This window comes from Amphibalanus amphitrite, unplaced genomic scaffold, assembly GCF_019059575.1.
Source record: "Amphibalanus amphitrite isolate SeventyFive unplaced genomic scaffold, NRLGWU_Aamphi_draft 000148F_arrow, whole genome shotgun sequence".
NCBI classification, from domain to species: Eukaryota; Metazoa; Arthropoda; class Thecostraca; order Balanomorpha; family Balanidae; genus Amphibalanus; species Amphibalanus amphitrite.
In genome coordinates this window covers 118,202-190,290 of record NW_024881643.1, presented here as the reverse complement: position 1 = coordinate 190,290, position 72,089 = coordinate 118,202, and the positions used below count along the sequence as shown (strand labels likewise).

At 47.9% G+C, this 72,089-nt stretch overlaps 3 protein-coding genes across 4 annotated transcripts; 1 reads left to right on the top strand and 2 right to left on the bottom strand.

Moving 5' to 3' along the window:
• Positions 1 to 23,576: 23,576 nt before the first annotated feature.
• LOC122382828 (hexosaminidase D-like) lies at positions 23,577 to 48,900 on the bottom strand. The gene is made up of 3 exons (XM_043368658.1): positions 48,701 to 48,900; positions 31,378 to 31,450; positions 23,577 to 26,647 (listed from the first exon to the last, which is right to left on the bottom strand). The coding sequence occupies exons 2-3, from the start codon at positions 31,399 to 31,401 to the stop codon at positions 24,503 to 24,505; spliced, it is 2,169 nt and encodes a 722-aa protein (XP_043224593.1). The 5' UTR covers positions 31,402 to 31,450; positions 48,701 to 48,900; the 3' UTR covers positions 23,577 to 24,502.
• Positions 38,613 to 39,062, bottom strand: LOC122382860 (lectin BRA-3-like). The gene has a single exon (XM_043368723.1). It carries the CDS (start codon positions 39,060 to 39,062, stop codon positions 38,613 to 38,615), a length of 450 nt encoding a protein of 149 aa, XP_043224658.1.
• Positions 48,901 to 55,417: 6,517 nt separating the features above from the next.
• On the top strand, positions 55,418 to 67,527 carry LOC122382827 (hexosaminidase D-like). 2 transcript variants are annotated; one of them, XM_043368657.1, is made up of 3 exons: positions 55,428 to 55,604; positions 64,895 to 66,688; positions 66,839 to 67,527. In XM_043368657.1, the coding sequence occupies exons 2-3, from the start codon at positions 64,902 to 64,904 to the stop codon at positions 67,143 to 67,145; spliced, it is 2,094 nt and encodes a 697-aa protein (XP_043224592.1). In that variant the 5' UTR covers positions 55,428 to 55,604; positions 64,895 to 64,901; the 3' UTR covers positions 67,146 to 67,527. The 2 variants fall into 2 exon arrangements, with proteins under 2 accessions (XP_043224591.1, XP_043224592.1); XM_043368656.1 differs by having other exon boundaries at positions 55,418 to 55,604; positions 64,895 to 67,527.
• The last annotated feature ends 4,562 nt before the right edge of the window (positions 67,528 to 72,089 follow it).

Below are 72,089 nucleotides of genomic sequence, written 5' to 3'. Positions count from 1 at the left end.
TTCGTCTGCAGGGGCTAAGGTGGCATCGCACATTTCTAGGGTCAAAATTTATATACAAATAAATATCTACGAAAAGATTTTACTACTGGAATGGGATGCTATAAAGTGATGGCCGTCATGCAGAAATAGGTGCCTACCACTATGTAGATTACCCTCTTCGTTAAAGGGAGATAATGAGCTTTCTTTTTTCTTAAATAAAAATTACTCGACATCTATACTATTTCTACTGTAGTTTCTATAAAATATGAAAATTTCCTAGCACATTTTCGTATGTGAAAAGGTATTTATTTTTGCAAAAAAGAAAACACCCACCGAAATGCGTTGTCCTTCTCTATAAAAAAGTCGCAGTATATGGCGCTTTTGTTTCAAACAGCGACGCTTGGGTTTTTGTTTATGTTATACGTGCATATAGTTTATGTTATCGCCTTGTCGTTGCTTGGTTGTAAGGATTCTAATTTGAATTAGAGTTAATTCGGTTTAGAATTAATTAGATTCTAATTCGGGGGTACATAGTGCCTAGAGAAATGACACTGTTTACATTATTTTGCGCCACAAATGAACGGCATGCGCCAGAAACGCAGCCAAATCTTGCGATTGCGACTACGAAATTCATTATTTTGGCGTCAGAGCCTGAAGCGAAAAATACAAGCATATTTATTTCAAAAAGACTTCAGGTTTGTCGAACGGTGTTATGATAATTTTGATAACAGTACTGCATAAGTTTTTCAGTGATGCCGCAAAAGTGTTGTATCTATCTTCTTTTACTGTGCAGTCGGCGGGACCGATTCAAAATTGAGTCGTTGCTACTAAAATAGCAGCATATGGCGTCAGATGATGAACAGGAAAAATAGTTGCGTAAATTTAGACATAAACCACCCCCAAACCATGAATGTCTTTTGAAGGCACTATAGACGACCATTAACTAACTAGATGTGATGAAGATCAAATGTAAGGAATACGCTCATTTTACAAAATTACATGCAAGTACCAAAAAGTGATGTAAGTACTTATTCAACGGTCATTTTCAGCGCTCCCCGCTACACTGACAACCAAAACGATTCTCTATTCCCTTTGATCATGGTGTGTCATGCTCCTATAACTCTGCCGTTATCCTGGCGGAATGCCCTTAAGATACTCAAATGATTGCTCAAATGATTCCTTTTAAGCATATCAGGGGTTTTGGTCTAAAACAACACCCTGATCATTTTCTTCGAACATACCCAAACTATACCCTCATTCTTTAAATACCTCCCTTGAATTCTTCTAATATACCCTAGTGTACAGTCTCTGCCGCTACTGTCAGATACCGTACCTGTGCCGCTCGGCGCCTCCGGCGGTGACCGGTCGGCGGGCCGGGACTGGCCGGCCGGGCGGGCGAGGAGGACGGGCAGTCGCTCCCTGGACGTGTTGCTGACCACTAACCCGCGCCCCGCTGGGCTATTCAGCCATACGCGCCCTGCTGGGGATAGAACCTTAACCCTCGTTTTGGATGTGTTACGATATATCAAGGGAAATCGGACGAGGGAGCTGAGAGTAATGAGACAGTTTCTGAGCAAGTTCTACGACGAATATACCTAGGGCATTATTATTTTCCCTTCTGGGTTTATGTGGGGTCTAATGCAAGAATACATTGAGATCAGTGATGGAAATCACAGAATAATACGGGAGTGTTACGTGGGATAATGCGAGTATAGTTTGCAAAATATTCCCCTTATACGCTTAGAAGGAATACTAGAGGTTTCGATGTAAGGGTATTTTGGTAGGTTAAAAGGAGTGTACTGTGGGTATCGCAGGGAATAGAACAGGAATCATATTCCTTTCCTCTTCGGTACTTACTAGGGTATATTAGAAGAATTCAAGGGAGCTATTTAAAGAACAAGGGTATAGTTTGGGTATATTCGAAGAAATGATCAGGGTGTTGTTTTAGACCAAAACCCCTAATATGCTCAAAAGGAATCAAAAAGGTTCTCAGTGTAGGGTATATTTGAAGAATTTCAGAGTGATATTCAAAGAAAGTGTATTTGGGGTATATTCGGAGAAATGATCAGGGTGTTGTTTTAGACCAATTCCCCTAATATGCTTAAAAGGAATCAAAACAGCTCTCAGTGTAACGTGACTTCAAGTTGAGATATTTGCGGCAAGGTACCGAATTGAGCAAAATGGTTTTAATTTACATTATAACTTGTTGTGTTTTGTCAGAAAATGGTCCTAACTCAGATTTTGTGGAAAAAGGTCATTATCTCCCTTTAACCCGCGCACCGACGGGGGGGGGGCGGATATCCGCCCCCCCCTGAGGTTTTTCGCGAATAGCGGGAAAACCGCGGCGCGTAGCGCCGCGAAATTTGGTATGACTATTCCCTTATCAATTTTACACATGGTGTGCAAGTTTGAACCTCCTACCTTTCAAGGTCAGGTCACCAGGTCACTTTGAATGACCCAACCTCAAGTCACTTTTTTGCAACTTTGTCACCGTGCCAGAGCTACAGTAGATGTCGGAGGCCTTTGAAAGTCGCAGGATGTTATTAGGTCATTAGTAGCTACAATTTGTATATCTCGGAATTTTGATATCGGTGACCTAAGGTCAGGTCAATTTCGCGACCTCCCCATTATAAGTCAATGGGGGAAAAATCAACTCCCTGTTTTTACCACTAAAACGGGTCGGAATGGCCCCATATACCATACATGACTTCATATACGATCAACCTTCACTACCTTGAGGTCTGTTTTGCTGTTGGGCAGCTGTGAGGTCATGTGACGTCATCAAAGGTCACCAAAGGTTTTTGGCCAATAACTCCGTACAGGAACAAGATACAGACGCGTGGATGGTCTCATTGTGTTCAGCTCGTCAAGACGCATCGAATGATATACATGATGACCTCGAGGTCACGTGACCTGAGGTCAACCTTTGACCTTGACCTTTCGAGGTCAACATATATATCATTCGATGCGGATTGACGAGAGGATCACGATGATGCCCTTAGTTTGTTCCTATCTTGACTAATTCGAAAGTTATTCGAGAAAAACTCTCTCCATATTTAGCGCCGCCATTTTGACTTTTTCGACCCCTGTGACGTCATCTTTGACCTGACCTGAAAATGACCTTTGTAAAAATTGTAGATCTTGACCGTGCGTATCCGATGCCGTTTACCGCTTGTCGCTATCTTGCTTCGTTCTCGAGATCTCAGGGGGGGGGCGGTCATCCGCCCCCCCCCCCCGTCGGTACTAAGTTGGCGCAGACCCCCGTCGGTGCGCGGGTTAACGTTGCGGATAGAAATAGTTAGGACCATTTTTATCCTAACGTAAACTTATAGCAGAAGCGTATCCTAAAATTTGTGCAAAAGAATACACATTCATATCATATTTATTTTATGACAAAAAAAGACAACAACTGTTATCTGAGTCTCCGAGACCTAAGCGATTTGTCATAGCAAAGGGTATGAAGAATGCAAAAGCGAGACACTTCCTTAGCTTCAATTAACAGAGAACATCATTCAAAGCACAGTAATACCTATAAAAATAACACTCAAACCAAGTAGGTATGTAGGTGAGTAGTGTTCATTATTCAATGGCCTGAAGTGCAGTACGTTTTGGGTGTCATTAAGCCGGTCATAGTACACTGAGAAAAAAAATTATTCCCCAGGGGTGTTTTACGGGTGTCAGACACCATTGGAGGTGTCATCGAACACCCAGATTGGTGTTGAAAAATGCTGTTTAGTAGAGCACTTCACGGATAGGCTTTTTAGGATCCGGCCCGGCCCATATCCGGCAAGTCATATCCAGATCCGCCTATTATCCGCCTTTCTTTGAATATCAGAATCCGGCCCACCCATGGCCCGTATTGCAGCCAAACTTCCAAAAAATATCCGTAATAATCCGTTTCACCAATAACTGGTTTCACCCAAAACTGGACTAACAAATTCAATCTAAGGGACCAGACAGCCATACAAGTCTTATGACAAGTGAGTGTCATAAAATGATGCCTATTACTTTAATCAAACCTCTGCTGCCGCTTAACACATTAGGTTAATTTTTAACTTCAATGTTGAATGTTAAAATTTTGATCCGTTTTGATCCGGGTTCAACCTTCAATTCCCAAATCCGGCCCGCCCATATCCGTTCTTTTTTAACAAATTTAGAATCCAATCCTATCCGGTCCGCGGATTTATCCGTGGATAACGGATTTATCCGGCCCATGAAGTGCTCTACTGTTTAGGGAATCATTAAGGTGTACAACACCACGACGACACCCTTTCAAGTGTTCGTTCGCATGCGAGTGTTTAGATATACCTTAATGGGATTCAGCATGACACCTTAATAGGTGTCCGACACCCACACCCATCCGGGTATCAAACACTCTAAGGTATCAAACACCCTAAAAGGTGTCAAAAATGTTCTTTTAAAAGCATCTGACACCCTTATGATGCCTTCACAGGTGTTGCCATTTATTGAATTTAAGCGGAATGTTAAAAGTGTCCGACACTGCTAGAGGTGTCACATTGACACTTGCAAAAGGATCTGACACCAAAAACAGCGTGAAAAAAATGAGGAACAATATTCCCATGGGGTGTCTCACGGGTGTCGGACATCATTGCAGTGTCATATATAACGCCCAGATTGGTGTCAAAAATGTTGTTTTGGGAATCATGGAGGTGTACAACACCACGATGACAACCTTCAAGTGCAACGCGCTTTTAAACACACCATAATGGGATTCAGAAAGACACATTAATGGGTATCCTACACCAACATCCATTCGGGTGTCAAACACCCTAAACCATCAACACTTCAAAAGGTGTAAAAAATGTTCTCTAAAAGGGATCTGATACCCTTGTGATACCTTCACGTGTGTTGTCATTTGTTGAGGAACATTCCAGCATGAGTCATGAAATGTTTGAAAGCTGTCGTATATTCGAACCTAAATCATTACATAAATTGTTCTGACGTCACTTGTGTTAGGAACCAAGGGATGCGGTGTCTAACGGATTTTCAGTGACTCGGACTCCCGCTCTGTCTTCCAAAATGGACTCCTATTCCGGCCAGAACTGCCAACTCCATCAGACTCCGACTCTGACTCCGTAGCACTGCTAGAAACCACAGCAGGTCCAGTGGTTTGAATCATTACCCAATCAGCAAGCTGCATTGTGTGACGTCATTTGTGTACAGGGCCTCGTTTCATAAAACTCTGCCGTAACTTACACCTTTCCGTAATTCACACCCTTTCAAACTACGGAGCGCAAATAAATCCGTTTCACAAAGCCACAACTGGAATTGTTTACACCTCCGTAACTAAGCACATTTGCGTAGTTACCGTAATTTATCAAGCGTCCTACAAATTACAATTTCATGTCAACACTTATTTTTTTACGAGAATTTATAAAACAATTATGTTGAATTTAAATCTTAAAAATTATGTATAAAAAAAAACAAAATTGATATTGATGACCATCCTTTATTAAAACAATATATTAAAAACAGCAGAAGGCCAGCTAAGCAGAAGTGCCTAACTACGAAAGTGGCGCGGCGCGGCGAATAAACAAAATTCCGATAGTGGCCACAAAAAGCTACTGGTACAGAAGATTTGCAGTTTCTTTTTCTCATTTTGGCTGTTCTTTCTTCCTCACCGGGCTCAACATTATAAAATATATTAAAAATTAGCTTCGAATCTTCACATTAATTCAAAATCACGCAACATTTTTGTGCGTAGTTTACACCACTGATATCAAGAGCTTGATAAAATATTTGGCGGTAATTACGTCGTTTTATGAAACCCAAATGGCATCAATTGGTCCGGAATCGAGCATTTGCCGTAAATGAAGCTCCGTACTTGCGATGGCGTGAATTACTCCGGTCTCCGGCTTTATGAAACCGAATTGGCATCAAATACGCCAAATCTGGCATAATTGTCGGAACGCCGTAAATAATTCCTTTTATGAAACGAGGCCCTGGTCACGGCGTCAACCATGCGAAGATCAAAAAGCGCCACCTTGCAGGAAAGCCGTTAGATTTCAGTTGGCGGCGGCGTGACCACGTGTTGCGTGTGGGGTGTGAGTGATGGAGGGCTTTTTTGAATTTATGTGGATATAGTGGCGCCGAACGTTGTTCGCAGTGTACTTCTTCAAGTGATTGTGCGTTAATGATAATGTTTAGCTTTTATTTGTAGCTTGCTCCTTGTTTATTCAAATGACGAGGCTGAGGCGGGCGGTACTCGGTGAAATTTGAAGTCTGGAGACGTGAGGATGACAACACAGCATTGCACCATGGAAACGAAAGCAAGTGAACTGCGGAATAACATCTGGTTGGAGATAATCGACGGTTAATTATCATTGCTGAAATGCGAGCAACTTCTCACTGTGAATGGACCCGATGTGTTTCGGTGAGTTTTCATTTGATTTCTCCGTAAATATAGAGCCCATATTTTTTGTACTTTATATAGTTTGTTGCTGTATACAAGATAGGAATGCCATCTTGCGATATGTATGCGATATGCCTGTTTGAACCAATAAATGTAAGGATGTGTCGACACCTTTTTTGGCATCCAATGGACACTCTCGTAACACCTTTAAGGGTGTGTACCAAACTGCACCTCGCTGGGGTGTCAGACGGGTGTCACTTTTGACACCAATACAGGTGTCATTGGGAATCAAACACCGGGTGTCTGACACCCTTTTGGGTGTGCACCCAAAAGGGTGTCAGACACCTAAAAGGGTGTCAGACACCCGGTGTTTCATTCCCAATGACACCTGTATTGGTGTCAAAAGTGACACCCGTCTGACACCCCAGCGAGGTGCAGTTTGGTACACACCCTTAAAGGTGTTCCAGGGGAATAATTTTTTTTCTTTCTCAGTGTAGCCTTTTTTCACGACGGGCTTTCCGGCGAGTGCACCTGATTTGACCAAATCTGCACCTAATCTCTTTTACAGCAAATATCTTTGTTTTATAAATTTATTTCAGTGTTTTAATCGATGACGCTCTCTGATAAAATGACAAAGCATGCATATAAGCAGTAAGTGCAATTCCAGCTGATAGCTTAAGAGACGCACTGAACCTGATTTGACCAAGTCTGCACCTGATCTGCACCAGATGTGCACCAAATGTGTACCAGATGGCCGTCGTGAAAACGGCTAATAGGTAGCCCGTATGCAATGACGGGCTGGGCCAGGCTAGTATATACCTTCCCTGCCAACCCTTATCTCAGACCATGGAATGACACACTTCGATTGCGAACAGCCAGCCGCGTATTCGCCTGCGGTCGCGAGCATGAGATGCAGAAACACACTGAAAGAAATCGGGGAACCCCATTTCTTACAATCTGACACCCCATACTCCAAAATACTCCTAAATTAGGCTCCATTTTCATGATTTTAGGATGTCATGGGTGTTGTGACACCCGAAACGGGAGCCCCATTACCTTTTGACGCCCCAAAAATGTAGGTACATGACGCCCTTGGGAGAGGTTCGGCTAGCGAACTCCCCAAAAATTGCAGGCCAAAAAATTGGAGTGTCGCTGAGACACCCCCGTTGAAACCCCTCTGGGGTGTCATTATCCTGGAGTGACACCCCGTGTTGCATTCCACCAACACAGGTGCTGCCATCTGCCCCGGGCGCCGTCTCCGCGCTGTGATCGGCTATATTTCTTTCGGGACGCGTAAACTGCGAATGTTTTTTAGCCTCACCGAAGGTGTTGAAGACGCCCTTTCTCGCAGCATCATTCGTGTTCATTAACGTGCTTTGTGTGCGCCGTATCGAAGGATAATATCGGTAGGCCGAAGGTAGAGCTTCAAATCCTGCCGATAGATGGCGCAAACTAAAGTTGGTAAAATCGGGACCTGTTTTTCACGAATGGCTGGTGCATGTTTGGAGCTAAGGCAAAAGCGTGCATAGCGTAGAGTGGCCTACACTGAAAAAAATAATGACACCTAAAAGGGGTGTTTTTTGAAGCGTACCAAAAACGCGCAGTTTTCTGGAGTCCGATTACACCCGGAATCTGACACTTTCTAGGGTATTATGACACTGGTTGAGGGTGTATTTTAACACCGTACGTCGTCAAATGATTCCCGGAATCATACGCCTTATGGAATAAAAATACACCCCAAATCAGAGTCATAATACTCTAGGAAGTGTCTGAAGTGTCTGATTCCGGGTGTAATCTGACTCCTGGAAACTGCGCGTTTTTGGTACGCTTCAAAAAACACCCCTTTTAGGTGTCACTTCAGGGAGTAATCGGATCTTGAGGGTGTATTTTGATCCCACACGGTGTATGATTTCGGGAATCATTTGACGACATGTGGTATAAAATACACCCCAAATCAGAGTCATAATACTCTAGGAAGTGTCTGAAAAGTCTGATTCCGGGTGTAATCTGACTCCTGGAAACTGCGCGTTTTTGGTACGCTTCAAAAAACACCCCTTTTAGGTGTCACTTCAGGGAGTAATCGGATCTTGAGGGTGTATTTTGATCCCACACGGTGTATGATTCCGGGAATCATTTGACGACATGTGGTATAAAATACACCCCAAATCAGAGTCATAATACTCTAGGAAGTGTCCACGAACCCTAACTCTAGCCGTCTGTCCTGTCAAGTAACGACCGATAACATTGATATCGACTGTCGGTCCGTGTACAAGAGCAGCTGAGGTTTTCTGTGCGTGCCCTCTGACAGCTTTTCGTTGTTCCCTGTGAGGGTGCTGGGACAATTTACTCAGGGTCGCTGTACAGTAGCAACTGCGGGTCCCCGTACAACTAACCAACATACCCATGGGTATGTTCTGCTTCTGAAGCTTATAGGAACGATTAGCCAGACTGCAACGAGACTTTAAATGTAGCTTACATGTGTCTTCACCCTTGCAGCTACAATTTTATCTATTGACGATGACGTCTTCTTTTCAATCAGTCTTTATACCAGATATTGTCAAATGATTCTCGGAATCATACACCTTATGGGATCAAAATACACTCTCAAACAGAGTCATAATTGCAGTTGTTAACCACGTGACGCAAATAACAATACATGCATGTCATTCTTTATTTTATATGCAACAATAAATTCCAAAACATTTGGGCACGAAATGTATGGCGAAATCTAATGAAAACTTATCGTAAGGCTCATGGGTCCGTGACTCCATTCACCGTAAGGAATTACTCACATTTCAACAATGTCAATGTTCCATCAACCGGTGATTATTGCTACTTACTTAGGTAGAGTTATTCTGCTGCTTAATGACATAAAAACTTACCTCCGTCTCCATGGGGCGTTGCTATCTTGTCCTACTTCAAAATTTCGCCGAGTGCAGGGCGCCTCGTTATTTAAATACGCATGTTGAGCAAACTACAAATAAAATCTGAAGTCTATCGTTAAAGCACTATCACTTGAAGTAAATCTACACTTTAAACAACGTTTGGCGACATTACAAGCGCGTTAATTCAAATAAGTTCCTCTCCCCGCTCACACCACACGCACCCACGTGGGCACACTTCCGGCAACTGAAGTCAACGGCTTTCCTAACGGTTTTCCTGCAAGGTCGAGCTATTTCATCTTCGTGGCGGACCGGCATGGCTAGAACACAAATGACGTCACACGACAATGCAGCTTGCTGATTGGCCGGCCATTGACTCAAACCACTGGACCTGAGCTGTGGTTCGCACCAGGGTTACAGAGTCAGAGTCAGAGTTGGGTGGAGTTGACAGAACTGTGGCCGGAGTCAGAGTCGGAGTAGACTTTGGAAGCCGGTACTGGAGTCGGAGTCTGAGTCACCGAAAATCAATTGATACCGCAGCGTATCCGGACAAATCTTTGCATGGCATTTCTTCGTCGCGCAATTCTTCGTCCGCAAAACTTCGTCCGCTCATTTCTTCGTCTCCGCCTTTCTTCGTCTTGCATTTCTTCGTCTCGCATTTCTTCGTCTCGCATTTCTTCGTCTCGCATTTCTTCGTCTCGCATTTCTTCGTCTCCGCATTTCTTCGTCCGCGCATTTCTTTGTCTCGCATTTCTTCGTCTCGCATTTCTTCGTTTCGCATTTCTTCGTCTCGCATTTCTTCGTCTCGCATTTCTTCGTTTCGCATTTCTTCGCCTCGCATGTCTTCGTCTTGCATGTCTTCGTCTTGCATGTCTTCGTCTTGCATGTCTTCGTCTCGCATTTCTTCGTCTCGCATTTCTTTGTCTCCGTATTTTTTCGTCTCGCATTTCTTCGTCCGCACATTTCTTTGTCTCCGCATTTCTTCGTCTCGCATTTTTCCACAAATCTTCGTCCGCAAATTGACAGTGCAGCCTGCTGATGGGGCTATTGCCTATTTCATCTTCGTAGCGGACCAGCCATGGCTAGCACCAAACATGTGCATGGATCCGAGCGATGGATCTATGATCTCAGTGGATCTCGAAGCAAACTGCAGGTAACAGGTTAGAATCTATGATCCCATCGGATCCGTCGTGAAAAACTCATCTTGGATCTATGATGATAAATCAAGAACATGGATCTATGATCTGAGTGGATCCCACCATGCACAACATTTGAAACCATGTTTTAAAGGGACCCTCCCACCTTAACCCTCGCCGGACCTATTGGTTTTCTACATACGCGCCGGCCGAGGGGGGGGGGGCGGGTACGACCCCCCCCTCGCCGTTTCGCCCCTGGTGGAGCTAGCGCGTCGCGGAAAAAACGAGCTGTGCGCCGTTACGAGACGCAGAGATTGGTACCCGATTTTAAGGTCCTAGGTCAACCGGTGACCTCTGAGGTCAGGTCAAGTGCCCCAGGGTACGGTTCAGTTTTTGGTGTATAACTTCGCAAAAAACGGCCTCAGAGCGCCGATTTTGGCAGCATCGTGTTCGCCTCGCTCAGGCGCGTCGAATGATATACTTTTTGTCCGGGTCAGGTCAACTTAGGGTGTTGACCTCAGGTCAAGGTCAGGTCAGCACCCCCAGGTCACGAAGTTGGTCGAAAGAGGTCATGTCGCATATCATTCGATTCGGCAGGCCTTCCTGAGTCCATTGGTGCCTTTCCCGACTCGCTAGCTTAATTTGATCAAGAGTTATTGACGAAAAACTAATTTGACCTTGATGACGTCATAAATGACGTCACGCAGGGTCAACATTGCAAAAGTGACGCATCTAACCTTGCAAGGAGTGCATCAAATCACGATTCTGTGTGCTTGAGATAGTTGGAGATCGTTCCCGGCGCCAGAATAGCAGTTTGAATTTTTCCCCATTGACTTATAATGGTGAGGTCACGAAAATGACCTGACCTCATATGACCTTTACGAAAAATCCGAGATATACAAGTTGTGGGACTCATAATGGATACTAGATCCTGCAAGTTTCATTTCCCTGTGACATCTCCTCTGGCAGTGAGGGCGTTGCGAAGTTGCGACATCTGAAGACCGTGCAGAGGTTCACTTATGACGTCATAGGTCAGTGACCTGACCTGACCCAAAAATGCGGTTGGTGTCAAAAGATCCGGCTTGGATCAAAGGTCAGGTATGCCAAGTTTCAGCTCTCTATCGCCAGCGTGTTCGGAGCTATCGCAAAAAAACCCTATGGGGGGGGGGGCGACACCCGCCCCCCCCCCCTCGGCCGGCGAGGGTTAACATCAGTTTTGAGTTGAGATAGCCAAATTGGTGGCCATGGCCTGAAAATACCGGTTTGGGCATTCACAACATCGAAAAATGCTTTAATTCGGAGATATGGAATTTCAAACTTGCAGTTTTCGGATTCTAAGGGGCTAATGCATTGGTATGCCCCCTTAGAATTTGTGACGTCAGCGGAGATCTAACGATTTTTAAATCTTTTACTAAAACGTTTGGCAGCACGCGGTGGTATATGCTGCTTTGCGCGCAACAAATGCCGCACTTTCAAATAAAGTCGCTAGGAACAGCGGAGATCCCAAAAAGTAAACAAAAGTAAAAGTCTAATATCTTGAAAACCGGTGAATATTTTTCGATGAAATTTGGTAGATATTCATTTTTGCTCTTTCTGAACCGAGCGACATCACTTTCATGCCAATTCATTAACTTTTTTGAAGGTGGGAGGGTCCCTTTAAAGGGTTTCTGTATCAATAAGTGCCACAAAACTATGGATTATGACGTGCGAGCACATAAAATCACTCAAACAGAACGGTTATGCGTTGCAACAAGTGTTTTTTTATTTCTGTGCTGACAAAAAATAAGTGAGGATCTATGATCTCACAGGATCTCAAGCAAAAAATGAGACTCGAATCTGTGATCCCTACGGATCTCTCGATAAATTTGAGAGCTGGATCTATCGGTTCCCCCCTTAATTGAAGATGTTCCGCCGCTATACTGCTATCATGAACCCTATGGGTGTCATTTCACTCAGTTGAGCGTTTTCGTAGTCCGTGACTCGCTTATTAGGTGTAATTTGACCCTCGGTGGTGCCATAACATTTCCGGTGTCATTTGAACCCAATGGGGCTCAAATGACACCGGAATATTGTGACACTACCCAGGGTCAAATTACACTCAATAAGTCATTTGTACGGAATATTATGACACCACTGAGGATCAAATTACACCTAATAAGGGAGTCGTGGATTGCGAAAACGCTCAACTGTGTGAAATGACACCTATAGGATATAAAAACTCCTCATGATAGCGTCAAAAACGCTTAGATGTGTCATTTTACACTGACACCTTGCAGGATCTTTTGACACGACACCTAAAATGGGAGTCAAAATTTTGGGAGTCAAATGACCCTTGGGTATGTGATTCTGACCGAGATCAATTTACACTAAAAAACGGTGTATGGACACCGTTTTTCAGAATCGGATTACACCATGGGTGTCAGTTGATTCCCAAATAGGGGATCGTGATTCCCGGGGGGAGTAATTATTTTTCTCCGTGTACTATATCACGATGATATCTAGACTGATAACCGTGTCATACGTTGGTTGTGCACACTACAGGGCGCCGCAAGGCCGCGAACGGAAAGAGTAACTCCTCACCCGGTTATAAATATACTCTGAGATTCTCATTCCGAGACACCTCACAGGCTAAGGTGATCGTTAGTTCGCACAGCGACTGGCATTTCACGGGTTTGTTTTCAGCTTCTCCTACGCGCACCCCTACCCCTCACTCCCAAGTTTCTTCCAACAGTCTCAATCCCCGCCCATCTTCTGCCTACCACCACACCCAGTTAGCCCCACTATGGGGAAGCGGCGCCGTCAGTGCCCGCTATCCGACTCCTTATCCGATTCCGACTCTGACTCCCCTCTGAATCCGACTCCTCCTGCCATGGACACCGACTCCCGCCCGACCGTCAACCCTCCCTCCTCTACCCACCCTTCGACTGATCCACCCGGTACCGACCCTCGCTCGTCCACTGACCACGCCCTGACCGCTGACCTGACCTCTGACCCCGCCCGGCACTCTGACCCTCGCTCGTCTACCGACCTCGCCCGGAGCCATGACCCTCGCCCGTCCACCGACCACTCCCGGAGCTCTGACCCGCGCACGAACTTGGCCAACGCACCTGCCTGTGCTTCTGTCGATCGCTCTCCACTCGAACCGTACTTGTCTCTCGATGGCTCTTATCTGGTAGTGAAGGCTAGCGATAGTGATTTCTCTTTCCGGAAGATCAACGTTTTCTGGCCTCAGAAGCAGATCGCTGCTATCTGTGGACAGTACGGTCCCGATATCGAAGCCCCAGCTAATGGTACACTGATCATCAAAACACACAACCGAAGAGATACCAAGGCGCTCCTGAAGACGACGGTTTTCTGTGGAAAGCAGGTGACGGTATCTCTCCACCAGGCTCGAAACTCCTCCAAAGGCACGATCTTCGCCCCAGAGCTCCGCCACATGTCCGAGGATGAAATCCTCTCCGAACTTCGATGCGAAGGAGTGACGCACATCCGTCGACTGACCACTTTCCGAGATGGTCAGAGGAAAGACACCAGCCTGCTCGTCCTCACATTCGAGACCACCACTCTGCCGGAAAAAATCTCGATCGGATGGCTCAAAAAAGACGTACGAGTTTTCATCCCTAACCCACTCCGCTGCTTCAAGTGTCAGAGATTTGGTCACGGTAGCTCCACATGTCGACAGGCTGCCCGCTGTCAGAAGTGTGGCGAAGCCCCCCACGAGGACACGGCATGCTCCAAACCCGTCACATGCCTCAGCTGTGGTAGCCCCGATCACTCGGTCTCGTCCTCCCAGTGCCCCACGTGGAAGAAGGAAAAGCGCATCTGTGAGATGAAAGCGAAGTCTGGATGCTCCTACCCAGACGCTCGCCGTCGCGTGGAGGCCGAGACGGCCACCCCGACCCCTGGTAGGACTTATGCTAAGGCCGCCAGTACCGAGACAGCTTCATGCAGTACCCAGACTGACCCGATCGCAGCACTACCCCCTCTCCAGCTGCTCAAACCTCTGAGCACATCCACCTCCGCATCCACAAACACGAACGACGTGACTGAGACTGTATTTGGAGACCCGATGCCTTTCTCCCCTCCCGACTCACAGCTTGAGGTCTCGCCGGTAATCGCCCCGCAGGCCAAGCCCTCTGCCGGAGCTGGTCGCTCCACTGCAAGCTGGACGCGAGTTCAGCGGTCAAAAGGACCCCGCCCTCAGCCTCCATCAGAGGATGGACGAGCACCAAACCCTCGCATGTCACGACCTCCGACTAGAGTATCTATGGGACACAACCGTGCGGCAAGTTGGGCCTCGCCCCGTCGTAGCACGCTACCAAACAACACCCTCTCAAAAAACAACTATAAGTTCCATACTCCAGTGGAACTGCCGAGGCCTAGTTTCTAACTGGGCCGAAAGCAAGATGTTTTTCCTACTAGTAGCCCCGATTGTTATAGCTCTGCAAGAAACCTGGCTTCTTTCAACAGACCCCTACAACTTTTCTTTGTTCAATTACTCTCTGTACCGCTATGACGAGACAGATGGCGAGAGACGCCATGGCGGTACTGCACTCTACATCAATAATGATTTTGTTCATCAGCAAATAACTCTCAACACACAGCTACAAGCAGTCGCCTGTACTGTTCGTTTGAACGGTCGCAATATAGATATTTGTTCTATTTATATTCCTCCGAACACAGACAACCATACATTAGAAAGGCATCTTAATAATATTATAGCACAGTTTCAACATCCATTTCTCTTGCTCGGGGACTTCAATGCCCACAATCCTATGTGGGGTCGAAACATTCGAGTTTCCGATGAGCGCGGCGAAATAGTCGAACGTTTTCTCGATACCAATCAGCTCGTTCTCCTTAACAAAGGAGACAATACTCATTTTTCATTAGCACACAATAGTGAATCAGCCATTGATCTTTCCATATGTTCTCCTCAAGTTGCTACGTTTTTCGACTGGTCAGTAGATGGTGATATTTATCATAGCGATCATTATCCGATCAAACTTCACACAACATTCCAGTCGGATAATGATGCTATTTCTGCTTTCATTCCACGATGGAACCTTAAAAAGGCAGACTGGACGAAGTTCGCGGAATTTTGTCACATCGACCACCAAGAATTCCATTCTCTAGATCAAGCAATTGCTTTTCTTACAGACACGATCATTTCCGCGGCAAATAATTCAATTCCATCCACGACGCAATCGCCAAGATGTAAAAGGGTTCCATGGTGGTCTGTAGAAGTGGCTAGAGCAATAGCCAAAAGGAAAAGAGCCTTCCGAAGATACTTACGTCACCGTGATAGAGCTAGCTTAATCTTACGGAACCAAGAAAGAGCAAGTTGTCGAAGGATTATCAGAGAAGCAAAGAAAACATCATGGAGATGCTTTCTTTCACAACTGAACCATCAAACACCTCTCAGTAAAGTTTGGTCACTCGTTCGTTCGTTATCTGGCAAGCGGTCTTTTTCCAGTCTTCCAGCACTTCAAGTTAATAACATCGCAGTAACACAGCCAAAAGAGATCGTAAATACCATTGCAAAGACATTTGCTCACTGTAGTTCTACCGAAAACTACAGAGATGGTTTTGTTGAGTTTGGTGAACGAACATATCATTTATTGCCGGATAACTTTACTTCAAACAACACAGAAATATACAACGATTTATTTTCTTTATTCGAACTACGAGAAGCAATCTCTTCCACTGGCAATACATCTGTAGGACCCGATAGACTACATTATGAATTTTTCCGACACTTACCAGACAGCACTTTACATCTTATATTGCTAGCCTTCAACGATCTGTGGACTAGGCATATTTTTCCAAATGCCTGGCGAGAAGCTACAATTATTCCGTTACAAAAACCTGGTAAAGATAAAAAAGACCCTAAAAGTTACCGTCCGATAGCATTAACTAGTTGTTTCGGAAAGATATTTGAGCGAATGGTCGGTAAGAGGCTCACATGGTATTTAGAAGAACACAATCTTCTATCTACTTTCCAAAGTGGTTTCCGTAAAAATCATTCCACAAACGACCACATCATTAGACTTGAAACTGACATCAGAAAAGGATTCAAACACAAACGTCACACCACTGCAGTCTTCTTAGATATTTCTCGAGCATATGATATGGTATTTAGACCGGCCTTGGTTTTTAAGTTACATAGCATGGGTCTTCGAGGACATCTGGCGCATTATTTATATGGTTTTCTATCAGGCGTCCGTCATTTCCAAGTCCGTTTTCGATCTTTATACTCAGATACATTCAGACTAGAAAACGGTTTGCCACAGGGTAGTTGTTTATCTCCAATTTTATTCAACGTCATGATTAATGATATCTTTGATATGGTTCCTCAGGGCATTAGTTATTCTTTGTTTGCTGACGATTGCGCAATTTGGTGCTCGGACTCCGATTCGGAGCACTCCATTCCACGGTTGCAGACGGCTCTTGATTCCATCGATGATTGGTCCAAGAAGAATGGTTTCATTTTTTCACCAGTAAAATCCGCCGTTATAACTTTCACAAAAAACACTCGCATGCGTAATGCCGGAGACCTCAAACTCGCTGGTAATGTCATTCCTCGCCTTAAAGGGACCCTCCCACCTTAACATTAGATTTGAGTTGAGATAGCCAAAATGGGGTCCCTGGCTCACAATTACCGGTTTTTGCACTCACAACATCGAGAAATGCCTTAAATCGGAAATATTGAATTTCAAAATTGCAGCATTTTGATTCAGAGGGGCTAATGCTTAGGAATACCCCTCTGAATGTGTGACGTCAGCGCAAATATCTAACGATTTTTAAATGTTTGACTAAAACGTTTTGTAGCACGCGGTGGTATATGCTATTTGCGCGCAACATCTGCCGCAAACGCCGCACTTCTAAAATAAAGTCGCTAGAAACAGCGGAGATCCCAAAAAAGTAAACAAAAGTAAAAGTCTAATATCTTGAAAACCGGTGAATATTTTTCGGTGAAATTTGGTAGATATTCGTTTTCGCTCTTTCTGAACCGAGCGACATCACTTTCATACCAATTCATAAACTTTTTTGAAGGTGGGAGGGTCCCTTTAACTCGTTTAAATTTCTTGGCGTAGTTCTTGACGCCAGACTTAGCATGAAAAGGCACGTACAACACATCAAAATAAAATGTATGAGACGCATGAACCTATTTAGATGCATCGCTGGCACCGAATTCGGGGCAGATAGGAAAACCCTGCTTCGCTTATATAAATCGCTGGTTTTGCCCATCATCGAATATGGAAGCATTATCTATGCAGGGGCAAGTGATAACATTCTGAAAAGTCTAGATACAATTCAAAACGCATTCATCCGCATCGCCATAGGAGCCATGAAGACTTCGCCCATTCCATCCCTTCAGGTCGAAGCGGTCATACCTCCTCTTCGACTCCGCAGAATGGAGCAATCTTTGCGATACATAGCAAAAGTCTCTTATCACCCCAACCACAACACTTATGCATCTCTTCGCATCTTACCTTCAATACATCATAACTACTTGGGTCCAGCCGAAAAACGATCTGGTCTAACAATAGCTTCAAGAGCAAAAAAATTCTCTGGAGAATTAAACTTAAATCAGCCAGAGATCCATCCATTGCCGAAGCTCAATGTATCACCATGGCGCAGAAGTCATTGGGATGTTCTCTTTCTTTTCGAGACTTCAAAAAAAGACATGTTGGTAACGGCCATACAACAACGATTCCATGAAATACGCGATCAATACCATGACTTCCATTTTCTTTACACCGACGGCTCGAAAGAAGGTAATCACACATCGAATGCTGTTTTTTACAACAGCGACAATCAAATAATCTCGCAAACTCGATTACCAAATGGAACCAGTATATTTATTGCCGAGCAACATGCAGTGTTGATGGCACTGAAAATTGCACAGCAGAAAGAATGGCAGAAAGTAATGATATGTACTGACTGCCGCTCGGTTATCCAATCTCTTCGTTGCACATATCCATCATCGCCGTTGCATATACACATATATAATATTCATCACACATTATCAACACAAGGTGTGCAAATCAAATACATTTGGATTCCTGGTCACAGCGGTATATACGGTAACACGCAAGCTGACAAATATGCGAAAAATGCCCTCGCTCTTGCTCACATAACAAACATTCCCATTGAATACCAATGCATTAAATCATCTTTAAGACAAAAAACTCTCGCATTATGGAACAAACAATGGTCTGAAACAACACGAGCAACACAACTTCGTCGCATTAAATTAGATGTAAATGAGTGGCAGTCTTCAAACAGGCAAAGTAGGCAGGAGGAAAAGGTCCTGGCACGTATGCGCCTAGGACATACACTTTTAACCCGCGCCGTGCTGGTGGCCTGAACTTTCCGCCGAGTGCTGGGGGGGGGGGGGGCGTTTTCACGCCCCCCCGTCTAACTGAGCTCCTGGGCCACGTAGCGACACGCGGTAAGCGGCAATCGAAAGAGCGTCAAAAATAAGGACGAAAACACTTCGGTCATTTTTTGGGTCAGGTCAAAGGTCAGGTCACCAGAGGTCACCAAAGGTAAAATGTTGACTATTTCAACATTTTGGAAACTGCCAACGGCTATCTCGGGAACCGATAGAGCTACAGCGCCGCGGAAAAGCGCATTCGATAGCCCTTTTACAGACCTTTCTGAGTAATGTTCTCAGATTTGACCTCAGGTCAACGGTTTAGCCTCCAGAGGGCAAAAACTCCAAAAATAGCCGTTTTTACGAAAAACGTTTTTTCGTCAATAACTTTTGACTCATAAGCGCCATGACATTACTTTTGCCAGCATCGTGTTCCTCTCGTCGAGACGCGTCGAATGAACTATTTGTTGACCTTGAAAGGTCATTTTGAAAATTTGACCTCAGGTCAAGGTCATGACCTGACCGAAAAGGGTCATGTTGCATATCAGTCGATCCGTATCGTCGAGCTGAACACATCTGACGTGTTTTCACCGCTCTAGCACGTCTCTATCAAAAGTTATAGCCAAAAAACTGCTGGCGACCGTTCATGACCTGAGATGACCTCAGGGGCACACAGAGGGGTCACAGGTGCATTTTTCCTATTCAGTGTGTCATGTTTACCTATGAACCGATGTTTGAGAGCGTTTTGAACGATATTCGTCCAAAAGAGGCGCATTTCAATTTTCTCCCATTGACTTATAATGGAGAGGTCGCAAAATTGACCTGACCTTAGGTCACAGATATCAAAAATCCGAGATATAAATTTTATACATACTGTTACTCATATCAATCGCTGAAAGTTTCAAAGTGATCGTTCAGTCGGTGTAGCTATAGCGAGCCTTTGAACTTTTTCTGAGGTAAGGTCACTTGACGTGACCTGGTGACCTGACCTTGAACGGCCTAGGTCTGAAATTTTCACAACATGTGCGGAAATGATGTAGGAACACGTGTACCAAAAACGGCGGCGCTGCGCGCCGCCGTTTTTGAGATATTCGCGAAAAACCTGAGGGGGGGCGTAAAAACGCCCCCCCCCAGCACGGCGCGGGTTAACACACAAGTATATATACACGCGGGATGATCGACCAGTATGCAACACATGTCACACTTCTATCACGGTCCAACATATCATCATCGAATGTCCAAATTACCAAAGAGAACGACAACGACTAATCGATAGCTGTAACACCGATGGCCTTCCATTCACTTTGGCAACAATACTCGGAGACGCAGATCGCACTGTTCATGATCTTCTTTTCTCTTTCCTTCGAGATGTAGGCTTATTCGAGAAGTTGTAATTAACAAGTTATACATTGCTTATGTAAAACAGACTAGAAATTAGGGCATGCAATGGTCTCTTCGGCCGAAATGCCCCAAATCCAAACAAATGAAAAAATGAAAATCCGAGACACCTATCCGTGCTTCTATCCTCAGGATACTGAAATCCTTCTCCTCCACGCCGCAACCCCCTCCGGGCTGGACAGGCAACTTTATCTCATGCGGGCTGCTCCCTTGGAGCGGTACCGCTGCTCCTAAGGGAGCGCACCCCGTAGCCGGGTGCAGTGAGTGCCTTGGGGCTGGGTGGCCTGTCCTCTGGACGGGTTCAGCCCCGGCGACTCACTAGGGTGCCTGCCCAGACCAATGTCTCCCCCTAATTCCTATCATCCTTCCGGCTCTGCAATGGTCTTGTCGACCGAAAGGGCCTAACCCAACAAAACAAACAAACAATTCCGAGACACCGTTCCGTGTTTCTATCCTCAAGATACTGAAATCCTTCTCCCCAACACCGCAACCCCCCTCCGGGCTGGACAGGCAACTTTATCTCATGCGGGCTGCTCCCTTGGAGCGGCACCGCTGCTCCCGAGGGAGCTGCACCCCGTAGCCGGGTGCAGAGAGTGCTTGGGGGGCTGGTCGGCCTGTCCATTTGGACGGGCTCAGCCCCGGCGACTCTTTAGGGTGCCTGCCCAGACCAATGTCTCCCCCTAATTCCTATCATCCTTCCGGCTCTGCAATGGTCTTGTCGACCGAAAGGGCCTAACCCAACAAAACAAACAAACAAAACATTCCGAGAGACAACAATTTCTCATCTAGAATTTTGGATAAGTAAGGGGGAGTAGAGCTGCTCTGCTACATGAAGACTGGTAATTACCCGCGTGGAGGTCAGGAAAAACGTGGTTATATCAGGAAAACAGGGGAGTTGAACCGTTGTCTTTTACATCCTGAAATGTGTGTTTGATACCCCGTCGGGTGCTTAGGGACCAAAAAGGGGTTCTCGGCTGATATTTGAGGGGTGTCACCTGGAGTCTAACGGAACCCCATGTGGGCCGGCGCTGACCCCCCTTTAGCGGCTGCGACTCCCCACTATGCGTCGAAACCCTCCTGGGGTGTACGCCAAACACCCCATTTATAATAGCTCAGCGACTCCCCTCAAAACACCCTACTCGGGTGTTATTTTTGACATGACCGTCAATACCCCGTACAGGGTGTCATTTTTTTCTTTCAGTGCAAGAGGCGAAGCTCAAGAGGCATACCTACCACAATTGGCGAAAAATGTTGTGTCGTATGCTGCATGAAATTATGGAAAGTTTGAAAGGAGTGAAATTCTAAAAATGCTAGGTATGTAAATTTGTATGCACACAGGCAACACATGATTCATGAAATAAGCCCGCGCCCTGGTGGGGGGGGGGTATTTTTTGCCCCCGCCCTCAAGACTTTTCGATATATCTCCAGAACCGCTGCATCGATCGTCACCAAACTTTCAGTACCCTCCCGGGCATCAAATTTACACATTGTGACCAAACATTATTCCAAAGGCTATGATAGGTTGGCCGCAAATGACGTCAGAGTAACGTCATGTTCTGTCGTTTTCGACCCAAAAAAGTTTTCGCGGGAAGAGCTGTCAGGCCTACAGCTTTGAAGATACAGAAAAAACATTTAAGACATAAAAGGTCTAGAATTACCAGGGCTACAAAACTGCTACCTCGGAATTGTGAACTTTTTGAATTGTGACCCCCAAAAATAAAACAAGAAATTGAATGTAATTGCCAAAAATCCGAAATGTTTTTGGATTTTTTAAAAAAAGGAATATATGTGATAGCCCTTACCGACGTCTATTCACATACCGGATTTCAGAAAGATAACTCTTTTTTTGGCAAAGTTATTGCGAAAAAAATGTTCGAAATTGATGACGTCAAATTTTCAAGCTCATTTTTTTAGAAATTCTAGATTATGTAACGCAAAACAAAGATCACCACTAGACTCGCCCTGACGAGCTGCATCGAATCAATGCCCATTTTATGCAAATATATCAACTTTGAAATTTGATCTTTTTTACCTGACATTGACCTGATCTCCACCAGGAAGTAACCTAAACCGTTCCTGATGGTCTTATAACCAACACCATTGAGTTTGAAATGAAAAAATGGCTTGAAAACATGTATCACACAGCCCTAGTAAAATTGGGTTCATGTGCTGACCCTTGGTGACCTGACCTGTGACCTGACCTGGTACTGTCAGTGACCTCTAATAGCAACATATGTACCTACTAGGCAACTGACGCCCTATCGCTGATTTTCGATAAAATACGTTTTACTCGCGATGTTATAGCGCATTCCCTAGAAGACCCGTGACCGGCAAAACATTTTATCTTTGACCTGACCTGTGACGTCATCGGTGATCCCGAGGTCAATAAAATCGGATTTACTGCGACAAATTTGACAGGGCTTTCGAACGCCGTTTGAATTTTGTGGATCCGTCCAGTAGTTTCGGAGGATACGAGGGGGAATAGCCCCCCCCCCCCCACACACACACACCAGGGCCTCGTTTCATAAAAGGAATTACTTACGGCGTTCCGTCAATTATGCCAGATTTGGCGTATTTGATGCCAATTCGGTTTCATAAAGCCGGAGACCGGAGTAATTCACGCCATCGAAATTACGGAGCTTCATTTACGGCAAATGCTCGAATCCGGACCAATTGATGCCATTTGGGTTTCATAAAACGACGTAACTAACGCCAAATATTTTATCAAGTTCTTGATATCAGTGGTGTAAACTACGCACAAAAATGTTGCGTGAATTTGAATCAATGTGAAGATTCGAAGCTAATTTTTAATATATTTTATAATGTTGAGCCCGGTGAGGAAGAAAGAACAGCCAAAATGAGAAAAAGAAGCTGCAAATCTTCTGTACCAGTCGCTTTTTGTGGCAGCTATCAGAATTTTGTTTATACGCCGCGCCGCGCCACTTTCGTAGTAAGGCACTTCTGCTTAGCTGGCTTTCTGCTGTTTTCAATATATTGATTTAATAAAGGATGGTCATCAATATCATTTTTGTTTTTTTCATAAATAATTTTTAAGATTAAAATTCAACATAATTGTTTTATAATTTCTCGTAAAAAATAAGTGTTGACACGAAATTGTAATTTGTAGGACGCATGATAAATTACGGGAACTACGCAAAATGTGCTTAGTTACGGAGGTGTAAACAATTCCAGTTGTGGCTTTGTGAAACCGCTTCATTTGCGCTCCGTAGTTTAAAAGGGTGTGAATTACGGAAAGGTGTAAGTTACGGCAGAGTTTTATGAAACGAGGCTCAGGTTGCGTTATAAACAGACCCCACCAGGGCCGGCGCGGGTTACAAGGCATGATTCATTTGATATAGGTACGTGATCTTTCGTATTCCATTCGTGTGCATATTAACGATTCATATTCATGAAAACAATTGAGAAAATGTGTATAAGCACTATAATATGAGTCCTTTGTAGTGTTTATGAATGTTTTGATGGCGCCAATCACACACATTTACGATATCGTATGCGGTGTTTGATGATGCGTGGAAAACCGCATAATGCGACACTCGTAGTGGGCAGTATGTCCCGTAATATGTACAATGTACACCACTCTCTGGCCACAACAGGTGACCTCTGGGGAGACCCGAACATCACATGACCCATAGGGGAGTGAGGAATCCACCACCTGGCCATACATGTAGCCTCGATTCAACAGAAACTGACACACCTTCCTGGTGGCGCAACGCTCACAAATCTCACAATCTCATTGACGCCACAAGGCCGCTACAGCAAAAGTCGTGACGCAATAGCAGTGCAAATGCCTCATATAGCTGGCAGACAGCCGACGGATAACGCCTCGTGTTGTAGCGCACTGTTGTGAGTTGTTACTTCCGCACGTCACTCTAGAATAGATTAGTTACCCCTAAAATTGGGCTGACTGATGTAATTGCTTCCACCATAAAGTGGAGACTGTAAAGTAGGTAATAGTCTCAGTGCGCGTTCTGAGTCAGCCCACCATAGTCCCACACAAGACCCTATATACCCACACAAGGTCCCACATCCGTGGGACAGGTCCCCGTTACGACTCAAAATCTAGCCACCCTGGATTCCCCTCAGACAGCACAGTCACACGTCACAGGACCGCTCGCGCTAGTCCGAGCTCGTACGGTCGGAAACACCACCTCAGAGTATCGCAGACATAGCGCCACCTGCGCCCGGTGGTGCGAAAAACATGTTGACAGTCGCCAATGCCACATGTAGACTCCACAGCTTTAAACGCCGCCTCTTGACAAAAGCGCAGCATGTGCTGCCCACATTGTATCCCCTCACAGGGCTCATATGCTCGTTGCGAGCATAGAACAGGCTACTATGCTGCCAGCACAGCCGACGCCTGCTGCGGAGACTGATCATGTTGACGATCCACTGCAGAACCTAGCTCTCCTGGTTGAACAGCATCCTCTCCGAGCACAGCCTGCTTGTCGACGACCTCCTCCTTCAGCTCCTTTGTCATGTTAGCTTCAACTTCATTCCGTCTCTTCGAACCATCCACGTCCGCCGTATTCGATCGATCGCTTTGATGGACGGCGACACCGTCTACTTCATGCTTTTCGCCAGCATCTCCAAGTTCCGGTCTCTCCGCATTATCTACATTCTCATCTCTGTTTGACTGGATCGCGGGGCCCACCTCCCGCTTGCTCAGTCGGACGGTATCGCTCAGACCGTTGTCGTTCAGCTGGGTGCCGTCAGGGGAGTCCGCAGTCCCGTCCTTCGTCTGGTCCTCGGTGACATCCAGTCCGAACCTGGCCAGCGCCCGGAGCATGGGCAGCGGCCGCGCCGGCCACTCGGAGCGCTTCTTCACCGCCTCGCCCTCCCGGCGCAGCGCTTCGATGCGCCGCATCCACGGGTAGAGCTTCTGCTCGACCCACTCGGCCACCGTGAACCGGTCCATGACGCCGGACAGCGCGTCACGCACGTCGATGGCCGCGCGCGACAGGTGGTAGTCGGCGCTGTAGAGCGGCTCCAGCACCTCGTCCACCCGGAACGGGTTGGTGTAGTTGCGCGCCACGCTGTACTCGGTGAGCCAGCCTTTCTTGCGGACGTCCTCGATGGCCGAGCGGGCCTGCATCTCGATGCCGGGCATACGGCCGGTGAACTCATAGAACATGTGTCCAGGGAAGTCGCACTGCGAGAAAGCGTAGAACCCGTACTGGTCGGAGCTCGGCGTGATGAACGTGCCCTGCGAGTGACAGCTGAGCGCGTCGTACAGCACACGGCGCAGTGAACTGTTGAAGAAGCCGTGTGACGCTGTAGCCAGGTTGAGCGCCAGAGAGGGCACAGAGGCGGGTAGTAGCTCACATAGCACGGCCATGTGGTCGTAGCGCTGCCAGCCGGTCAGCACCAGGCCGCCGAAGCCGTCGCGGAATCGGGGCGTCTCCCGCCGGATGACGCGCAGCCAGTTGAGCGTGTTGTCCAGGTGACGCTGCAGCGGCGGCACCGTCAGCGTCTCGCCGAACGCGCCCTTGTACGCGCTGGCCGCCCAGGCGCGCGGGAACACCTCGGCGAACGTGCTGTAGATCTGCGGGTCGGCGAAACGGTCCACGTCCTCGGCGTACACCCAGACCATCGGCTCGACCAGCTCGCCGATACCGGATCGGCGCAGCGTCTCCGCCGGGATGTGACGCATCATGTCGTCCCAGATCAACGCCTTGGCGCCGTGCCGGTCTCGCACGTAGCGCGCTACGGTGGCCACGTGCTCCAGGTACAGGTCGTCTCTGAGCCGCCGCTGGCAGAGCTCGCAGAGGCCCATGTGGTACACCTCGTCGCAGCCGATGTGCAGCAGCGGTGCGCCAGCGTGCATCTTCATCACCTGGTCGACGATCTGCTCCACGAGGCGGAGGGACTCGTTACGGGAGGGGCAGAGCGCCGCCGGCTGGGCGGGTAGCTCGCGCAGGTGCGCGAACTGGCGCAGCTTCAGGAACGGCTCCAGGTGTCCGAACGTTTGCACCAGCGGGATCACGTCCAGGTCATGGCGGCGTGCCTCTGACAGCAGTCGGCGCACATCAGCGCGACTGTAGTGGTTTCGGGCGGCGGCCGCGCGCAGCGGTCCCCAGAACGGAAACATGTCCTCCCACTCGATCAGCAGACCGGTGGCGCCGAGACGCCGCATCATTGGGAGCAGGCTGACCAGGTAGTCGACCGTAGGCGGCGCACCCTTCAGGTCCAGGTGGATGATGCGCTGGGCGGGCACCATGGCCGGGTCGGGCCCGACCGCTGCCGGCGCCGCGCCGGGCCCGGGCGGGTCAGGCAGCGCCGCGCGGCCCGGCTGCCGCAGCGCGGCGGCCCTCGGCGACCTCTCATCGCCCATCGCCGGCGACGGGTCCACCCAGGCGGGGCGGCGGCCGTGCCGCACCGTGTCCGGCGACGTCTGCAGCACCATCAGCTGCAGCAGCAGGCAGAGCAGCGCCACCGTCACCACGGCCGTCCGCCAGCGCCACAGCATGCCGGGCAGGTGCTGCCGGGGAGAGGGACAGAGTCAGAGCGGCGCTGGGAATGGGGCACGGAACATTACTGGGGACACTGCAGGACCGGGACGGAATGCGACATTCACGTTACTGTTGATATGACTCAATTATGTGCGCAAGCGTTATTTTCAATGCACTTGTTGGACGGTTGACAGTGCATGTTCTGCAAGGCTTTATCGAGCAAAACTTTCTTCCGGTAAATGGTGACTGACTCATGACTGGCGTATACCAGTGTGCTTTGGAGCCGCGCACCCTATGCCCGGTCGCAATGCACCGTCTCCCGATAGCAGCTCCCAGTGGAGCCACACATTGACGTCACTACCGCTGGTGCTGCATGCCAGGCGGCGGACGGAACTGGAACGGCGAGTGGACACCCGCCGCCAGCCGGTGACAGCGCCCACACGGCAACGCGATACAAAGTACAAACCAATTTGCCAGGCTGACCAAAACGTATGCGGACGTGCGCAGCTGATAATTAGCAGACTGCATAGCATCCGTGTTACTAGATTTCACTACGCCATTGTTAAGGAATAAACAATACTCATTAATTTTCTGGCAAACATTGTTGCCGAAAACTCTTGTCCCTAAAAAAAATCCGATATGAACGGATATGCTTTAACCCTCGCCCTGGCAGGGGGAGGGGGTCGACGCGACCCCCACCCCACCCGAGGTTTTTTGTGATGGGCACCGAACCATTAGTCCGATCGTGCTGAAATTTTCAAGAGCCTATGGAGAATCCTTTGCGCAACTATTGGTAAAAAAAACAAAATGTGTTCGGTTCATGCCAGGTCACCGAGCTATGACGTCATAACAGGTACAACCTCCGACCATTTTTGACAAAATCGTATGTACATTCCGCGTAACTGGACATGATCTCATCGACAAGAACGAACTATTTTGTGTGTTTATGTTACATTTTGACAGGACATGAATCTTTATATTGCATATTGACTTTTCTAAGGTCAACTAAGGTCAGTGACCTCGCATGTTCACATGAAGACTTTTGTGATATGCGGTGTGTTTAGTGGGGTTTTTTGAGGTCCTGAATACGAATCTGTGGTTCAATTTTCACCTAAACGCCTTCAAAACTGTTCCTTGACCTTTACAAGGTCAACTCAGGTCAAGGGCCGTCCTCGCCGGCGGCGGGTGTGACCTTCCGTGTTTCCGGGGAGTACGTCACGCCAGTAATGACTGAAAGGCGGTCAACTATATATAATTTTGTTCCTAATTCGTTGAGAAACATGGTCGTGAAAGTTTCATCTTGCTATCTTTCATAGATTTGCCAGTATTTGTTAAGTAACTTGGAAAATTATAGCTTTTCCCCGAAATTTGACCTTTGACCTACCATAAATGGGTCAAATATGGACCAAGGGTTAAACAATTTAGCATCAATTGCGAGTACTCGTTGCGAGCAATCGACTGGTCTTTTTTGCAAAGCGCTACGATGCTTAGTTTTCAAGGCCAGGGGGTCGCATTGCCCCCCCCCCCCTCCCTGCCAGGCCGCGTTATGGAAAATGCCCTGCCACTTGCCAGGGCGAGGATTAAATCATAAATGCGAGTAAATGAGTGAAGCCACGACCTTATAACACATGTAACGATCATGAATAATAAAGGTTTTAAAGTAATGCTGTATTGAAAACCGACATTTTGATATTTCCAGAACATTTATATTGGCGGCCGCAGAGAATTTCTGGGAAGGTCTAATAACTTGCACAATTCCTATGTAAAACTAATAACACATTTGCCAGAAACGATTTTATTAGAATGATGCCCCGCGTCATTATTGTACCGTCTTAGAATAAATTTTTGGTAATATGCAGTCAGCTTTATTTACCTCCTTCCCATGCTATGCTGTGCAGTCCTTCTCCGCGGCATGAACTGCAGCGACATTTGACTTTCGGGAAGCAATAATTTGGCATACGCAAATGACATTTTATCCCTTATCAGAAGCAACTACATGGACGTAAAGCCATGCGTCATCATGAGGAACGGGGTCGAAGACATCTGATAACGATTTACACACATAAGGGAGCAAGTGCTGAAAAAGGATCTGGGATCATGTCATTTCTTTGCAAACAGCCTTGTCGCCATATTCTCCAACCGCAGTATTTCTGTGCCTATATTAAGCGCCTCCAAAGATACAGATTGAGAAGACAGACATGCTGAGGTGAACGTAACAGTCAGATTAGCAAAGGTTCGTCTTGATCTGAGAAATAACCTCCTGATTGATGAAATCAAGTATCGACGGATATTTGTAAAATGCAGAACACAATATGGGTAGGTAGGTACTTTATGATAGTCGTGATAAAGGCGAGGTCAGTTGTGTTGTTACTAGGTTTGCTCAATTGCCATCAAAAGCGATTTATATTCCAATCATCTTACCGGTATCCAATGTTCCTTTTCCAAAGGATGAAGGTACACAACAAAAGAATATTTCACTTTAACAAAATCGTCAGCCATATATACGGAGCCGAATTCCGAAATGGCTTTATGTCACTTAGGTAGGTATGTTTTTAATGACGCTAGGAGGATGAGTAGGTATATTTTAGACGGCATTGTGGATAAACGAATAGCTGCCTTCGACCCGCATGACCTTATCCTAGAGCCACTTTTTTATTAATGATATTGTTGACACCGAAAGCCTTCCCAATCTGCGTATTTATATTACTGAAAACTAGGCTCCTGAAAGGGCGCTACAGGCATGGATGCCATAAAGCTCCGGCTGGGCTGACCAAGGCCGGCTTTGGGCCGGCTGACAGCAGAATTCTAAATTCAAATTTGCATATCATATTCGCCGTTTGAAAACACGTGCATTTCCTATTTTGCCACTCTGTATTGTCTCAAGGTGTGTGGAACGAATATCTCACATAAATGTTTCACTCAGTTGGCTTGCCCTCACCATCATTTGTCTACATCCATCCCCGACAGAGAAAACCAGCGCATGAGTTTCGAGACTAACGGGGAGGTCAACTGAAAAAATATTGTCCCTGCTATCCCTTTGGAACCGCAAAACCGCCATTTCTGCTTTGACGCAACAGCTCGCTTCCCCAGCCATCTAATATCAAGTCAGCAATTCCTGTAAGGTAAACTAGGCTTATAGGTAAAATAACTCACTGATACGTTTTGATCTAACCACCACCCTTGCATATGCTTGACTTGCATGATGATTGCTAACTTACATATATGCAACTAGTCTGTTGTCAGCTGGTGAGTGTAAGAAACTCCACAAAACGTTTACGCGGGTACCCATTGCAGTGAAACAAAAAATGTATACCTACTGATGTGGACACTGGACATAGGACACTGGACATTCTAAGGTTGAATTAACCCGGCAGTTGCTGGGGTATTTCGCCACCCACCGTTTGCTGGGGGGGGGGGGGGGGGCGTTAGACGCCCCCAGCCGATAACTCGAGAACCAATAGGCGCAGCAAAACGCACGAGGCGGCAAACGAAAGAACGCGACGAGACGCTTCAGATGAGTACTTAAAAGTTGAATTTTGAGGTCACAGGTCGGGTCAAGGTCAGGTCAAACACCTGAAATCGGGCTTTCAGTAGCACGGACTTCAGGACTTCGCAATGGGCGCCTCTCGTCATAAACTCTGTCAAAACGGTGCACAATCCATCATAAAAGGTCTACAAGAGTGTCAGCTCCATGTTGGGGTCAGTCAAGCATAGGTCAGGGTCAAGGTCAGGTCAACCGGGTAGGCACATGTCCCCGAAAATCAAAACTGATATTCGCAGCCTGTGACTCATGTTTTATAGGTAATTTGGGGCGTAGAACACGATGGTGACATTCATTTTATCATATGTGTACGTGTTTGGCTCAAAAAGTTCAATTTAAGAAATGCATGTATCATGGTCGTGAAGTAGTCACGAGAAATTGCCAAGTTTCAGTTTAAGATTATGGAAAATGCGGAACGATAATCAATAATCGAAGATAGCCATGTGATTGATCATGGTATTGGCAGTCTAATGGCGTTTACGGCATGTCTGTATGTCTATTCTGCGATTTTATATGATTTTTGAACATATGCCGTTTTTGGTCGAAAACTCAGAAATCATGACGTCACTAAAATCTCGATATCTCAAACATTTTCCGACCGATTTTTTTTAAACTTTGTCACAATAAACTTCAATCAATTCCCTACAGGTACGCAAAATTTGGCGCGCCTGCGGCGCGCCATTTTTATGCTATGGCTCGGTGAAAAAAGTGGGGGCGTTTAACGCCCCCCCCAGCAACTCGCGGGTTAAGCACACGACAGATCAGGTTTCCACGCAATCTGCCCAGCGGAGCCATAACAAATTTGTATATTCAATGCCGGGGCAGTAGAACTCTGTATACAAAATTATTTTCCGGGGCAGAGTAAAAGGAATGAGGCTTTCCGACTTTCTGTCAAAAGGATGCACGGCTGCGAAGATATAAGCATCTCAAAAGCGCTACGGGTCAGAACGGGCCGTTCAGATTACAAAGAAAGTACGTGATAGACTACATGCTCAGCGCCTCACATTTGCTCGTAAAAACGTGTTTGCCTAGGATATGAAATGCATTCTGAATCACAGGTAGCGTTAAACAAAAAACGAAGCAAAAAGGCATTAGGTGGTGTCAAACAAAAACATTACTAGTGCTCCATTTAATTATTATTTTCCTTGATTTACCATGCGCTGGACTAGGCACGCTCCGACATGGAGGTGCTCCATCACCCTTTGCGTGTCCGCTCACCTGAATGCATGTCGTAATCGACATGGTGGCAGCCAGCGTGTGCCCAGGCGTTGACGGCCGGTGAAAAGGGAACCTGCAACGGAGTAAATATTGACGGGTCAGACTCCATATCGCCGCTGCTCAGGCTGTTGACGGAACGAAGCATAAGCGAAATCGCCTGAATGCTGGTGTATAACTTTTGAATGCTAATGTGATTCCGCGAATAATTCTTATAGACGGGAGATTTTTGGTGTGCGCTGGTTGAAAGCGTGTTTTGCTGGAGAAGAAGAGGCAGCAGCTAAATGAATTTAGGGATGATTCAGGGTTCAGAGCTTTATTATTTGTTTTCCTTCTATGAATTTAAACCAGTAAAACGCCTTTTGGGCGAAGCACGAGCGAGCGAGATAGTGAGCCCTGCACGTGCGGAAGGGCGAAACAAATTTGGCGCCTCTTCTTTTATATTTTGCACGTGCAGTGGGAGTCACTCACGTAGATCAAGAGTATCCAACCTTTGGTAGAAGGGATGCAGCTACCCTATAAAAATTACCGCAAGACAATCGCACAAGCCGCTGCTGAGATATGGGCCTCTCAAAATCATTACTTTTGCAAAACTGCTTGAACACCCTTGACTTTTCACGTGGCACGTGCCACGACGGTCACTGAGATGTGGGGCATTCCACGATAGATCGTACCAGGCCCGTCACCCTCATCTCTCAGATTTTAATGAAAATCGGTCCCAGGGGTAATCATAGGCCCCAAAGACGCCTGGCAAAATATCAGACTTCTCAGATCAAAACTTTTTGAGTTATATTGCATTACATTTTTTTAACTTCGGTATGTAACGGTGAGTTTGATGGCCTATAACTCAAGAACGGGTTAAGCAACCAACAAAAAGTAAACAACACTAAGCTTGCGATGAATAAAAAATTAATATTACTATTTAAAAATTCCAAAGAAAAAATTTCATTGTTGAGCAAAAACCTTAATCTTTTTTCAATTGCCTTTAATGACTTTTGGGGCCAAAATTTTTCACATTTTTATTTTTTCAAAATAAACTTCATGTCATTGCAAATCGACATGCAAAAAATTAGAAAGGTGTTCTTTCTCTACGTTCCTCATTTTCCCGCAAACAAAATGGGTTTCGGAGGGGTTGATACGACCCCAGCACGCCATTTCGCTTCTAATAGAGTTAGAGCCTCGCGGAAAAACCGAGCGTGTGTGCCGTTACAAGTCGCAGCGATTGGTACCCGATTTTAAGGTCTCAGGTCAACCGGTAGCGTCTGAGGTCAGGTCACGTGACTGAAGTTACGGGTTCGGTTTTTAGTAAATAACTTCGCAAAAAATGGCCGCAGAGCCGCGATTTTGGCACCATTGTGTTCGCCTAGCTCAGGTGCATCGAATGGTATACTTTTTGCTAGGGTGAGGTCAACTTAAGTAGTTGACCTCGGGTCAAGGTCAGGTCAGAGCCCCTCAGGTCACGAAGCTGGGCAAAGGGTATCATATGGCATATCATTCGATTCGGAAGGTCTTCCCGAGTCCATTGGTGGCTTTCCCGACTCTCTAGCTCCATTTGATCGGGAGTTATTGACGAAAAACTCGTACGACCCTAGTGACGTCATAAATGACGTCACGCAAGGTTAACAATGCAAAAGTAAAGCATTGGACTTTGCAAGGAGTGCATGAAATCACGATACCATGTACGTGGGATAGTTTTAGATCATCCTCGGCGCCAAAATAACAGTTTTTATATTTTCCCATTGATTTATAACAGTGATGTCACGTGACCGACCTGACCTCATGTAACCTTGAAAAATTCCCAGATATACAAGTTGTGAGACCTCTGGAGGACACCATGTATGCGTCCTGTAACTTCCATCTCGGACAGCTATGGTCATTGGCGTCCAAAACTAAGTCAGAACCAAACAGCCTTTTTCACCCTCGCGCTTATAGGAAAGAGGGTTGGATGAACCCTCTTTTCACTTTTTTCAGATGACTCAGACTTAAATTGAAATTTCAGTAACCCGTGATGTCACTAGGCAGCTTTACCCCGCCATTTGTAAGCTCCCCTCCCGAAATCACTATGCGAAACCGTTATCGTGACGTAAAATAAATACATTTATAGAAAGAACACCTTCCTAATTTTTTGCATACTTCTTAACAATGAGCCAAATATTTTTTTAAAGAAATAAAAATTCAAAAAAATTTGGTCCCAAAGTCCAAAAAATACAAATGAAAGACAACTCGATATGTCATATATCAAAAATAGCGTATTTTTCGAAATTTCAAAAATACATATTAATCTCTGTTTCATTGCAAGTTCAATGTTATATGACATTTGGCATTTGAATAATCCGTCTTAGAGTTACAGCCCGCCAAACTTAGCGCTGCAAAGCAAGATCCAAAAAATGTTATACACCATAACTCAAAAAATACTTATCTGATAAGCCTGAAATTGTTACAGGTGGATTCAGAGCCCCTGGTTACCCCTGAGACCAATTCTCGTCAAATTCCGAGAGATGAGGGTGTCAAATTGGAAAAAAGTAGTACGATCTATCGTGGAATGCCCCATGTATCAAAAGTAGTCAATTACGGGGTAGAAGGGATGGGGCTACCCAGCAAAAAAGACCGCAGGCCATTCGGTCCAGCGGTTGCTGAGATATAAGCCTCTCAAAAGCGTTACAGGCCGGGCCGGGCCGGGCCGGGCCGGGCCGCTCATACTGAGATTTTTCCGTTATGTTGAAAAGACTTCGCTTCGCTCGCTGCACTCGCTCGCTCGTAATGATATGAGCTGCGCTGGCAAAACTAAGGTTATCGAGTCTGCTTTCCATTTTCATCATGTTTTTTTAGCATATGCAAGACCATTGCCATGGCTAATCTGAAAAACAGCTTTTCGCACAACTGCCAGTTATCACACAGGAGAAAATATCGGGATACAAAATAGACAAGTGTGATTTGTGAGCGATCACCTATCGCTAAAAAAAAAAAACTGGAACGCTTCTCAACAGCGATCATAAAGATTGTTTGCCTGGTGAATGCCACGAAATGCGAACACCTCTAGCTACATGTTTGAATACAGAAAATGCGAGCATGCCTACGCAATTTTCATTGAGCAGTGCGTCACACGCCGTGTGTGATTGTTTGCGTAGCAGATGACGTTCGATGCCCGTTCTCCAGGGACTGCAGTCTATAATAGTGTCCCTGCAGTCTAAGTTGTGTCTTAGCTCTCTTATCTCTTGGCTGGACTTATTCATGCTCGTCATAACGGCCTACAGACGGTTTATCGCTCGTTTTTCTCAGCATTAGCTAAGGGAATGTATTGCGGTCACTGTCCCCATAGCTTATCCTCAATACACATGGAGATGTACCCATCAGCAATGACATGTAGATGTAACAATAAACGTGTTTACCAGAGCTTGTCATCGGTCTTAGTTAGTTTGCTGTCGAAGCAATGTGTTTAGATAATGGCCTGTAGGAAATGTAAATCTGCAATCTATATGTGAAAAAAGTAAAAATAAATACTTCGGAGAAAACCGAATAAATATGATTAAAAGACAACAAACGATGTGCATTTCATGAAAATTGTGCAATTGAAAAAAACTACATAGTTGGGATCAGTAAAACGCCTTTTTGTGCGACTAACGAGCGAGCGAGAGAGCCCTGTATATACGTCCGGAAGGGCGAGAAGGTTCTTCCAACGTGCTTATGCACGGCACCCTAATAACCGGTTGCTAACATTGTGCCAAATTTGGGTGAAATTGGCCCAGCAGTTTCCGAGATCTGGAAGCGGCATCCGCTGCACGTGCGCACGTGCAAACTGAGTTATAACTGACTTTTGCACGGCACCCTACTAACCGGTCTCCAACTTAATACCTAATCTGAGCACAATTGGTCCAGCCGCTCTAGAGATCTGGAATCGCCCCTGCACGTGCGCACGTGATGCAGTAGCACCCTAACCCTAACGCATGGGAACGCATTGACTGGTTGGTGCAGGGGCGTCGCCGACGGGCGGGGGGGTCGCGGGGGTCGCGAAGTATGCTTTTTTTAGCCATCATGTCAGTGAAGTTGGCGTCAGCAACATCAACAAATACAACGTCAGATTCAGAATCGCTTCAAGAGCTCCATAGTCCCTATTGCTTATGTGTCAATAAGCTTTGGGCGTGGAAAATCAGCGTGACAATATTTAAAAAAGCCACTATTCTAATTCCTTTTTTTCTCTCAAATGAGTGAGCGCGCCAAAACTGACCCAAGCGTTCGTCTGATTGTCAAAATAATGGTTGCAGTCGATTTGTCGGATGACGTATCAGTAACTACGAGGTATCTAGCTAGCCTCAGCCCTGACTACCCTCGGACCTGCCTGCATAGGGGAATTGGGGTCAGATGGTGGACCCCTCTCGGGCTTTTCTCGGGTCTATGGCTTGTGTACCACAGAGTCCCAACAGCTAAACGGACGGATTTTGCCGAAACATTTGTTCTGTAACAACCTATGATTCAGTGAATGTGTATGATATTCATTATTCATGTTATCACCATCGTGTTTGTTTCGTCTAAACACGTCGCATGGCTTACAATTTGAACTTAACAACTTAACTAAAACACTTGACATCAGGTAAAGGTCATGTCCTGAAAAAGGTCATGTCCTGACCGGAAAAGAACCTGCTGCATATGAATCGATCTGTGCTGCTGAGCTGAACAGACCCCAGGTGCTGTCATCGCTCTACAGAGTCTCCATCAAAAGTTGTTGTCGAAAATGTGTTAGAGACCTTTGATGACCTAATGACTGAACATTCGAGTCACCACTGGTCATTAGCTGCACCTTGTCTCTAAAATGAGCAAGGTGCCACGGCCATGGCTAGAAAAGTATCAAGCGCTTTTAGCATATTCGTTCAAAGCAGAGGGCATTCGTACTTTTTCCCATATCTTACTATATCATGATTGGTGAGGTCACATATTTGACCTGACTTCACTTCTCAGATTTAAATCCCAGATTCATGAACCATGGGCGCGGGAACTACTTTCAGACTGGGGGGGGGGGGGGGGGCACACCATAACCCTCGCCCGCACATGGGGGGGGGGGTGGTTGCCACCCCCCCAGGTAGACTTTCTGCTCTTCTTTCAACATTTTTAGAGCTAGAAGGCTGATTTTTCGTATAGCTGCTCGTCTATCCTTTATTGATGTTCGCTGAAAATTTCAAGTTTCTGTTATTTTTGGTTTCAGAGATATGACCTTGTTTTTCAGGTCATGTCATGACCCAAATGGCCAATTTTCAACATCTTGCGTTTGCTTTGGGCCTTGTGAGCTTTTGACACCCTGATTTCGGCCTTTTTTGCCAGTCTTACCTCCCACCTATCATGGAACATGTTGTTCGACGATGTACAGATGTCAAGGTCAAGGTCAAGGTCAACCTAGGTCATCTAAGATAATTGCGTTTTAGGCAAGCTGAATTTACTTTTTGTGATGTTTTTTGACTGCATTGTTGGTAAAAGCTTCTCAGATCATGATTTCATGGAATATGGACCCAAAAACAATCGGTGCACACATCAGTATACACACAGATACACACAGACATACAAACACATATAATTGACCTTGACCTAACTTGACCTGAAATGACCTCAGCAGCAAAATTCTGGTCGGGTAGTGTGACAAAGAGGTTCTAGCTGGCTTGGCACCAGAAAACAGCATCGTCATCGGTATTTGATAAGCAGCGCACTTGATATCCAACGGTGACCCAAAACAGCAACATTTTTTAGTTTGACCTGACCTGGAAGGTCAATGACTGACCTGAGAAGGTAAAACTGGGTAGCATTGGATTCGTCTCTTCCCAAAGAATCTTTTTGGTCTTTACCGCTAAGCTCTATCTCCAACAGGAACGAAATGGCGCGGGGGGTGGCAACCATCCCCCCCATGTGCGTTCTAGGATGGGAAAATGGCATGTGCGGGCGAGGGTTAATAGAGTTCAACCTAGGGTACCCCCAAATCTAGTTTTCTCACCGGTTTTAGGCCACTTATTTTTCATCCCTTGGCTTTTTCAACAAAGAAAGAAAACATTTGCAAAAAAAGTGCGGTATTCCGTCTCAAAGTTGTGGGGGCACCGCCCCCACGGCCCCAGAGTGGGGGGGCAAGCTGCCCCCACTGCCCCCCCCCCCCTCCGGTTCCCGCGCGCCTGTCATGAACTGTTGGCACTTAAAATCCCATTCATTACACCAATTTCAGACTTATAGGAGATTATCTATAGGAATGACAAGATTGCAGTTTTAGAGGCATTAAAACTGAACTTGACATGACATTGTGACCTGACCTCAGATGACCTGTGCTTGATTTTTATGCACGATGCAAAAGTGATGTACAATAAGATATACCGCTGCTTTTGTGGTGCTGCGCGCCGAGATTTCTTTTCTCAACAGTCAACACACGAAAAAACCGGGAGTGTGGCTAAAAAAACCCTACCCATCAAGACGAAGACCGGAAACCCGACCCCCCCCCCCCCCACTCAAAAATCCGTGGCGACTCCCCTGGCTGGGTGCCTACTTGCATGTCCAAGTCTCAGCGAAATCGCCCCAGTGATTACTGAGTTATTGTAATGAGAACAAACTTGGCACCTTTTTTGCATTTTGCACGTGCAGTGGAGGTGACCCACATACATATATAGTGTCTGATGTTTGGTAGAATGGATATAACCACCCTGCAAAAATTGCCGCATGTCAATTGCCCAAGCGGATGCTGAGATGTAGGCCACTCAAATCGACACTTCTGCAAAATAGCTTGAACATCCCTGACATATGACGCGCCACGTGCCACGACGGTAACCTAGATGCACTAAGAAAAGTAAATTACGGGGTAGAATGGATGGGATTACCCGACAAAAAAGACCTCTTGTCAGTCGGCCTAAGCGCGCTGGGCGATTACCGCTGCCACGCGGACACCGCTGCAGCGGTTACAGGCCGGGCCGGGCCGGTCATACTGAGATTTTTCCGTTATATTGAAAAGTCTCGCTACGCGCTTCGCGCTCGCTCGTAATTACCGTCATTCAAAAGTTGCTTCGACTATTTTACTCGAAGCAACGTCCTATGCCAATTTCTCAAGTGCCATAACTATTCCGCACAGCAACAAACGTCGCAATTTACAGAAGATAACTCGCCATTTGACGTGCATTCCCCTCAGCGAACAGCTTATGATCATTGACATTGATTCGACCAAAGACATTAGAGAGGTATAGCTGTATTACAAACTGTCGATTGGTCTGTCACGCCGACGATCACGCGTCGATCTGGCACAGGAAGTAGTAGAAGCCGTCGGCGCAGTCGGCCGTACACCACTCGCCGTGCGAGTCGCAGTTCATGAAGGCGCAGCGCTCGCCGTCGCCGTCCGGCTGGTCGCTGCGCCAGAACTCCCAGTCGAACGGCGAGCCGTCGCTCCACGTCCAGCCGGCCGTGGTGCTGGCCCGGTGCAGACCCAGCCACGTGCCGTTCCCCTCCGTTAGCTCGGCCAGGAACGCGTGCGCCTCTAGGTCGTGCACAGAGACGGGCTTGGAGCCGGGCTGGACCAGGCCGCAGTCGCTGCTCACAGAGCGCCACTCGAGTTGGAAGTCGGAGAGCCAGTAGCACGAGTTGCCGTACTGCGCCCAGTCGCTGGTGGGACAGGCAGCGGCTGCCAAAAAGGTGGCGACTGCGAGAAGCACGGCCTCCTTGATGAGCGTCGTACCCATGTCGGAGCACAGCGGAGCCAGCGATACTGTAGAACCGGACCTTCACGCGGACAACCAGCTCTGCTCGGCGGCCGCTCTGGTCTGCGCCACCGCCGACAGCGCTCGGTCGGATAGCGCGACCGTCGCACCTGTGCTCGCTGTCTCTGGGAGACCGGCAGCTGGCCGTTACTGGCCCCTATGGGAGAGAGACTGATGACACTGCTGGCCTCATGATAGAGGCGGCAGCAGGCCGCCGGGCGGAGGTCAGGGAAGATGGCCGTCGGGACCGGTAGACAGCTCCCAGGTGACGGTTGGGAACTTTGGCAGGACAAATAATGTGACAGAGGTGTGACAGAGGTGACTGTTCAGGTGATGTAATTGAGATACGATGATAATAGCGAATGGTTGATCATGGTAATCATAGACCCCTTTAAACATGTTTAAAGGGGTCTATGTGGTAATGCATACGAGCCAGCTCAAAGAGCCAGACTTTCCAGCCCGAAAGCGTAGACTATCCCGGTGAACACAAATTGCTAAAGTTGTTTCTTCCTTCCTCAGTTCGGTGATGAGCACGGGGACAAAAGGTATGCTGTGCTGTGCGTCGGAACATTTTGAAATGCGACGGCATTATATAAGGGAGTACGTACTGCGCATTGCTTCCAGGACGGGGGTATTCAATATCCATGAGTGACGGCCATGCACGCCTCGCCGGACGTCCGCCGGAGCTTGGCTTGCCGTAGGGTTCAGTCAGGCGCATGCGGCTCTTTGACAGTGCACGGAGAAAAATATCAATGACAGTAAGCTCCGATAGTGTTCCGTCAGTCAGTGGAACCTGTCAGACAGCCTTGTTAAAGCAGTAATCGGTTCGACGACCGGCGTCAGTTGATATCGAGGTGACGCCGGTCACCGCCAGTTCCTGTCGCCGACAGCCGTCACCTACCATAAACCAGTGGCGATGGCCGTCGTCTGACCTATATGTAGAACCACCGATTGCCGGCGACTTGGTGTGGCACACGGCTGTGTTTGGTGAACTGCCCCTCCCCTCCCCGTTACCACCCGACACCCTCCCTCCCCACCCCCGCCCGGTGGATCAATAGCGCCACGGCCGGGCGACGCCGCCGGCCTGGAGGCGGCCGCGGCTGGCTCCTCCTCAGTCTCGGACCGCGGGCCGGCGGTCAGCGGGGTCCATCAGCAGGCCGCCGCTCCGGGACGGTCATCGGAGCCCGCAGAGCGCCAGCAGGTGATGACACTTCACTGCAAATATAGCGGACCATGGCGAAATGACATTCTGAACAACTCCTGACACACCGACCGTCTATCGACAGTAATTGCATTTCGTGCGGACCCTTGACTTCCATTGTAGACTTCGCTGAAAACCCTGCACTTCGTGTTCTCAGTTGTCAGTGTCTGGAAATTGATCAGCGCCTGTAGTGCAGGAGCTAGGTAGAGGACCGCGCCCGCTAACACCCCTCATCGCGCTGTCAGCTGACCTGTCAACATGATGTCAGCTGACCTGTCACCGCGACATCAGCTGACCAGTCACCGCGCTGACGGCTGACATGTCAACGCGCTGTCAACTGACACCGCGCTGTCAGCTGACCTGTGAGCTGTCAACATGCTGTCAGCTGACAGATCACCACTCTGTCAGCTGACCTGTCAACATGACATGCGCGGTGACAGGTCAGCTGACCTGTCAGCTGGCCTGTCACCTACTTACCGCGTGTGTTCAGGCCAGAGCGAACAGCTCTGCCAGCCCAGACCAGAGCTAGAGGGGCGGGCCGGGTGGTCCGGGTGACCCAGACGATACTCGACTCAGACTCAAGATCCAGAGAAGAAGTATTTTCGATGACTGCTGGAAGTACTGCAAGTACTGCTTCTTTTTCGCTAGAAAGAATGTGCTTTTATACAAGCTAAAATGTGCTAGAAAATTTTCCAGCATTAAAGAACCTATACAACGGGGCGGGACCGCGAACCGGGACGGCTGGGACGTTTGTTTATACCGTCCAAATCGGCGAACTCAGTTAACCTTGCTCGGGCTCGGTTGAAACTGCTATGAACCATCCAGGTCTGTTTATCGAAATGTTGGCAATGTTTGATTGGATCGTTTAGCTTTGATTTTGAAAACGTTAAATTGAACTTAATTCGTCTGACGGCTGGCACCTACCATTTTTTAACCTACGATTTTATACAGGCGATCAAATTTGTGATGGCTTCCTTGTGTCACAGCTGCCTATTGCCCCTCTCCCTTGACTATCGTTTAGGCTTAGTAACGTCATTTCTAAAAAGCCATTAGTCATGAGTACAACGCTCTTTCTGGGCTTCATTAAAAGCATCTGCCTGCACTATGGAGCCGTCAGTCAAGTCTGCAGGGTTCACTCATCTTAAACAAAAACATCCGCCCATCTATTAGCACGGCGCGAGGGTGTGTTGGGGCGCTGCAGCACGTCGCGGCAACTGATACGACCTTCAACGTACGAGTACAACTGGCCGGCACTGCCGCATCCGTCCGGTCTATGACCCCGGACCGGAGAGAGCCGGGCACGCTGTCCGGGTTATGGACTGATAGGAGGCCCTATACTGGAGCGCCGAGAAAAAGCCCGCTATGGACAGTGCTTTATGGACTGATGTGAAGGGTGCTGTTTACTGGACGGAGGGGAGAGCTGACTGACTGTCGGGGCGATATACAGACAGGGACGATGAACTGATGATGGACTGTACGACGGACGGGGATGAGTGTTGGGAGGACAGGATGGGGTGTAATTACTGAACGGAAGGAAGGGTGAGTTGGGAGGACTGTATAAGACGCACAGGGTATAGGTAAGATTGCTGTCATTTGCGACACAATAAACAAGACTAGTTCGATAAACAAGACTAGTTTATTGTACACCAAAAGCAACGCAAATTTACTTCCATGTTTGACGATTAATTGCAGATATGCCGCTACGTGCAGGCATTGTTAACCCTCGCATGTGTGCGGCGTTTGCCAGCTTGTAATGTGTAGGGGGGGGGGTTGGTTGGACCCCCCCCCCCTTGCCGTTTGGCCCCTGATCGAGCTAGAGCTTCGCGGAAAAACGAGCGTGTTGCCCGTGACGAGAGGAAGCCGATGATACCCAATTTTAAGGTCCTAGGTCATTGGTTGACCTTCCAGGTCAGGTCAATGACCCAAAGTCGGGAAAATCGGGACCTGTTAGAAAGACGTAAAGTGTGGCTGCTATGGGGTTTTTCGGGGTGCTGATCACGAATATCGTGTTAGTTTTGATCACAGATGATGTCTTTAAGCATTTAGACTAGGTCGGGTCAGGTCAGGTCAGGTCAACCAGTAGGCGTCGTGACGGGTATTCGTAGTACGTGTCAACCGCCTCCGACAGCTTCGTAACATGTTACGAAGGCACCAAAACTACTTCGTAAATGTTCAAATGGTTGCTAAATTCGAATTCAGCTCCAAAAACTAGCCTAGAAACATGTACAGCTCGAAAAAGTGAACCGAGGTCACCCGAGGTCACCAAAGGTCAATGACCTGACCTGACCTTCAGGTGACCTTGACACCCACCCTTATGCATGGAGGCAACATCAAATCACATGTTTGAACGTTTGAAACCACGAAAAGCTTGCAAACGCGCGGCTAATGCGAGCCGACATACGCAGAATCGCGATTCCGGCCAAACATGGTCTCGGAAAAGAGGTCACAGGTCAAAGGTCATTTGGGTCAGGGTCATGAAATTTTCAGGGTAGGTGTAAAATTGATCAATGTGAGGGTACTGAAAGTTTCGTCGCGATCGGCCGCTTTTTACGCGAGTTATTCGCGAAAAACCATGGGGGGGGGTCCATCCGACCCCCCCTCCCTACACATGCGAGGGTTAAGCTTCCAAGGTATGTACATGTTTCTATAAAGACGCCCATATCAATGTACATGCTAAAATGTATTAGCTTTCATTTAAAAAAAGTGATTTTATTGCGATGCGTTGTTGCTGATTGGGGAAAATAATAGATGACAAAACACCGGAAACAGTGATCTTTTGCAATGGATCACTTTTTAGCTAGGCAGCTATGCTTGCACTATGCACAAGTATTGTTTGTCTTTGAAACGGCACGGCCCATCCAACCGTATTCTCCGCAGGACACCTTACTGACTTTAAAGGTAGTGTGCCAGCTTTCCTGGACCGTATGGAGTTAATGGCCCAGATAAGGAGAACCGGATTTTTAGAACTTATCCATACCTTCAAAACTCATGGAAACGTCTTAAATTCTTCAAATTTTGAGTACCCCAGTGCGAAATTCGCCCCGACGGGTTGTCGGTCGTACCCCAACCACATTTCACACCACAATGAACAATAAATGCACACACTGAAATCGCTATTACCGATATGCTCATCCAATCAAGTTTCGATAAACCCGTTCATCATCATCTCCTGCGGTTTCGAACACGCCTGTTAGGTGGTGCGGTAGACCGCGCCCAAAGCCAGGGCCCCGGTAACGTGAGGTAGCCGAGTCGGGGCAGCGTGCGCTGACCCAAGCCGGGGCCGCGCGTCCTCCCGGTGTCATGTGATAGCCCGGGGCTGCCCGCGGGGATGCGGTAGACCGCGCCCAAAGCTGCGGCCCCGGCTTGGGTCAGCGCACGCTGCCCCGACTCGGCTACCTCACGTTACCGGGGCCCTGGCTTTGGGCGCGGCTCCTGCTCATACTTCGTGGTGCGGTGGTGGTGCGTCGGGCCGCGCGCTCTGACTTCGGCCAAGAAAAATGCGTCAGCTGATCATTGTCATTTCTGCCACTTGCGTGTGGTGAAATGGGGTCATAACTTAAGAGACGGCTTTTTCATATCAATTATTTTACATGAAATCATATTTCAAACCATAAATAATGTTCGACAGCCAAATAAAAGAAACAATACCAATACAGGCTTACAGTTTAAGTCTCGACATTGTGTTGTCTACGATTAGACAGCTGATAACTCATTCCCGTACGTCGTAACTCTATAATGACCTTTGCTTATTGTCACATGTGCGCCGCATTCGCGATTGTTGCCGACGCCTGTTTGCAGGTGAGCCCACTACAGTTGTTATACATATCGAAAAACCGATATACTTTTAGGCGAAAAAGGCACTATTCCAGGCCCATTTTTGATTTTTTTTTTGCGATATTAGGTAAAAACAGAAGCTTCTTATCCTAGGAAAAATAAACTGGGAAATCTTTCAAAGGTGGCACACTACCTTTAATACGTTTCTGCTTACCTAAATAATATAATAGTGTCTACTATCTACCACAGAAAACAGGACGTTACATGCATTATCTACGCAAGCGGAACTCATACTTAAGCGACAACCAAAGTGGAGCGTTTTACCAAACCCGTAATGTTTGCAAGGGTCTTGCAAAAGCTCATTCATGCGGCATGCTGGAATGCAACATTCCAGTGCTTTACATATTATTTTGTTTTATTACATGGCTCCTGTGTTAATTTGGCATGAGATATTTTTTACTATTGCCCGGCATCAGGTTACTGACCTTTCAGTGTCAGGTTACTGACCTTTCTGAAGGTGAGAAGCGGTTGCCATGTCAACGGTCAATAGTAAGTTGCTCGCGCAGTGGTGTTTGAACAAAAATTCAAATGTCGTAATTTTATCGTCGTTTTCTCAGACTGTTCAGTTTGATTTCGTGATTGGCTAGTCAAGTCATCTAGAACTGGGCCGTCATTTGAACATGTCCGTTCAAATGCCCCGATTTAATTTGTTGGAGCCGCATGAATTGGATGAGCTATTTTCATTGCGCAGGGCTCAGGGCACTAAAAAGGTGATTAAATCAGCAGAAGACGTCTTCATTGAGTTCTTGCAAGTAAAAGGCATATCTGTTGAAAAATGCATGCACAGCAACGATGTCCTGGACAACGCTGTGAAGGAGTTCTTCATTACTGTAAAACGCAAGGACGGCGAACGCTACAAATCGAAGAGTCTCCACACTCTCAAGTACGGCGTGAAACAGAAAACAGAAAATAGAAAACAGAAAACAACTAAGTGTGTGCCGTAGACATGTGACGTGGCTATGATTGTATATCCAATACATTCAATTGTACCATGATATTTCTGTTTGGATATTTTTTATTACGGGATGAATGAGTAGGTACTAAGTAAAGATTCCGAGAGTTGGCCATGTAATAAAACGAATACTGCATGGGGGAGCGGGCAATAGCAAAAATATTGCCCTCTGTAACGTCACTGTCGCCCTCGGGTGAAGACCTCCACAAGTGCTATTGCCCTCGGCTTCGCCTCGGGCAATAGCACTTGTTTCGGTCTTCACCCTCGGGCGATAGTGACGTCACATCGGGCAATATTTTTTGCTATTGCCCGCTCCCCCATGCAGTATTCGTATATAATAGCCAAGAGACAAGGCATTTACAAAATACTTCATAGCGCATGATGAAATAATAATACACCTTTTTGCATTTGAAATCAACCATTCGCCATAACTGTTTGAGGAGCCATTTCGACAATCGGCATTGAGCACAACTATTCCGGCGTGGAGTGCTTCATTTCAGCCATTCAGCAAAACAGGATTGAACACTGAAATGAGCGATCTGCAAAACAGTTTAACAGTTCGCCAGACTTCGGCATAGAGGGAGCCAGCTCGGCATATGACGAATACTTTCGACCATTGACGATTTGTTTTGCCTAATGTTGAACCATTCGTTCAACGTCGAGTTGTAGAGGAAGATCGCCGAATAGTTTTGCCCAATGGCGATTCTTTGTGACCAACCGCCCATTTGTACCGCCACCTATATGGCGAATGCGTACAAATGTTTTGCCCAATGGTCAGAAGCTAACGCAAAAAAGTGTAGTAACTATAGTCTGACAAAACTATAAATTTGGGTCACCGAAGCAATTGACATCCTCGTCCATTCCCTAGGTCAATTGGTCGATGACTTTCAAATTAAAGCATGCCCTTTCTCGGTCATAGAATGGTCGCTGAATGGATCCACCGTCACTTTGCGCGGTACTTTTAAGACAGAATGTACTACATAGACGAAGGGAGGGGTACCTACTGGAAGGAAGAAGAGTGTGAACCAGACGGACGTGGCATTGGACGGGTGGGAGATATATCAGATATCTGGGGAGGGCGTAACGGACGGGAAATGTTCACTGTACAATGTACATACAGCTGTACACTTCATCGGGCGGCCTGCCGTTCACATCAGTGTGCCTGCGGGTGCTGTCCGTCGCAAAAACAAAACGCGATATTTTATTACAAACTGTACATTGAATAGCATCTAAACGTTATTACGGTCGTAACTGCTCAGTTAGACAATGGCGCGTAGTTAATTTGATTAAAAATCGTCCCAATCAGTTTCCTTAAACATATATGCTTTAAACAATGTTTGTATTTTTAAGTTTGCACGATGTGGTTCAAATTTTGTCATGCTATTTCAGCTACAGCATCCTTTTGCTGGCTCCCTCATGGCTCTACAATTGTGTGCTTTATTGTGTCTATAAATGCCGCACATTGAACCAGTTCCCCGCGCTGGAAACTCGACATTACACCAGTGCAGGGGGAGGACCGGAAGCTCGCTCATTGCTGACGTGCGATCTCATCGTTTCCACAGAGTGACTGACCGTGCGACACCCGCCCGCGGCCCCGCCCGCCCGGCCGTCCCACATGCCCTCTGAACCGCCACATACAGCGTGCCGGCGCCCCATTCGACACAGCGCATGAGGGTCTGTTTTCAGTGCAATGTGCCAGTGTGCATCCGACAGGCGCGCTTATCCGTCAGCGACTCAGCGTGCATCAGACAGGCTTTCCTGTTTCTTCGTTTTATTCCACGGGTGTCGGGGATGCATCAGCCCTTCATTGTACGATAAACAAGCAAAAAAAACAACGCTCGAAATCGAAAACAATATGCATAAAAATATGCAACACAATTCTAATTCTTTGCTGTGCTGGGAGCAAACTATTTCGGCCTGAAAAGGCATTGCGGAGCTATGGGACAATTGGATGCATGGATTGGTTGCCGACATTCAGCTCGTTTCCATGGATCCGGAGGCCTGAGCAGTAAAAGTGGATAAGGTAATCCAGTGTAATCAGACGCTATATGAAAATTAACCCGCGCCCGGCTGGGGGTCCTGGATTTCCACGCCCTGCTGGGGGGGGGTGTTTGAACACCCCCCCCCCTTGTAACTCGGCTCCTGGGCCACGTAGCGATACGCGAAAGGCGGCGTTCGAAAGAGCGTCAAAAATAATGACGAAATCACTTCGGTCAATTTTTTGGTCAGGTCAAAGGTCAGGTCACCAGAGGTCATTGAAGGCAAAATTTCGCCGATTTACAGGTCGAATGTCGAAAATTTCCAAGAAGCCAACGTATAACTCGGGAACTAATATAGCTACAGCGCCGCGGAAAAGCGCATTCGATAGCCCTATTAACGCCCTTTCTGAGTAATTCTCTCAGATTTGACCTAACGTCAACGGTTTTGCCTGCAGGGGGCAAAAACTGCAAAAATAGCCGATTTTTTCGGAAACAGGTTTTCTGCAATAACTTTTGACCCAAGCCTTGTACGAGCTTACTTTTACCGGCATCGTGTTCCTCTCGTCAAGACGCATCGAATGAACTATAACTTGACCTTGAAAGGTCAACTTTAAAATTTGACCTCAGGTCAAGGTCATGACCTGACCGGAAAGGGTCATGTTGCATATCAGTCGATCCGTATCGTCGAGCTGAACACATCTAAGGCGTTTTCATCGCTCTAGCATGCCTCTATCAAAAGTTATTTGCGAAAAACTGTTAGATACCATTCGTGACCTAAGATGACCTCAGGGCATAACCAAGGGTCACGGACACCATTTTCATGTTCTGTGTGTCTAAACCACTTGTAATTCGGTGTTTGGGAGTGTTTATAATGTCTTTCGTCCAAAAGAGGCGCATTTCAATTTTCTCCCATTGACTTATAATGGGGAGGTCGCAAAATTGACCTGACCTTAGGTCATCGATATCAAAATTCTGAGATATACATTTTGTACATACTATTGCTCTTAGCAATCGCTGAAAGTTTCAAAGCGATCGGTCATTCGGTGTAGCTATGACAGACATTGAAACTTTTTATGAGGTGAGGTCACTTCAAGTGACCTGGTGACCTGACCTTGAATGACCTTGGTCTGAAATTTTCACAACATGTGTAGAATTGATGTATGATAAGGTGTACCAAAAACGGCGGCGCTCCGCGCCGCCGTTTTTGAGATATTCGCGAAAAACCACAAGGGGGGGGTGTTCAAACACCCCCCCCCCCCAGCAGGGCGCGGGTTAAGATAATGAATGAAAACCTACGGCTGATACCTATAGAGGATTTCGGGCAAAATTATACGCTTTAAATTTCGCAATCTGGACAACGAGTGCCTGAATGGAAGCGTGGTCATTGGACTGTGCGGATATCAAACAGTGCACTGCAGCGGCACTGAGACCGTCACCGGTGGAACGGAAATGTCCCCGGCCTGAAAAGAGCGTAGAGTAACGAAAACCTATAGTAACTGTAACTGCCCTCACCACCCACCGGGCTGCCTGGCTGTCTGGCCCGAAAAGGGAAGTGTGATAGGGGATGCGGATGGGTTTGTCATGAGGATGGTGAAGACGGATGTAGCAACAAACATCAAAGACACCACATGACAATGCACAGAGCGTCACGTACCAGTTCCGGTGTTGACCTGCGGTCAGCACTCAGCGCTGACCAGTCAGCGGTGACCCAGGTCTCGCCTGCTGACGGCGCCGACACCTCCTGGCCGGCCGTCCGCCCCCCGGTGCCGACCACCCACAGTGCAGGCCACCGACTGGCTCCAGGCGGTGGCACAGCTCTCCCCTCCCCTCCCCGTGTCGACAGCCCCACCCCGCCCCGTCCCGCGCCGTCCCGCGCCGTCCAGCCAGGCCTGCTGCGTATCGCCCCGCGCCGACTGACGCTGCTGGCGACACCTACTCTGATGTGACGAGGGAACAGGGTATGTAGATGTCAGTGCTATAGCTGCCATAGTAAGGTGAGCAACTGAGCAGCATTCAATAAGGGGTACAGCATTGATCGAACCCCACACTTGCAGATATCCCATAACTCAGGAAACACCGGGTTGATCGAGACATACATATCGACACAATATCACGCCATTGCCATTCGAATCACAGCAGGCAATGTCATAATCCCTTTCAAATATGGTAACTGCACACAGAGGGGTCACGAATGCAATTTTCGATTCGATGTGGCACGTTTACCTATATAAACTGCTGTTTGCAGGGGTGCGGGAACTACTTTCAGACTGGAGGGCACACCATAATAGAGATCAACCTGGGGTACCTCAAATCTAGTTTTCTCACCGGGCCTAGGCCACTTATTTTTCATGTCATGACTTTTTCAACAAAAAAGAAAACATTTCCATAAAAAGTGCGGTATTCCGTCTCAAAGTTGTGGGGGCACCGCCCCCACGGCCCCAGAGTTGGGGCACTGCCCCCCGGTTCCCGCACCTATGGCTGTTTGAGAGTGTTCCGTGTTTAGAACGACATTCATCCAAAAGAGGCGCATTTCAATTTTCTCCCATTAACTTATAATGAAGAGGTCACAAAATTGACCTGATCTTAGGCCACAGGTATTAAAATTGCGAGATATACGCTTTATACATATTGTTACTCTTATCAATCGCTAAAAGCATCAAAGCGATCCTTCAGTCGGTGTAGCTACAGCGAACATTGGAACGTTTTTTTAGGTAAGGTCACTTGACATGACCTAATGACCTGACCTTGAACGACCCGGGTCTGAAAATTTTACAATATGTGCGGTTAATATGTATGAACAGGTGTGCCGTTTCTTCGTTTTTTTTTTTTTTTTAGATATTCGCGAAGAACCTGAGGGGGCTGAACTCCCCCCTGCTTCGTAAGGGGGTTCCTGAAGCATAGAATGACTAAAAGGGTGACGGTCGGATAGTGTTGTCGCAGCGAGCCGTCTGTTTCTCCGGAACACTTTCACTATATAATATTTATCAAGCAATGCTGCAATGTGGCCGTGTCAGAGCTCGTATTTTGCTGTCGCTATAGTTCGAATATAAGACCCTCTATCTCAGGTAGTGCGGTGGGTCGTGTAAGGAGACTGGTCACGGTCGGGTCACATACAGGTCGGCTGATTTATTTATTTAGTCGTGTCAGCGCTCAGCTAACACTGTGGGTCGGGTCAGAGCTCACCTGATAAGCTCGCGTCACAGTTCAGCTGACACTCTGTATCACCGTGCTCATGGCTTATACGGTCGGTTGGTCAGCTGACAATCCGTGTCAACTGACCTGACACCGCGTGTCACAGCTCCGTTGACACCGCCGTCACGGTCAGCTGACAGGGTCGGTGAGTCATTCTGCGGTCCCGCGGCGGCCGGCCGATGATCACCTGCGGGTGTGCACTGTACACTGTGCAGTACTTTATCATTATTTCATATCGGCATGGGCGGGTGCATTGGGTATTATCAGTTAGCAGGCTCCCCACACTTCTGGGCTATAAGGGGTTGTGTGTGCCGTGTGGCACGATAGGCGGCCCCCATTAGTAGCGTTATAAATACCATGGCTGTCACAGCCTCAACCACTGTTCCCTGCAAAAATAATTAGCTAAAGCCAAATAATTTTATTCTGTGCACCTGTTGTAGTACACAGTTTTTTTACGCACCTCGCCGCAGGCCATGAGTCATGATAGTGCACAGTTTTCTGTGCACCTAAAGTGCACAGACATAGAACCATTTGGCTTTTGCCATTTTTGTTTGCAGGGAACAGTTGAAGCTGTGACAGCCATGGCAAAGTGCTAACTGATGGGGGGCCGTCCATCGTACCACACACAGCCCCTAGCCCAGTAGAGTGCGGGGAGCCTGCTGACGGACTTATTTTTTTTGAACGATTCTTCTAAAAATTGGAGTGTAAAAAGGTGGAGTGAGGAGGTATTCAAATTTTAATGACGTCACGGGGCACCAAACATAATTCTAGACCTCATAAGGGATCTAAAATAGGACTATTCGATTTCTGGTGAAAACTGCATCAGATCAACACCTTTTTGGGTCTTCACAATTACCTTCAAAATTTGTCCTCACTTGAATTGACCTTGACCTGACCTCAGCCTAAAAGTCATCAAATATGATCCATCTCCATATCACTAATTGAGTATGCCCTATGAATAATATTACCCATAAGACGTCGCACATATCCTTTTTATAGTTCGTCTTTGTTGACCTGACCTTGACGTTTGCATGACATGAGGTCAAGTCGGTCACGTGACCTCACCATAAATTATAAGTCAATGGGGAATTATAGAAACTGTTATTTTGGCGTCGGGAATGAGCTAAAGCTATCTCAAGCGACGGAATCGTGAATTCATGCACTCCTTGCAAGGTAGGTACACGACGATTCAATTTTACATTATTGACCTTGCATTTCGTCGTTTATGACTTCACTGAGATCATTTAAGCTTTTCGTCGATACCTTCCGATCTAATTGAGCTGGCGAGTCGAGAAAGCCACCAATGAACTCGGCAAGACCTGCCAAATCGGATGCTATGCGATATGACTTCCTTCGACCAGCTATGTAACCTAAGGTGCTCTGACTTGACCTTGACCTGAGTTCAATACCTTAGGTTGACCTCACCCGAACAAATAGTATACCATTCGACGCGTCCGGGCTAGAAAGCACGATGATGCTAAAATTGCTGCTCTGCAACCTTTTTCGGTTAGCTACCAAAAATAAACTCGTGCCCTGGGCCACTTGACCTGAACCCAGAGGTCACCGGTTGACCTGAGAACATAAAATCGGGTAGCAACCGCTGCGTCTCATAACGGTGAGTACATTCATTTTTCCGCGATGCTCTAGCTCCATTAGTGGCGAAACGGCGAGGCGGTCGTATGTACCTCCCCCCCTCCCCTTCCCCTCGGCTGGGCCGGTGTATGTAGAAAACCAATAGGACCGGCGAGGATTAACCCGCGCCCGGCTGGGGGTCCTGGATTTCCACGCCCTGCTGGGGGGGGGGGGTGTTTGAACACCCCCCCCCCTTGTAACTCGGCTCCTGGGCCACGTAGCGATACGCGGAAGGCGGCGTTCGAAAGAGCGTCAAAAATAATGACGAAATCACTTCAGTCAATTTTTTGGTCAGGTCAAAGGTCAGGTCACCAGAGGTCATTGAAGGCAAAATTTCGCCGATTTCCAGGTTGAATGTCGCAAATTTCCAAGAAGCCGACGCATAACTCGAGAACCAATAGAGCTACAGCGCCGCGGAAAAGCGCATTCGATAGCCCTATTAAAGCCCTTTCTGATTAATTCTCTCAGATTTGACCTAACGTCAACGGTTTTGCCTGCAGGGGGCAAAAACTGCAAAAATAGCCGATTTTTTCGGAAACAGTTTTTCTGCAATACCTTTTGACCCAAGCATTGTACGAGCTTACTTTTACTGGCATCGTGTTCCTCTCGTCAAGACGCATCGAATGAACTATAAGTTGACCTTGAAAGGTCAACTTGAAAATTTGACCTCAGGTCAAGGTCATGACCTGACCGGAAAGGGTCATGTTGCATATCAGTCGATCCGTATCGTCGAGCTGAACACATCTAAGGCGTTTTCATCGCTCTAGCATGCCTCTATCAAAAGTTATTTGCGAAAAACTGTTAGATACCATTCGTGACCTAAAATAACCTCAGGGCATAAACAAGGGTCACGGACACCATTTTCATGTTCAGTGTGTCTAAACCACTTGTAATTCGGTGTTTGGGAGTGTTTATAATGTCTTTTGTCCAAAAGAGGCGCATTTCAATTTTCTCCCATTGACTTATAATGGGGAGGTCGCAAAATTGACCTGACCTTAGGTCATCGATATCAAAATTCTGAGATATACATTTTGTACATGCTATTGCTCTTAGCAATCGCTGAAAGTTTCAAAGCGATCGGTCACTCGGTGTAGCTATGACAGACATTGAAACTTTTCATGAGGTGAGGTCACTTCAAGTGACCTGGTGACCTGACCTTGAATGACCTTGGTCTGAAATTTTCACAACATGTTTAGAATTGATGTATGATAAGGTGTACCAAAAACGGCGGCGCTCCCCAGCCAGCAATCCCACTCCGTTCCCGATCGGGATTTTCGGACTCAGCCCGCACCACCCCGATCGGGACCGGAGTGGGACAGGATTGGGAAATGAGACACTTTGTACGGGCTGGAACGGTCCGGATATCCCAACCTACCCCGCATGGTCGGTTGGGAGATCCCGCACGTATCCGGACCGCCTTATGACGTTTTAACAAGCGCTTAACTCCGATCCCGATCGGGATTCCCCAAATCTCCCCGCACAACCGGTTCGGAAATCCCGCACGCATCCGAACCGCCTTATGGCATTTTAACAAGCGATGAACTCCGATCCCGATCGGGATTCCCCAAATCTCCCCGCACAACCGGTTCGGAAATCCCGCACGCATCCGAACCGCCTTATGGCATTTTAACAAGCGATGAACTCCGATCCCGATCGGGATGTCCCAACTCGGCCCGCACGGCCGGTTCAGGAATACCGCAGGTATCTGACATATTAACCGCAGTCTTATAACCGCAAATTGCTGTTATGCAGATGCGACCACTTTGCTTGCGCCACCGCAACCCCCTCGCCTCTTCATTATTCTCCAATTCAACCTTTATAATGCCTGCACGACAAAATGAATTACATTGGACACTGAAATATATTCACAAATTTACTGGTTGCACACAGATCAAATTTTTACCAATTCACAGCCTGGCCAGCACATTCATGGCGTCGGCCAGCATCTTAGCGCCACTGCAAGGCGCTGGCACAGCGGACTCACTTCCGGTGTTCACAGTCATTATAGCAGGCCTGCGCCTTGTTCGTGTCGGCTCCTCTGCGGACAGTGTGTCCGTGTGCCGTCACGGGCTTCAGAGAGCCACCGCGAAACTATGTAGACGGCTGGCATCTGGTCGGGCGGTTCACCACTGTGCGAAGAGAGCATCTGAAAATGACCAGGAGGTAATTAATCAAAGTCTGGGACACACTAAAAATCACTAAGAAATAACCCACATCTGACATTTCACGTGGAATGCCAGGTAATTCAGGTTTCAAACCTACAATGCAACTAACGACACTTGACAATGAGACCAAACATCTTCTGTCCATGATAACTGATCAAACATGCGACAGCACGAGTGAAATTCACATGCCGTACAACCACAACGAACATAACAATTTATATTACCTATAGCTTTCCCGCTCCCTACATCACGGATGAAGTGTGCACTATACTCACCCTGTTCTCAAAGACGGACTGATTTCCCTGCAACGACAACAGTTGAACCGACCGCTTGCTAGAGCCAGTTCAAAAGCAGTATCCTAAGGCAGCAGCTCAAAGGAGGGATCGACACTTGACCAACGCGGCAGCTAGACTGGCCGCTGCGCTCAGAGGACGCGTCTGCCTGCACGCGGCCCATCTAATTGCTTTTCCAGGCTTTCTGGGCCACCGGATATATGGTGCCCGAAGCGCCTTCTCAGATCGGTTGGTATAACAACGTAAATCACAAGCCTGTCTAAACATGGGATTCGATTGGGCTATCCGTACCGCGTCCCAACCGATTAAGCATGCGGTCCGGAAATCCCGAGTCGCCCCTACCGCCGGCCATCGAGGTCTGGTATCGATTGGGACAACCCAAGCCTACCCAACCCGGTAGGGACAAGTCGGGACATCCGGAGCCTATCCCGACCGTCCCCAACCGCATCCCGGACGAATTGCTGGCTGGGTCCGCGCCGCCGTTTTTGAGATATTCGCGAAAAACCACAAGGGGGGTGTTCAAACACCCCCCCCCCCAGCAGGGCGCGGGTTAACACTAAGCCGACATTACGTTTATTTTACCGACATCGTGTTCGGTGTTTCTCTCGTCGAGACGCGTCGAATGCGCTGTAATTCGACTGTAATATGAATCAACATTCTGATTCAACAGTACCTAAATAAAAAATATATTTAAATATATGACATAACTAGGCCCTGGCAGGAAGTTCCTCGGTTGGTCCAGCAAATAGATCCGTATTTCAGAACGTTTTTTCAGACACGTTTTACGCGGCATTAAAAAAAAACGAATAGATAAGCGCAAAACTGATAAGTTATTTCCAGCAATCGGCGGCTGCAGTAGGTAAGTTAATTATTTCACACCTGACCTCAGCGCATTTTAGCTTCCTCACGACTCCATGGCATGCACGTTTCTGTTCTCACCGTTGCAGCACGAGCGCATTCCGGCTGCCGTCCTCCCTGGGTGCGGTGCCTCCCCAGTCCACTAACCTAACGGGAGGCCCGCGCGGCGGGACGGCGACCCCGCGGCCGAGTGCGCCGCGCACGCCCTCGACGGCCGCCGCCGCGCGGCTCAGTTTGGGCCGCGAGAGTACGGGGAGTGGTCGGGACGCGTCCGATGGGAAACCTCGGGTCGCGGATGGTGTGCTGAGAGCTGAGCTGAGAGAGGCGTTAACCTAGTGCCAGTGATGTTTGCGCTGAGGGTGACCGTCTGAAGGCAGCGGAGTTCCGTGCTGTGCCATCTCCACACCGTCCCCATATCGTGTGAGTAGCGGCTGTTTGCCAGTCATCTGTCCACCGCGCCGGCCGGACGCCGCGCCGGTCCGTTGGGGTAGGTCGGCTCCCGACGCCACTGTGTTTGCTGTCATTATTTTCGGCGTTCCTAAGTCATCGCACCTGCACGTGGCGTCATTGAGAAGTGCTGACTCGCCACTCGGGCGGCACCGTCTCCGGTGCGGCGCTACACGGGCCAGACGGGCGCTTGCAGCAGCGTGGCCACGCGCGGCGAAATTATGAGAAACTTGCGCAGACGTAGTAGACGATGTGAAATGTGCACAACCCGATGAAAGTGCATGGGAATTTGTACAATGTTTGGCGAAGTGAAAGTTGCCATCAGACACGAACGTTAAATGTCAGCTAAACGTGTGACCATTGCCAAAGTCATTTCCCGTGTCGGTGCATTTACGTGTTCGTGAGGTCCTTCAAACCGAGTTCTCACAGGCTTTACGCCCGACATGACTGCGGGCTGAGTGATATGATATTCAATTTCATATCTTAGATGGTGTTGCCAATGTGTGTGAAGCATTACCGACCGGTTGTACGACCAGACCAGACCGATTTCTATGTTACCTAGTGTCATGAAAATTTTCGAGCGATTGGTGCAGTGCCAGGTTACTGAGTACTTCGAGGAGCATGAGCTATTTATTCACAGACGCACAGCATGGCTATCGGCGCGGTCGTTCGACGGAGAGGGCGTTAGCGGTAATCACCGACAGTGTAATACAAGGCAATGGACAGTGGAGAGATATCCATTCTCGTGCTACTCGATCTGTCAAAATGTTTCAATATGTAAGAAAAACTTCACCTGTACAACATAGACACTGCATGGCCCAGGCACTATCTCCAATGTCATTCTCAGCAGGTTAGAGCTCGCTGCGCTGACGGGTCTGTCATTCTCTCAAAGTCTCTGCCAATAGAATCGGGAGTGTTCCAGGGGGGATCTCTCAGCTGTCTGCTGTTCTCCATTTCGCAAACGATATAGGTCTCCACGTCCCTGATGTCACGATCGTACAGTTTGCCGATGACACTCAGATCTTAGTATGTGGTAGAAAAGCTGACTTAGCTGGCTTAACCCGCGCCCCGTTGGGCTCTGCCGAGCAACGCGCCCCGTTGGGGGGGGGGCATTTTGGCCCCCCCCCCCCTAAGATCTCGAGAACCACGCAACCTAGCGACAAGCGGCAAACGGTGTTGGATAGCCCTATCAGGGAACTACCTTGTGACCCAATTTTATTGACCTAGGTCAAACCGATGACGTCACAGGTCAGGTCAAAGGTCCAATTTTCACCGTTTACAGGCATTTCAAGAAATGCGTTGTACAATCGAGTAAAATGCATTTCATTGAAAATCATCGATGGGGAAATGTTCTTCAAACACATATTTTGCTATTTGAGGTCACTGATACCAGGTCAGGTCACAGAGGTCAGGTCACGGGGGGGTCACAATATGAAAGTGTCGTGTGATACATGTTTTATGGTCCATTTTACATGACGAATGCGATTATGTGGGTCAGGCAGCCTTTGGGGCCAGCTTAGGTCACGTTTTGGTCAAGGTCAGGTCAAGGTCAGGTCAAGGTCAGGTCAAGGTCAGGTCAAATTAGGTCAAATTGCAAAGTTAATATGTTTGCATAAAATGGGTATCGAATCGATGCAGCTCGTCACGGGGAGTTCAATGGTGGTCTTTGTTTTGCCGTAAGTGGTCTAGAATCGCTAAAAATTGAGTTCAAAAATTTGACGTCATCATTTTTGAAGTTTTTTTCGCTATAACTTGGCCAAAAAACAAGATATCGATCTGAAATTTGGTATGTATATAGAAGAGCGCAGGGACTATCACATATATTCCAGTTTTATCGAAATTCGGAAAAATTTTGTTTTTTTTAGTTTTTCTAAAAAAATCAATTTTTTGTTTTTTTTGGGTCAAAAACCCAAAATTTTGAAAATCCGAGATAGCAGTTTTGTAACGCCGCTTTTTGTCTACTAGACCATATAAAGAACTTTGAAATTGCTTGATAACTGTAGATTTGGTGAGCGTTTCAAGATTGCATGTTTTTTGCTCATTTTTGCTCGAACATGACCTCAGTTTGACCTCAATAACTCCTGACCTAAGGTGACCTAAGACTTGAAATTTGGTGTGAAGGTGTCAAATTGATGCCCGGGAAGGTACTGAAAATTTGGCGGCGCTGCGCGCCGCCGTTTTCTTGCTATTCGGGAAAAATCACAGGGGGGGGCCAAAATGGCCCCCCCAACGGGGCGAGGGTTAATAATCCTGAGAATGGAGCGGCTCTGACGAGAATGTTTGCTTGGTTTTGTTCAAACAACATGAAAGTGAACGCGTCAAAGACTCAAATGATTGTACTCGTAACACGTCAGATGCTGAACGGACTGCCTTCTGTTAGCATTCGCTTCGCCGGTGCAACTGTTCACGAGCTCGAATCTGTCAAAAATATCGGCCTCGTTATGGACAGACATCTGACGTATCATGGCCATGTCAATTGTCAGCCATGTCGTGTCAAAGTGCACGGGATCGATATTGGCGCTCAACCACACGAAGCACGTGTTACCGCCGTCCACACTGATACCGATCGTGTCCTCTCTCGTATTGGCTGCACTGCGCTACTGCATATCTATTGAATGCATTGAAAACGCGAAAGACCACGGACGTGACACCCGCGCAACGCACAGAGACTGCGACTACCGCGGATACAATACTAAGCCAGGCGGGGCGAATTCACTGTAAAAAATATTCACTAGCTAATTTTGAAATTAGGCATTTTTTACGAGTGCCTCCCTTGCTCCTCGTTACAACATATATGGACATTAGTAGTCAGAGCCATGCACGTTAACAATGCCGCTTGTGGAACAAATGCCTACGAGCGAGAACATGTTCAGGAACCTAATTTTGCGCAGTGTTAATGAACTACGCACAGCCTCACAGTGTTACCCGCCGTTGGCTTGTTCTCGGCCAGTTTTTAGCGTGTCCCTCAATTAGGTCATTTCGCTATTAGTTCAGCTGACGAGGCCCCGGCTGGCACCTACTAAACGGATAACCTTGCGTGCAACCCTGCTTGTTGTCACGAACGCCTGCAGCTGGTAAACGTGCTGGCAAGCTTGCGTGGTAAGCGGCTTCGGATGGCTATGAGGATGTGCCTCATAGCTATCCTCGTCGCATGTTACAACCTAGGAGTCTGTGGCTGCTTTCAGAAGGAGTCCCCCCCCCCCCCGCTTCCGGGAGCCGGCGTCCATTTTGGGTTGCGTCGCCATTGCTGTGTGTGTCTGCCCAACTGCTCTTTGGCTTGATTGAAGGTGAGGCATCTTGTATCATTTGCTGTGTGCTCAACAAAAAGGTTGTCCATTTGTAAACAAAAGTTATTATGTTGTTGAGCTTCTTAGAAGATGTATAGTATCGCATAATGTTGCCCGTCGTTGGCAGAAGTGCGCCGGTATCGTCTATCCAAGTCAGAATAGCTATATGTTTGGGACTTAAGCTAGCTTGTGGCAGGAATCTATCACTTTATTCAACTTTAATTTAATCATTTTCCAGATTGGTATGCCTTATGATAATAATAATGTTAATATTCGTTTTTTCACCCATTACAGACTTCTCTGGTGAAGAATGGGGCCATGTATGTCCTGGCCTACCTGCACCCCGCGACTGCCGCCGGTGCAGAGCTAATGAAAAAATCACAAATGTTTGATGGTGGTTATTTAAGAAACCTTATTGAAAATTATTCAGTTAGTTGTTGTTGTTGTTGTTGTTGTTGTTGTTGTTTAAGTTATAGTTATTGTCCTGGCGTTGTTATTGTTCTCGTTCTCGTTCTCGTGCCCGAATAAATGTGCTGCAGCGCTACTCAGTCTGTTTACTTGCGGGTGGCGGTCGAGAGTCGGGGGCACTGGTCGACGGAATTCCGTCGACGGAATTCCGTCGACCGTGCCTCGACCCCGAAGACCAGTAGTGGTACTAGTTAAATAGTGCCACTACTGGTCTTCGGGGTCGAGGCACGGTCGACGGAATTCCGTCGACGGAATGCTAGTACCATTACTAGCCTTGGGGGCTAGTACCATTACTGGGTATGGATTAGTAGGCAGTGGCTAGTTACCTTACCAGGCAGGGGCTGTTATGACACCTAGTAGACGCACTACCCACGCTATTTACGTGCGTGTTGTCAAACTAGGTGGAGCACGGTGGTCGTATGCATACGAGGCACAGCCTTGTCGAACAAGCTTGTTACTCGGCAACTAGCCTAAAATTAGCCAAATTTACACGCTCCTGCAATGTTATTTTTGCGCTGAGAATTCCTCTACGAGGGGCTTGTAAGTTTTTTTTACAGTGAAGGCAGCTGCAGCTGTTTAGTGGCGTTCGAACACCAGCGGCAAATTGCGCTGACGTCACGCAGTCTAAGGGGGCATATGCAGTAGCCCCTTAGAATCCAAAAACTGCAGACTTCAAAATTAAATATTTCCGAATTAAAGCATTTGGCACAACGTGCCAGTTCCAAACCGGTACCTATAAAGCGCAAACCAGGGACTCAAATTTGGCTATGTCAACTAAAAACTAATGTTCATGTGGGAATGGGATGGTCACTTTAACTAGATTCAAGTGTAGACCTTCAAATAAAAATAGATTGTGATTGTACATATATCGTACCGGAACCGACCCGTTTTTCTCGTGTCGGGTCGCGGCCGGCCGGCCGCGGACCATTTTCAGAAGTGGCGGGCAGACCGTGCGTCGAGTACTTGCTTTCTCGCGCGGCGGTACTGGGGTTCACTAGCATTGTTTAAAATATTTTCATTTGCCATGAACTTGAAACTTTACACTGTAATTAACGATCATTTGTCAATTATAACAAATTCTTCAAAATTCTTCTTTGAAAGCAAATGATTTCATTTTACTCAAGAATTGTCTTGTCCACCACTACAACCGCCACCCAGCCGCCATCCATTGGAAGAGATAGGCTCTGCGGCACAAAGTGTCGTTTTAAACTGGACTGGGAACCAATGTGTGATGCCATTTCGAGCTAAATTTATGCTCATTATGTACCTAGAAGCATTGGGAACAACGCTCTGACTGTACATTTTTAGATTTTTGCCTCTAAATGAAAATATTTACAATCAAGTACTTTGCGAGCGCAGTTTAGAAGCTCCCGTAATGTTAAAGTCCTATCTCCTACACGCATGTAAATACTGCTCTAGGGAACCAACATTTCGCATCGTACTAGCTTTAAATTATATCTATATTGTTCCCAGTACTTTCCTGAACACTGTGGTGAGTGTACATTTTTCGTTTTTTGCTTTACAAGCGTAAAATTCGTCTGGTTTTACACCACTTCATTCGCCTCCATAACGCCTCCATCATTCGCCTCCCCTCCGTAACGGCGCCGCGCGGCCCGGCCGGCCAGCGCCCGCTGTAGTTCCAAACACTGCCCGATAGATGGCAGGCGCAGAAGTGGTCCCAGCCGTCCCGGTACGTGCCGTCCATCTGTTTGCACTTAACCATCTCTCTTTACGGACTTTTTTTGGACGAGCCACTTAGGAAATTGGTGAGATAGTATCTCATGGGTCAGTGGAGAATAGGTGCCGGCCGACCACTCACTGTGATGCTGCAGACGGCACCGGCAGAATTTCCCGGACTCATTGTTGGTGGTCATCGGGCGCCAGGGGCCGCATGGCAGACCTGGTGTGTTCACTGTATAGCGACTCTCCCAGGCCCGCCCTATACCGGCCGTGAGTCGCGACCACGCTGACCTATATGGAACTTTGATCGATCTGTGGCTCTTAGCCAAGCAGTCGTATGATCTCGTTTCAAATTTGTGTGCCCTCTCTCTCTCTCTCTCTCTCTCTCTCTCTCTCTCTCTCTCTCTCTCTCTCTCTCTCTCTCTCTCTCTCTCTCTCTCTCTCTCTCTCTCTCTCTCTCTCTCTCTCTCTCTCTCTCTCTCTTTCACTTATTTTCATGATTTATTTTATACTCATTAATCAAACAAAAAGACTTTCTCTTAGTAACAATGACACGTCAACGCTGGGTTTCTATTTGTCGCGGAACACAGATTTAGCCCACTTCAGTTCCAATTCGATTGAATTTAGAAACGCCAGTTTCATGATGAGCAAAACAGTGGTAAAATGACCTGAAATAAATAAAATGCATGATAATAAGCAAAAAAAAAACCTACACAGTTGAAGAAAAGTCCAAACATAAATGCAATAAATCTTAACATTCCCTCTCAATGATGTCGATATTCCACATTCCTCCGCCAATCCCTATGGTATGCGTTTCAGTACTGCATAAGTACGTTCTTTAACCCTCGCCCGTAAACGGCGATCTGCCACCTTCGCCCATGCAGGGGGGGGGTTGGTGCGACCCCCCCATTGGCGTTTGAAAACGGAGCGTCGTAGAGCTTAGCGGAAAAGACCAACGGATTGCTCTCGCCGAGATCTCGCGATTGGTGGTATATTTTTTGGTCCTAGGTCAACATTTGACCTACTTTTGACCGGTCAGAGGTCAAATTTTCGGAAAAATAGACTTTTTTCAACTTTCCGCGGCGATTGCGGCAAAACGGTGAGAGATATCGACTTGAAACCTTCACTATCGTGTTCCTTGATCAATTCTCTATCGTTTGGTATGTATTTCGTTTCCCTAGCTCTAAAAATGGCGCGTTGGGAGCGCCGGAAGTCGGCAAGGTCACAGTCGGCGGCAGAAATTCGAAAAATCAAAATTTAAATTTTTGAAATCTGATTGTATTTTTGGATTTGGAAGGTCCATTTGCTCCCTATAGAAGCTAATATTGCTGCATATTCCCATTGAGGTGACAAGAATTAGCAAAATAGTGGTTCGGGCGCTTTTCAAAAATAGTACCGGACGCTGTTCCTCTTGTGACGTCATAGCTCCGTGACCTGACCTGACCCGGTCAAGTTTCTTATACCATATGATAGCCAATACTTGCCCCAACATGCATGGGAAGTTTCATCACGATCCATCAACCGATGTCCGTACCACCGGCAGGAAACCTCGGGCGTTGGCACTCAATTTGTGAAAATCCGGCCGGAGGCTGTTCCCTTTGTGACGTCATAACTCCGTGACCTGACACGACCCGGTCAATTTTTTTTTATCAAAAGATGCGCAAGGTTTGCCCCATAAGGTACCCAAAATTTGGCGGCGCTGCGCGCCGCCGTTTTTGCACTATTTCCGAAAAACCTCAGGGGGGGTTGCACCAACATGGGCGAGGGTTAAAAATTATATGGGTGTGACTAGGTTTCGAGCGGATGGTCCCGCGCCAACCACCAAGTGCCGGAACAGCGGTGGAGTTCGCGGCCCAGCCACCGCGTCGCGGTGCCGTTTCCGACGAGCCATGCAGCCCGACAGCTTCACCCGGGCGACGGTGCCGCTGCCGACCGCGCGACCCGTTACCCGGGGTCACGGTAGAAGTGCGTGACGACACGGTCCGAGTCCAGCCGCCGTCCTGGCGGCCGTGCTTTTTGTGACAGCCGTCCGCCGCTAGACACACGGACCAGACCGGCCGAGAAGCGTCCGTCCGCGGCCAGGTTACCGTTACTCACGGCCGATACAGGCCAACGGTGTACGGCGGGGAGGCTCTCCGCGTGAATGGCGGCGCTCGTGCCGGCCGGATAGCGGCCGGCCGGCCGGCCGACCGGCGCTTCGTGAGCGCCGTCTCAGCGGCCCGCAGGACGCGCCGAGTTGGCAGATGTAGAGAGGACATCAGACATGGCTGGTGTGCCGAGTTCAAGTTTTCACTGTTCAGTCGGTTTCTAAGGCTGCTCATATCCTCTCATATTCGCCGCGGTGCATTATCTCACACCCGGGTGAGGGTCTCAGCCAACTTCGCCATGGCGGGGGATGGGACAACACCAAACAAGGTTATCTCGGAAACTCAAAAAGCTACACAGGTGTAGAAAAAGCAGCAAGATCTTTTAGCTCGCTGTAAGATCTTTTAGAAGTATGAAAGGTCGTTTTTCAAGCAGGTCATCGCTGAGGTCACTGGAGGTAGCCAGGTGTAAAAATAGGTAAGAAGTTTCCCGTTTTGTATCTCGGGAACGAATAGTGCTAAATCGCCGCGGAAAAGCGCATTTAATGTCTCTTTTAAGGCTCTTTCTGAATAGTGCTCTCAACTTTGATCTTGTGTCAACGATTTAGCCGCCAGAGTGCAAAAACTCAAGAGTTAACGCTTTTGCGGTAAACGTTTTTTTTTTGCAATAGTTAACTTATGACACCGATGTTGTATTACGTTGCTTTTACCGGCATCGAAAGAACAATACGTTACCGCGTCGAGTGAACACAATACATTAGCACCAGTATAACGCCTTTTGGGGCGACTAACGGAGCGAGCGAGAGGGTGAGCCTTGCACGTGCAAAATTTCGAGGGGGTACCTCCAGCTGACTTGTGCACGGCACCCTACTAACCGGTCTCTAGCGATGTGCCAAATTTGAGCACAATCGGCCCAGCCGTTCTCGAGATCTGGAAACGACCCCTGCACGTGCGCACGTGCAGCAGCACCCCAACTCTGGCACATGGATATGCAGTTCTTAGTGGGTGCCTACCTACATGCCAACTTTCAGCGCAATCGGCCAAGTAGTTACCGAGATATTGCAACAATTACAAAACTGACACCTCTTCGTTTTGCACGTGGCACGTGCATAAGGGGTCACCCACATGCATCGGGAATAGTCCAATACTTGGCAGAAGGAATGAAGCTACCATACAAAAATTAGGTACTGCGTGTAAATCAGTCAAGTGGTTGCTGAGATATAAGCCTCGCAAAAGCGTCCGCACGGCCGGCCGGCCGGCCGGCCGCTCATACTCAGAAATTTCCATTATCTAAGGAAAGACTCCGCTCGCTTCGCTCGCTCCGTAATGAAAAAGTCAACTTCAAAATTTGACCTCTGGTCAATGTCGCGGAAAAAGTCATGTTGCATATCAGTCGATTATCATTGAGCTGAGCGCATCTATAAAATGATTCTCTCGCTGTAGCATGTCTGTACCTAAAGTTATTGTAAGAAAAAAAAACTGCTGGAGTTTGCAAGACCCGAGATGACATCAAGGGTATAAAGAGATGTGCCATTTTCCGGTTCAGTGAGTCCATCCTGATGTCTGACATTCACTCAGTTCAACTCATCCTAACAATATCCGGGTTATATATCCCGATTTTGGCGGATGATGCGCCTTATATTTATTAATTATCATACTCTGGTGCTGTTGCCACGAGCTGACCTCAACATCCCTGAACTGCAGTTACTTTGGTTTTTGACAGCCCGTTCTTTGGGTTACAGGTCGGCGATGTACCCGGCCCAGCCTCTCCGTCGGAAGACTCTGGTCTGGCTGGTGGCGGGTGTGACCTGCCTGGGGCTGTTTGCCGCCTACAACACGATGGTCAGGCGGCAGGAGCTGGCGATGCCCAGATACCCGGTAGCTTTACCGCCGGAGCGCGAGTCCACCGGCTCCGCGGGAGCCGCCGACAATACAACGCCGACATACTCTGTGGGTCCCACCAGTCATGTAGACCCCACTAGCTTATCAGGCCCCTCCGGTCCCATCGGCCCCGCGGGGGTTCCCGAGCTGTCCGTCGGTCCGGGTCCGAAGGATGAGCCCAAGAGTGATGTGAACGATGCTCATGCACCGACGAAGACCGGCGACGAGCCTCCCCAGGTCTCGGACGGGTTTCGAGAGTTCAGAATTGAGGACAACCCGGCGTACCGTTCTACGATAACGCCAGGAGAGCTGACCAGCACTGGTGACACAGCAGCCACCATTCACACTAAGGTGGCCGAACTACTGACTCAGGGCGCCTCTCATCTCATCAGCAGGATGATGTCTGACCGCCAGGAGGTTCGTAGTGTACCACCTCAGACTCAGACGGGGGAAGGATCAGAACGGACTGATGCGTCAACGGGACCGATGACACTTAGTGGGAGCGTGACGCGTCAGCAGCAGGAGCAGCAGCAGCAGCAGCAGCAGCAGCAGCAGCAGCAGCAGCAGCAGCAGCAGCAGCAGGAGGAGGCAGAGCCGGTGCGGTTCACACCGCCGCACCAGGTCCTCGTCCACCTGGACCTGAAGGGCGCGCCGCCGTCGGTGCCGTTCCTCCGCGAGGTGATCTCACTGGCCGCCGGCCTCGGCGCCACCGGCCTGCTGATCGAGTGGGAGGACAAGTTCCCGTACTGGGGCGAGCTGGCGCCCGTGACCGCCGGGAACGCCTACACCATGGACCAGGTGCACGACATCCTGGCGGCAGCGGCGGCGCACAATCTGACCGTGATGCCGCTGGTGCAGACGTTCGGCCACCTCGAGTACGTGCTGAAGCTGCCGCAGTTCGCCGGGATGCGCGAGGACCCCGACTCGCCCCAGGCGCTCTGTCCGTCGCGGAACGAGAGCAACCGCCTGGTGCGGACGCTGCTGGACCAGGTGATGACGGCACACCCGGGCGCCGAGCGGGTCCACATCGGCTCTGACGAGGTGTTCGTCCTGGGCAAGTGTGAGCTCTGCCGGCGGAGGAGGAAGGATGACCTGTTGCTGGGTCACATCGCCCTCACGGCCAACTACGTGCGCCAGCGGTACAACGCCACCGCCGTGCTTTGGGAGGACATGCTGCGGAACGCTGCCTCTAGCCGGCTGCGCCAGTACGGCCTCGACCAAGGTCTGGTCGAGCCGATGCTCTGGTGGTACACACCCAACGTGCGCAAGTACGTGGCGCCAAGGGTATGGCGTCACGCCGAGCGCGTCTACCCGCACGTGTGGGGTGCCGGCGCGTACAAGGGCGGCTTCGGCTCGGCGCTTTTCTCGCCGCCGATCGACCGGCACGTGCAGAACAACCTGGACTGGACGGAGCTGCTGGCGGAGGAGGACGGCCGGCTGGCCGGCGGCGTGCGCGGCCTGGTGCTCACCGGCTGGAGCCGCTACGACCACTTCGCCACGCTGCCCGAGCTGCTGGCCGCCGCTGTTCCCAGCCTGGCCTTCAGTCTGGCGGCCGTGCGGCGCGGTGCCTTGGACGAGACGGCAGCCGAAACGGCGCAGCGGGCGCTGGGCTGCATGGCGCCCGTGCCTCTGCGGCAGCTCACCTGGCCGTACCTGTACAACGAGATGTCCCGGTGCCGCTTCCCCGGTCAGGGAGTCTACCTGCTGATGCAGCGTTACAACCAGACGGCAGTGCACGTCCGCGACCTCCTGGCCGAGTTCGAAACGGGACAGGACTCCTCCTGGCTGGGACGCTACAACGAGCGGCACAACTTCACCAGCGTGCTGAAGGTGCGGGAGGTGTTCCCCAAGGTGTTCCGGATGCGGCAGCTCACCGCCCGACTGCTGCGGCCGCTGTACCACGAGCTGAGCAGGATCTACGACCGTGACATAGTGCTCGAGTGGCTGGAGCACCGGGTGCTGCCACTGCTGGAGGACTTGGACCAGCTGCTCGAACGTCTGGAGACCATGAGTGCCAGGCGCGAGTTCCCCGCCAGACCGCTGCGGGGCTATCCGGAGCACTTTCTCCGGTACATGGACGAGTTTGTGACCGGCTGGCGCTCTAAGCGCTGAGACAGGCGAGCTGAGTGCGCGAAAGGGCAGCGGAAAGACTCGGACGCGGGCCTGACCTGCCGGAGCGTGCGAGAGCCGCCAGCAGTGCTGTGATATACTTTTGTTCATCGCAAGCTGCAACTTGCCAATAACTGTTTTGACGTGCGAGTTTTACATCACAGGGTTTTCTTTGTGTTCACAATGTCAACAGGTTTTAAGTGCACCACTTTTGTGGGAGAGGTTTAGTTGATTATGTGTGATGTTAGTTGACGACATTACCGGAGAATATGCTTCGGTCAGACACTCGTTCGTGGGTGGATACTGGATAGGCATTGGTAGGTCTAATGACGTGTGCGGGGTTTGGATTATGAATACGAGTAGAAATACAAGTCGTAAAACTGTCGCACGTCTTGTTACTGCATAAAACAACATGAGCTGGAACTTGGAAGCCAGAATCAAACTCTGTCAGTGTCAGGCTTTATACCCTTTCCAAGCTTTATCAGCACCGCAATAGACGTCCCATGACCACTTCGGTCATAAATATTTACACATAGACCCGTCCGTTCAGCTATAGGCCGCCGTATACTGAATGCTGGCAGGTGCCATTTGCATGCATGGCCGCACACGGCTGTACATAAACGCCGTGCACCGGTGGCGTGGCCTGTCACCTCGCATGGCGTCAAACCCTAGCGCGCACGACCCGCGTCACGGCCCGCCGCCGTGCCGCCAGGGAACGACGAGCGGAGTTTTGGTTGGCAGCGCAGGGCCGAGGTGCCGCAGTGGCACAGGTACAGTTGTGTACGGGGAGGTACCGCAGCGCCACGCCGGGGTACCACAGAAGCACAGGGTCAGGGAGGGAGCCAGAGGCCCCTCCGCAGGGCGGTTCAGTCGTGAAGGGAGGACGTCTGTGTGAGCCCACAACGCGCTCGTATAACCGGTCTGACTCGCTCTGGTCTGAACCGCCCCGGCTCCCGTGCACCGGCCACCGCATGCTGCGCGACCGATGACCCGCGCAGAGCGAACAAGCCAGGAAGCCCAGAACCGGGCGGCACGCCGTAGCCGGAACTCGTGGAAAACGGATTAAGGACGGACGTCGCAGCGCGAGTGGATTAGGCTAAGGTAACGATCGTCTTCCTGTTTGCAACTCCAAATCTTTTCAACTGAGGTCATACGAGGTCATGCCTGTTCGTTAGATAAAATACGTAGGTAGATATACCTATTCAAATCGATGTGTGGGTTTGGGACATCACAAGTTACCATCTATGACGGTAGTATATGACGTTAAATAGGCACAGGTGTATGTTTGCGGTACGTATATATGTTTCCATCCTTTTGTACCACCCTGTACATTGTAAGCCTTCTCGAGCGCGGATTAGTGAACCAGTGGGACAGGCTCCAGGTTCAGGACCAGTCATCCGCCCGCATCGGGCTTGTCTGGCACTAAGTGGTGCCGCCGGCTGTCATCCTCCGATTAGATCAGACAATGAAAAAGCCGCACAGACAGGCGTAAAAAGATGAACAGACGGCAAAACCCGACAGCAGACGGACCGGTCGGAGGGCACGTCAGCCATTACCACTCGGAGACGCTGCGATCTGTCTTGAAATCTTGCTGCACCTTGAGTGTGCTTTGTCGAGCGTCTCACGCATTCTCCACGAAACCTGGGGCCTACATGTAAGCAGTGGCTGGTGGAACAATTCAACTCGAATGCCGGCCTGTGGAGAAGAGCATATAAGCCTTTCCAACATCCGTCGTCTCCGGCGTCTTTTCCTTTTCTGGACATGAGACCTAATAGAAGGGGCAAACGAGCCACCGGTATTATGCTATCGGAATGCGCTCACACAGTCCAACACCAATTTAATTACACTGTCAGCGAAAATCAGCGGAGTATACGGATTACATATTTCACGGGTCAAGTCAATCAATGGGGTGCCGGATGACCTTAGACCCAGTCTGGCACGGCACGGGTCACGTCAGGGGCGTTCCACGACAAATCGACAAATAAAAAATTAAATTTGCACCCTCATATTTTATTTTTCGTTGAAAACTGGTGTATGGGGTTGTGATGGGCGGGGAAGCCAGCTGTGGCAAGGATTTTTTTTCTCCGAACAACGGTTTCCGAGATATAGCCTCGGGCAATTCCTGGAGGTCGCGCTGCAGCCCTATGTTTGGCGGCCTATAACTAAAAAACTATTGGTTTTCTACGATAAAAACTTTATATGGTTCAACTCACAATCAGACAACAAACATTTTGGCTATCTCGGATTTTCATTTTTTGAAAATTTTGATCACGTGACCTTTTGACCTATTTTTCAAAGAGTGACCTTGATATTTTCCCCACTGAAAGTTGCAATTTTGTCTGATGACGATTAAAGCCTTATCGATTTTCATTCCTATGCGAAAATAAAAAAGTGGATATCGCCCTGCGTTGACCTCAGGTCAGGTCATTTTTATGACCTGTCCATTATTACGAGCGGGAGTGACAGTGAGATCTCGAGAATAAAGCAAGATAGCGACAAGCGGTAAACGTTGCAGGGTACGAACGGATAAGGTCTATAATTTTTACTGAGGTCATTTTCAGGTCAGGTCAAAGATGACGTCACAGGAGCAAAAAGGAAGTCAAAATAGCGGCACTACATATATATATGAAGTTTTTCTCGAATAACTTTTAAGGTATCCCAGCTAGGAGCAAACCAATAGCACCATCGTGATCCTCTCGTCGATCCGCATCGAAACATATGTATGTTGACCTCGAAAGGTCGAAAGGTCAAAAGTTGACCTTAGGTCACGTGACGAGCGGGAGCGACAGCGAGATCTCGAGAATAAAGCAAGATAGCGACAAGCGGTAAACGGTGCAGGGTACACACGGATAAGGTCTATAACTTTTACTCAGGTCATTTTCAGGTCAGGTCAAAGATGACGTCACAGGAGCAAAAAGGAAGTCGAAATTGCGGCACTACATATATATGAAGTTTTTCTCGAATAACTTTCAAGGTATCCCAGCTAGGAACAAACTAATAGCACCATCGTGATCCTCTCGTCGATCCGCATCGAAAGATATGTATGTTGACCTCGAAAGGTCGAAAGGTCAAAAGTTGACCTTAGGTCACGTGACCTAAGGTCAACTTTTGACCTTTCGACCTTTCGAGGTCAACATACATATGTTTCGATGCGGATCGACGAGAGGATCACGATGTTGATATTAGTTTGTTCCTAGCTGGGATACCTTAAAAGTTATTCGAGAAAAACTTCATATATATGTAGTGCCGCAATTTCGACTTCCTTTTTGCTCCTGTGACGTCATCTTTGACCTGACCTGAAAATGACCTCAGTAAAAATTATAGACCTTATCCGTGTGTACCCTGCACCGTTTACCGCTTGTCGCTATCTTGCTTTATTCTCGAGATCTCGCTGTCGCTCCCGCTCGTAATAATGGACAGGTCATAAAAATGACCTGACCTGAGGTCAACGCAGGGCGATATCCACTTTTTTATTTTCGCATATGAATGACAATCGATAAGGCTTTAATCGTCATCAGACAAAACTGCAGCTTTCAGTGGGGAAAATATCAAGGTCACTCTTCGAAAAATAGGTCAAAAGGTCACGTGATCAAAATTTTCAAAAATTGAAAATCCGAGATAGCCAAAATGTTTGTTGTCTGATTGTGAGTTAAACCATATAAAGTTTTTATCGTAGAAAACCGATAGTTTTTGAGTTATAGGCCGCCAAACATAGGGCTGCAGCGCGACCTCCAGGAATTGCCCGAGGCTGTATCTCGGAAACCGTTGTTCGAAGAAAAAAATCCTTGTCACAGCTGGCTTCCCCGCCCATCACAACCCATTAGACCAATTTTAACCCGCGCCCCACTGGGGGGGGGGCTATTTATAGCCCCCCCCCTCCCGTTTTTCTGCAATAACTTCCAAACCGCTTGACGTATCGACGCCAAACTTTCAGTACCTTTGGCTGCATCAATTTGACACCTTGTGTCAAAATTTGAACTTCGTAGCTACCATAGGTCGGCCGGAAATGACGTCAGAGTGACGTCATGTTCGGCCGATTTCGACGCAAAACATTGAACCACGGCAATCGCTCCCAAGGGCTCAGTTTTTAAGCTAGATCCAATTTCTTTGCATGAGAGGACTCAGAATAGACTGCGCTATCAAACTGCTATCTCGGATTTTCGAAATTTTGAAAATTTTGAAAATTTTATAAAACAAAATTCAAAATTTACATTTTTACATTTTTTTTCAAAAAGTTTTTGACTTTTCGAAAAAAAACCGAAATATATGTGATAGAACGCGTTATTATGACTAGCTCTAGCAAGTTTTAGCTAAATATCTTCAAAAATGGCCAAGTTTTACGCATTATTGCAAAAAATTAACAATTATTAATTTTACAAATCAATTTTTCAGCACGAATTTGACATCGTACGCCAATATAAATAGCACCATTGTGTTCCTGAGCTCAAACTGCATCCAATAGATACCTTTTTTGTTGAAAAATTTTAACTTCAAAATTTGACCTTTTTTGACCTGAAAGTGACCTGACCTAAGCTAAATTTGACTCAAAATGACCTCGAATGACACAGACGACATCAAATTCGAAATGTTTGGCCTAAATAGACCATAAAACATGTGTCACGTGACCGACGGATGATATAATATTTTCGTGACCTGTGATGACCTGACCTTGACCTGAAAATCAAAGTACAAGTTTGGTACCCTCAGAGTATCTAGAGCATCTGTTCACGAAAGTGTGAACCAGAAATGAGCCTGATCTGACTTGTAAGACGGCGGCCAGAGCCCAAAACGTGAAGAAGCCAAAATGCTAATAATTTTTTCTTTGACCTGACCTGTGACGTCATCGGTGACCTCGAGGTCAATGAAATTAGGTTTCGCTCGACAGTTTTTCCAGGGCTATCAGACGCCGTTTGAATTTTGACGATCGGCCCAGTAGTTTCGGAGTTA

Coding starts and splice junctions, on each gene's coding strand:
- LOC122382828 (XM_043368658.1), bottom strand. CDS start 31,401: ATGTCGATTACGACATGCATTCAG. Junction 26,648..31,377: donor CGATTACGACATGCATTCAG/GTGAGCGGACAC, acceptor TCTCCCCGGCAG/CACCTGCCCGGCATGCTGTG.
- LOC122382860 (XM_043368723.1), bottom strand. CDS start 39,062: ATGGGTACGACGCTCATCAAGGAGGCCGTGCTTCTCGCAGTCGCCACC.
- LOC122382827 (XM_043368656.1), top strand. CDS start 64,902: ATGTACCCGGCCCAGCCTCTCCGTCGGAAGACTCTGGTCTGGCTGGTG.